A 72,089-nucleotide genomic window follows, 5' to 3' on the forward strand; every position below is an offset into this window, starting at 1 on the left:
ATTCACTCCAGTTGTAAGGCAAAAATTTATATTTCAGCTCCAAATATTTTATTCACGATGGGCGCCAGTTGTAAGGCGCAAAAATTGTTTCTCAGCTTCAAATAATTATTTCACGTTGGGGCGCCAGTTGTAAGGGGAGAAATATCCAAATTTAGGAGAAAACTTCCCTTTGATTTTGTTTATAAATTTTATTGATTTATACTGGGACATGAATAAGTCGCAATGCAGTATTCGTCCTCAGTTTCTCTATTGCAATGTAGCCTTAAGGCTTCCAATGTCTAAGAGAATATTATTTTTTTATATTTTATTGGTTTTTTCCAAATAAAACAAATTGTTTACAAGTTTACCACTTTATTGGTCTGCAGCTCGATCACAATAGAAAGAATAAAAATCATTTCTATGACCAGCTGGACATCATTAAAATCTTTAACATCGTTTAGAACTTATCTACTATTCAATGTACGTTAATATATTAATACGATAAGTAACAACAAATATTGAGTCTATATTGATCTGCAATCTGTAACAATGTAATAGCTACTTTGCATAAATATCGAGTGTTTGAGAACAATTGAGCAAAAGAGAAAACAAACAGATATATTGTCGTTAAGTTTAATATTTGTGAGAACATTGACGAAAACAATGCAATAACAATTATAATAACTTGTTCGTTAAGTTCAGAAGAAGAAGCATATTTATTGAGTAAATGAGAAAGTTATTTAGTTGCTCCTTCGAGTGAAATTATTTAAACTCTGTAACGAAACATCGTTTAACATTGGATGTAAACATTGGACGTTAACATTAACATGAGAATGACGTTAAGATACATATGTATAAATGTTGTTGAAAAGAAGATGTTAAGTAACATTATTTATCTTCATAATAATATGTATTTAGTTATAGTCATGATATAAAATATTGTAATAAATAGTGAAACGGGCCGCTACAATACTTATTTTGCTAATTTTGCATTGTCATCTGCACTAAAATGTGTTACTTGATGGCAACCCCGATAAACAGATGACAAACAAAAAATAAGAAAAAAAATATGTGTGTTCGTTTACTCAAAATTTGTACGAATTGTTACTGGATGTTGTTCGTTTACTCTACAGTACAATGCAAAAGACCTTAGTCGATTACAAGAAGTTACTGGATTTGTACAAATTGTTGAGTAAACGAACACACACAATTATATCTCTGTTCCAGAACTAAAAAGTTTTTACAATTTTTACGACTTTTACACATTTTGCGTTCCCGTACACAAAATTTATATGAAAATCGTTTACGACTTTTACAACTTATACGACTTTTACCACTTTATAAAGTACGGGAACAAGCCATATTATTATCATTATTATCACAATTATTTTTGGACAAATTTGTCCCAATTTACATTGGGCGAGTTTCCTTGCGGCAATTGCCATTTTGTAGGAGAGAGAGGTGAGGCATATGGTAACCCTTTGCCTCTCAGCACCCTCTCTCACCTACAAACTGACAATTGCCGCAAGTAAACTCGCCTAATGTAAATTGGGACAAATTTGTCCAAAAATAATTGTGATAATAGGTCTGTACGATAACTTCACAAGCGAAAACTACTTGCAAGTACTCAGCAAGTTTTCAGTAACGTCTCTCCACCGATTTTACTCTCTCGAAGCTAAACATTTGCAGATTGATATCGAACAGCAGTTTGAAAAAACATGCAAGAAGTCAGGTGATTTGTAGAAGAAGTTGGAGGAAAACATTAAATAAATAAATAATAAAATAAAAAGTAGTCAACACAAACTACAAAATAAGATATTTTATTTACATTATCCATAATTTATTTAATATGTTTCCCTTTTTTTCTATTTATTTTAATAACCAAAAGTTTGTTTATGTTTTTGCCAAGAAGTCCGCCACAAAACATTCGAATTTAAATCAGCTGATCAAACTTGCAAGTTCTTATAAGAAAAATGTTCCTTGCAAAAACTTATAAACAAAACTCTCCAAAATTCTCTCACTATTGTCTCCAAATTCGCTCTCTTTTACTTTACAAGTTTGTTATCGAACAGCATTTTGTAAAAGTTTGTGCAAATTTGTACAATCTCTTTGGTTATCGTACAGACCTAATATAAAGAAACGGATGTACATATCGCGTGTGCTTCTAAGTCCGTGTTTAGACACACAAATTTTGCGGGAAAGTAAATTCAGTTTTTAGGCAATAGGGGGTAGGAAAGAGTATTGAGCAGCTCTTTTCTCTCCCAAAAAACTCAATTTACTTTCCCGAGAAATTTGTGTGTCTAACACAGACTAAGGAAATAAATAAAATTGCATTCCCCTCCAGTTATTTTGTGCCTTTTATTACTCAAATTATTTAATTTTCATTCAAAACGATGGGTATTTTCCATTCGTTTATTTTTGACGTATTCGTTCGTCTGATTTTGTTACGAAAGTAGTATTAATTCTTTCCTAAATTTTTTTTTATGGCTAAATTAATTGCCTTCATTGTTTACTTTTTTATACTTATGATAAAATATTGTATTGTTTACTCTTTATTGTGATTAAAATTTTTTATTGTAAGTTTTTTTTTACTTGATAGTAAGGATATGTTTTGTATGACGCGTAAAATATGTTGTGTTCAATTTTGTGTTAGAACTATTTTTGCTCGTTTATTCGAGTAGGTTTTAGTAGTTTTTCTGTGTGTATTGTGGATATATTAACTGCTATTTTCGCTAATTGTTTTGTCATTAGTGAGCTGTAGTAGTTAATATATGGTCTGTTCCTTTACTTTTGAAAATGGCAAAACCGGCAAAAGTAGTAAAAGTTGTCCCACATGAAATTTTATGGTGTCTGAAGTAAAGGAACGCTTTTCGAGTAAAAAGTAAAAAAAAACATGAAGATTCTTGCACGTAAAGGAACAGAGGTATAGTTATCCCAATGCCTATTTGTTTAAATGTCTTATCCTGGCCGTCAAAGTTGTTTTGCACGTACTATTCATTTTGTTGTTAGATTAATGTCACTTTCATTTTTTATTTTTTTTTTTTATTTTTATTGTTAGTTGTCACTTAATTTCTTTAATGTGATCCTCGGACTTTGAAATTATGAAATATGAATTAATAAAAAAAAACCAAAAAAAAGAAAATAAAAAGCTTTCATTTGTTTGTCACAAGAATACAAACGTCAATCGCTATGAAAACCAAATTGTGTCGTCGTTCATGAAATCGACGAACGAATGGGCAAAAACTTTTTACAAAAACACGCTGTAAGACCTGGGTACATAAGCTGCCTGGTTGCCTTGCTTTCCTGCTTCATTTCTAAATTTCTAAAAGAATAAAGAAGAAAAGGGCAACCTAGTTCGAAATTGGCTCAGCCTTCTTTATTCTTTTTTTTTATGTTATGTCAGAAATGAAGCAGGAAAGCAAGGCAACCAGGCGAGGCAGCTTATATACCCAGGCCTTTAGTTCGTGTACGTGCGTGGACCGATACCGACAAAATTCTGGGGGAAAGTTTTATACCCCTAAAGAAGACCATGTATCAAATTTCAGCCATTTTGGTAGGATAATGAAGCTAAAACCTTAAAAATACTTAAAATCGGGATGTACCGTTCTATGGGGGCTATATCAAAACGTGGACCGACATATCCCATTTTCAATACCAACCATCATGCAAGTAATAAAAACTTTACTACCAAATATTGACTCTCTATCTTTAAAATTGCGAGCTGTATCTTGATTTCAACAGACAGACGGACGGACAGGGCTAAATCGACATAGAATTTTATGCTGATCAATAATATATATACTTTATAGGGTCTCCGACGAATATTTCGATGTGTTACAAACGGAATGACAAATTTAATTATACCCTCCATATGGTGGAGGGTATAAAATAGTAGATTCTTGTAGTACTGGAACAGACCATATAATTGTTGAGCAGTTTTTAAGTCCATATTTACATTAGACAATTTTCCTTGCGGCAATTGTAAGTTTGAAGGAGAGAGAGATGAGGGATATGGTAACCCTTTGCCTCTCAACACTTTCTCTCAGTCCATGTTTAGACCATGGGTGACCAAGAAGAGAACAGACCAAATGTGAGTGTATTCAAACTATTGGCAACTTATGACTGTGTGTTATTGTGTTTCTATACACGCACGCTACAAAACAAAAACAAATCAAAACATTATCCCTCTTTCGTACGCTCTTTCTATGCATTCGGGTCGTATGTGTGTTAATTGCCGAAAAACTTCGGCACCGCCGTGCCAAAGAAGAACACATTTGGTTTAGACCAGCATTCGGCACACATCAACAACAATTTGAGCAACACTGTTGTCAGTACATGTTTTTTCAATTAGTGAGTGGAGAGAGAAGCTCTTGCTCGCGAGAAAAGAGGTGCCGAATTCTGGTTTAGATGTTCAAAGTTAATGGGAAAGAAAATTGAGTTTATGGGCGAGTGAGTAGAGAGGAATAAGAGGGGGTACACACACCCCTGTACTCTCAAATTCTGTTTTGTTTCTTTATTCTTTGCAGATTTTTTTGCATTTTCTTTCATTTTATTTTCTCCGCCGGCAAATAAACAACAACGCATAACTTTGAATTAAAAACTTTTGTAATGAAAAATATATTGAACAAAAAAATTATCTGTAAAAATTAATAGTAAACATATACGTATGTATTATTTAATTTTTAATGAACTTTAATTTAATTTCTATAAGCATTATCGCCTTAGTATTGCCTTGGAATGATCGAACGAAAAAATGTGTGTGAAGAAGAATCAGAAATTTTACACAAACATTATTTGCGTGTCTTAACTGCGATGAAATTTAAAATGAAATTGAAAAGAAAATTTGCCTTTCCAGTTTGAACGTCTAAACACGGACTCACCTACAAACTGACAATTGCAGCAAGGAAAATTGCCTAGTGTATCAACTAAAAGGGAGAACACAATTGCTCTATTCCAGAACCTGCAAGAAGCTACTATTTTTTACTACGATAACATTTTTTCCTTTATGTTATCGGAAAAGTAGTAAAAATTCTTGCAGGTCTGAAACAGACCAAATTAGAAATTCATGCTTATCCAGCCCTAAATTTGTGTAAAGGAATAAAGAAATCCAAAATAGCATTTGAATTAGGTAGTACCTGGCCTTTATTCATTTAATAGAAATTGAGCGTGAAGCAAGCAACAAAAGTCATTGTGTTTCTACCTTAAGCTGAGTACACATTGCCAGTTTTGAATGACAGCTTTGTTGGTGCTTGCTAGTGTGGCTGTTCATTTTTGTCATTCATCATGCAACCACAAAATGTTTTGTGGTTGCTGGACGGTTGGACAGTTATCGATAACTACGAAATATCGACATTCAAAACTGACAATGTGTACTGCTCTTTAATGGTCTGTTCCAGAACTGCAAGAATCTACTAATTTTCACTATTTTTCCGATAACATAAAGGAAACATTTGGTCTGTTCCAGTACTGCACATTTTTACTATTTTTTTCGATAACATAAAGGAAAAATCGGTTATCGGAGTAAAAATGTGTAGAAATGTGTAGTACTGGAACAGACCAATTGTTATCGTAGTAAAAAGTAGTAGATTCTTGCAAGTACTGGAACACAGCAAATGACTTATGAGTTTAAGGTATTTCCCTATTTCATAAATTATATCCAATTCTTTAATAGCCTAGACAGACGGCTGTCTTAATTTGCATTAACAGCCTTAATTCAAATTAATTGGAACATTATTCCCATTTTAAATGCACAAAATCAAACTGAATTTATACTGAATTTAGCAATTTCAATATGGCAATGCTTTTGAAAATCAATTGTCTTTTGTGAAATTTCCAAGTTTATGAAAATAAAAAAGGAAAACATATCAGAAATTTTCGCGTTTCTTTCAAATCGCCTTCTATCAAATCTATTTTTAAAATTTTTAGCTCTGTTCCAGAACTAAAAAGTTTTTACAATTTTTACCACTTTTACACATTTTGCGTTCCCGTACACAAAATTTATATGAAAATCGTTTACGACTTTTACAACTTTTACGATTTTTACCACTTTATAAAGTACGGGAACAGGCCATTTATTTTCACAAACGTGATTATTTACCTCGAAATTTTTCGCACGGAAAATAATTTTAAAAAGTGAAATATCTTTAAAAATTATATTTTAAAACAAACAAAAATATTCCCTTTTTGGACATAAATATGGAAATAACAATTTGTGAAATTGGGGAAAGGGAACAAATTCCGCACAGATTTTTTAAGCTGGGTACACATTGTCAGTTTTGAATGACAGCTTTGTTGTTGCTTGCTAGTGTGGCCGTTCATTTTTGTCATGCAACCACAAAATATTTTGTGGTTGCTGGACGGTTGGACAGTTATCGATAATTGCAAAAAATCGTCATTCAAAACTGACAATGTGTACTGTACTTTATTCATGATTGCCCCGAATATCTTCTTCAAATGTTTCTTTACAGTGTTGCGACAATTTTATAATACTAAGAAAACTCGAAAATATAGCGAATAAATTAAATTTATTTTTGCTTTATCGTGGTGAAAAAGTCAATGACAGACAGTATTGGTCTGTTCCAGAAGAATCTACAAATTTTTACTACGATAACAATTTTTCCTTTATGTTATCGGAAAAAATTGTAAAAATTAGTAGATTCTTGCAGTCGTGGAACAGACCATATATTTGTTTCGTATATTTTGGCAAACTTTTGTAAAGCTTTATGAAATGGTCTGCTGGGTACAAACAACAGAAACAGCTGTTTCATAAATGCAGAAACTATTGTCTGTCAGTGTGAAAAATTAATGCAAATTAAGGAATTGTTAATGCAAATTAACTCTGTCGTCTGTCTAGGGTAGAACAACTCACGACAGGTACACAGGTTTTATAATTTTATCCACAGGTACCAATGTCTCACATCAATGATTATTATGAATGGTTATAGAAAATTTTAACCCATTCTTTTTACTAATTGTATAATTTTCAAAAGAATTGCTCTTATTTAAATCTTCAAGTACAATACTTAAATACTTATTGTTGGTACCTTTATGTAAAAACGTACTTCTGCTCTTGTTCAAAATAACATCAACAGCGCAACCCTGCAATTACGAATGTGAATCAAATGGAACACATGTTTTTGGACGAGCATCTTTCGCTCGTGTAAAAACCGCCTACCTTGTATTAGAGCTGGCAAACCATCGATATTCCCAACATTAGATATTTTCGATATAATGTTTTAAAATATCGATTGCTATCGATAGTATCGTTAAGTTGTCATCGCCATTAATTTGGAGATGAAAATGGCGGAAATGTCAATGATTTTTTTGAAATTATGCAAAAGTAGTTCACAGAAATGTGAAGAAGAATAAACAACTGCTTTTATTTTATAAAAAATGTAAAAAATACATTTTATTTTACCTAAATATGTGTACGTGTGACTACGGACTTACTTTCTTACACACACATATCCGAAAAGCAGCGAAATTTTTATTTATTTCAATAGATTTCAGGATAGGGTTTTATTCCGATAATATCGATAGGCAAATCTATCTATCGATATTGAATTTTTAACAAATAATCGATATTATCGATAGTGCCATCGATTTTTTGCCAGCTCTACCTTGTATATGTGCGAAGCGAATGTGTAAATACGCGCATAATCGATAGAATGAACTACTATCGGTAAAGGCGCAAAAAGAACTTATCGATTATACCATCGATTGTTTGCAAGCTCTAGTGTATTGTCGCAAATTGGGTTCCAGTAAATTCTATCAACAAAAGAAGCCGGAAATTTTTTCACATTTTATTTGCAGCGTATATTCCCTGCGTTTTTAAGCAATATAATAGAAGTGTATTATCACATACTTTAAAATGGTCGATTATAGTAAATGGAAGAATATCGAGGTAAGCGTGTGAAGAGACTTTGTTTCTATAGAAGTGGGCGGTGGTATATTTGATATTGGTTCACTTCCAGATTTCGGATGACGAAGATGATACCCATCCAAATATTGATACACCTTCATTATTCCGTTGGCGCCATCAGGCTCGGGTTGAGCGTATGGCAGAGTTGGAATTGGAGAAGGACGAGTTCAAGAAGACTAAACAATCGTGGCAAGCCCGTATGGTTGACTGCAAGGAGCGAATGAAGAAAAAGGAAGGATCTGAAGAAGAACTAAAAGCAGAGCTTGAAAAACTTGAAAAAGAAGGCAAAGACCTTGATCGCAGGGAGGAAGAACTAATTAAAAAGGAGAAGAAGATGCCTTGGAATGTCGATACAATTAGTAAACCTGGCTTTGAAAAAACTGTTCTCAATAAGCAACCGGCACGTAAAAATGATGAAAATTTGACGGAAGAAGAACGTGAGGCCAAAATGAAAAATTTTGTGAAAGAAAATGAAAAGTTATGTAAACAATTTGGTATGATGAGAAAGTATGATGACTCCAAAAGATTCCTTACAGAGCATCCACATTTGGTTTGCGAAGAGACCGCCAACTATTTAGTTATATGGTCTATCAATTTAGAAATGGAAGAAAAACACGAGCTCATGGCACATGTGGCTCATCAGTGCATATGTATGCAGTATATGTTGGAGCTGGCAAAGCAGCTTGATGTGGATCCAAGAGCTTGTATTGGATCGTTCTTCTCCAAAATACAGAATTGCATGCCTGAGTATCGTCAGCAGTTTGAAAGCGAAATCGAAGCCTTTAAAGAGCGTATTCGTAAGAGGGCACAAGAAAAAATTAAAGAAGCGATGGCTGAAGCTGAGGAAGAGGAACGCAAAGCTAGATTGGGTCCTGGCGGTTTAGATCCACTTGAGGTCTTTGAAACTTTGCCAGATGTAATAAAGACTTGATTCTTCTCTTGAGTTTTGTATCTAATGTGCAATTTTTTTTTAATTTTAGGAACTGAAAGCTTGCTTTGAAAGTCGCGATACTGAACTTTTGCAAAAGACAATAGCTGCGATGCCTGTCGAGGAAGCAAAATACCATATGAAACGTTGTGTAGACTCTGGGCTATGGGTACCAAATGCCGCCGATGCAAATGATGACGATTCTGAAAATGCAAAAGACTCGCCTGTAAAAGGAGATGATGCTACGAAAAAGACAGAATCAGACGAACCAGTTTACACAGGCGTTAGTTCCAATGACTTAGACTGATCGCTCAAATGAGACTAACATTTGGGAGGCGTTGTGGATTCTAAACACTTCGCCATGCCATTGTTTATTTCTTTAATCATCTCTATTGCATAAAGACGATCACGATTCCGTCACGTAGTCATTTGTAGTATTTATCGTTAACAGCAGATCTAATAATCAATATACATAATCAGTCGACATGAACACTTGTTAAAGTCCTGAGTCCTACTATTTTGCCCTGTATATTGAAAACAATTCGTTTAAATTTGTGTATGTAATAAATAGTTATAAGTTTATTATAAAACTATCAAAATCCCAAAAAATATATATCTAATAAACATTGCCTTCATCTTTGTTAATTTCAACTAACCCCCTGTTTTTGTAAAAAAAAATATTGTTGTCACACGAATTGTCAAATTTTGTAGATCGATTTACTCGCCTTAGCGCAAATGTGGAACGCTGATCTTTGAATGAGGAATTCTTAACTATAGAACGTGTCTACGAAGAATTAGGTCTGCATGCCATTTAGGGACTGAGCTATGGATGCCCAAATTATTACGAATATAGACGAACGAACAAAAAATAGTTATAAAAACAGGGGGTAAGAAAGAATTTTTATATGGAATATACAGACGAATTGATCAAAACATGCCCCTGTATGTACACGCATGTCACAGAAACGAATTCCTATCGTATGTGGAATTGATTCCGTATTTAGCTTCTTCAGAAAACGAAAAACGAACAATTTTTTTCGGAATGAAATCACATTTGTTTTTGCAAGCGGAAATGTATTTTTGGAAACATGTCACTTTAAAACACTTAAAAATAATAAAAATATTCAGCCCTATTCTGAACATTCCCATGTGAACTGTTTCCCATGGGAGCAAAATTTCCCATTCCCATGTTTTCCATATTCTCAACGACGTGGGAACAACAAAACATGGGACTGAAATTTCGAAATTCGAAATTAGTTACACCAAATTATTCAGGCATGTCACAGAAACCAATTCCGATCGAAAGTGGAATTGATTCCGTATTTAGCTTCTTCAGAAACCGAAAAACGAAAAATTTTTTTCGGAATGAAACCACTTTTGGTTTTTCAAGTGGAATTGTAATTTTTTGGAAGCATGTCACTTTAAAACACTCCAAAAACACTTAAAAATAATAAAAATATTGTTTTATTAACAAAACCATATTTAAATTCATATTTGTTATCATTTTATTCGCAAATTTTCATTATTTCTCAATGTTAACAAAGTATTGCCACACAATTTTTTAATGAAAACCACTAAACAACCTGGCATTACGAATGATAAAATAAAGCAAAGATAAAAAACAGAACAAAAAACTCGAACAAGGTGTTTGTTCAGTGTTATGTTGATTATTTTGAGCCTCTATTACCGAAACAATAGAAAAATCGAATTTTCTATAAAACTTAACTTTCTTTTTGCGCACACAAACATTCTTTTAACACAATCTTTTCACAATTCCCTCTTCCACAGATTTTCTAATCATATGTTTTTTATTTGTTTCTTTTGATTCCTCTAATTTTGCCATATTTATACTAAATAATACGATTTTCGGAATTCACCAAATCGATCGAAATCTGAAGATGCTAAAACAAAAACGATCGAAATGAAATTACGGAATTGAAACCATTCCGATCGGAATCTGTGACATGCCTGATTATAGCATACTTTTGGGGGCTGTAATTTTGTTTTGTAATACAAAATGCCTATTTGCATTGAATTCGCGGTTTTTGAATTAGATTAGCAAATTGATTTATGGATTTTTTAAGTGAATGGAGTCAACGATGTGTGATGTTCTAATAAGCACATTTTCTTCAGAATGTGCGAATTGGTGTACGCATTTTTTTAAGTAGTAGGCAAACATAATTTTTGTGTATAAAGTAATAGGAACTTTAAAAATTGTATGTTGATACGGAGTAATTTTAGTTAGGGGTTTAACGAGTATATCGCTAGTTTTACTTAATCCTAATGATTGCTAGAACTCGTATTTTGCATATTTTTAAAAAAACTCAAAAAGATAAATTCGGATATTTTTCTCGATTATTAAATATTTTTGCGTGTTATTACATATTGTCACCATAAATTTCCGAGGACGTATCTCAAAAAAAAAAAAAAAAAATAAATAAATAAAATACGTCTTTGATTGAATCTAAAACTAAAACACATGCCCTTGCAAAATTTCAAGCTTCTACGTTCAAAAATAACAATCCTATTCAAGAAAAGGCATTTCGGAAAATGGAATAGCATTGCAATAATTTGGCATATATGTACAGTGGTGTAAAAATAATAAGGACACTTCAATCCATAACCAAGATTACATTGAAAACTGACTAAAAAAGTGAAAATTACATTAGTTTATAAAATTTATTGTTTTCTTAAAATGTTAAGAAAAGTATTATAAAAATATTTTGATTGCTTGTAACCATATTTTATTTATCTTTTATATTTTATGCGAATTGTCGTAGTTTGGTGTGTGAGAAATAATAAGGACACTTCATGACAACTTTTAATAAGGACCAAACTTGAAAGAAATTAATGCAGGTTTTTACTAAATAATGGTAGATAAAGTGTTTCAGTGTCATTAATACTTTGTAGACGATCCTTTGTTTTCTAAAACGGAAGCGCATCGTCTGGGCATCGAGTCGACCAAATTTTGGCACTTCTCTACTGGTATCGCGTCCTACGCAACCTGTATAAGTTGCCAAAGGTCGCCATAATTTGATGGACACTTTCCCCTGCTTGATTTTTATACCCTCCACCATAGGATGGGGGTATATTAAGTTTGTCACTACGTTTGTAACTACTCGAAATAATCATTATAGACCCCACAAAGTATATATATTCTTGATCAGCGTGCAATTCTACATCGATATAGCCATATCCGTCCGTCTGTCCGTCTGTGGAAATCACTCTAGAATCCGAACGGATTGACGTAGGTTGATGAAATTTTGGGAAAATATGTTATATTTACGTATGACTTTTGGTATTGAAAGCGGGCTATGTAGGTCCACGCTTTCGTATAGCCCCCATACAAAATGACGCGTGACGCGTCGTCGTTTTAAGGAATTTTTGAGATATTTGGCCCATTTTACCACCGAATTGGTTGTAATTTGGTACTTTGTGTCTCCAGAGGCCAAAAAATATTCCTACCAAAGTTGGGTTATATAGGTCCACGTTTTGGTATAGCCCCCATATAAGGCCACATATAAAGTACGCGTCATTTTAATATATTTTGAATGTATTAGACACATTTGACCACAGAATTGGTTGTAATTTGGTATTTTGTGTCTTCAGAGGCCAGAAAACATTCCTACCAAAGTTGGGTTATATAGGTCCACGTTTTGGTATAGCCCCCACATAAGGCCCCTTATAAAGAACGCGTCATATTAATATATTTTGAATGTATTAGACCCATTTGACCAAAGAATCGGTTGTAACTTTGTATTTTGTGTTTCCAGAGGCTAAGAAACATTTCTGCCATAAAATGTTTATATAGGTCCACGTGTTGATATAGCCCCCATAATACAATATCTCCCGATTTTCGATATTTTGAACGTTTTAGCCTCATTATCACACCTAGATGGCTGAAATTTGGTATTTAGTCTTCTTTAGGCGTATAAAACTTTCCCCCAGAAATTTGTAGGTATAGGTCCACGCCATCATATAGCCCCCATAGAACGGTACCTTCTGAATTTCGGTATTTTGAAGGTTGTGGCCACATTAATCCACCGAAATGGCTGAAATTTGTGGTGGAGGGTATAAAAAGTTCGGCCCGACCAAACTTAACGCTTTTCTTACTTGTTTAACTTCATTCCACAACATTTTTCAATCGGGTTCAAATCAAGGGATTGTATGGGCCATTCTAACAACTTAACTTAATTATCCTGGAACACCTTTTTTCATTTTGCCGTCATTTTTGGGTCATTAACCTTGCTGAAGACTCATTTGAGAGGCACGCCCCCTTCAGCATACGGAAGAAATATATTTTTCAAAATTTCAATGTAATCTGGTGATTTCAAAAACACTTTGAATGCTGTATAGAGACCCCACAGCATAGTAAGAAAATGAGCCCCACACCATGCTGTTACCTCTGCCATATTTAGCCGCCTTCAGAGTATATTTTGGGTAATATTATTGATTTTTAGGTCTTCAAACCTGATAAACTCCTCTATCGGAACAAAAAAAATATATTTGGTTTCATCAGACCAAAGAATGGTACGCAATTTTTCTTAGACCAAGCGATGTGATTTCTAGCAACCTGTATTATTTGCTGAATATTTTTATACCCTACACCACTACGTGGGAAGTGTATAATTTTTCGATTAAAATGATACTTTTCTGACACTGTGAGCTCTAATGTGGTCACCCCAGAGTGTTTTAGGAGTTGTTGATGCGTCAAAATTAATATTTAAGTAGTTTTTTATTTGTAATTATGAATTATAAATCAACTATCCATTTAACCCCTAAACCCTATACATTTTTTAATCGAAATACCGATATTAATCAATTCCGACAATTTTTGGATACTAGTCTTGATCTTAACATACCGATTAAAACCGGAAGTGATTTAGATGACACCGTTGAAATGTTTAATAGGACAATTTACGAGTCAGCCATGATCTCTACTCCTACCTCATATCAGTACAATCGAAGTGGCAATAATGTTCGAGTTTCTGCTGAAATAAGAAATCTAATTAAAAACAAGAGAAGATTAAGGAGAATATGGAAAAATACCAGAAATCCAGTCGACAAAAGAAATCTCAACAATGCTACAAAGCATCTCACTGAAAATATCAGACTTTACAAAAATGAAGATATAAGTTCTTATCTTCGCAACATTGATACTTCTGCAAGGGAACCTGAATACAAGCTGTGGAATGCGACTAAATATTTAAAAAAACCAACCAAACGAAATGTACCCATTAAAGACTCGAACAATTCTTGGTGTCGAACCAATGAGCAAAAAGCTTCAGCCTTTGCAGTTCACTTACATAATACTTTTCAACCACACAACTTTAGTACAAAGGAACATGAAATTGCACATTTTCTTGATGTGGCTTGTCAAATGGACAAACCAATACAACATATTACACCGAAGGAGGTTTCTGCTGAAATAAAAGAACTGCAAAACGATAAATCACCAGGATATGAAAGATAAATGCAAATTTTATTAAAGCTCTTTCGTGGAAAGCTGTTATATTCCTCACCCTAATATTTAACTCAATACTTCGACTACAATATTTCCCAACTCAATGGAAATGTGCAGAAATTATTATGGTGCCAAAACCAAATAAGCCGGAAAACAATATATCATCGTACAGACCGATAAGTCTCTTAACTACTTTTTCAAAAATATTCGAACGTTTATTTGTTCGGCGGTTAATCCCATTCTTGGAAAGAGAAAACATTATTCCGGAACACCAGTTCGGATTTAGACATAAACACGGTACTCCAGAACAGTGTCACAGGATTGTCAACGTTATATCAGATGCTCTAGAGAGGAAAATGTATTGTTCTGCTGTGTTTTTGGACGTTAAACAAGCGTTTGACAAAGTTTGGCATATGGGCCTGCTTTATAAACTGAAGAAACTACTACCTGCACCTTTCTACCTTTTCTTCAAATCTTACCTTCACGAAAGAAGTTTTTACGTTAAAGAAAGAACTGAAAAATCAAATATTTACAAAATAAATGCCGGTATACCTCAAGGAAGTGTATTAGGCCCTATTTTATATACAATCTTTACCTACGACATGCCTTGTTTGGATGATGTAACTGTAGCGACCTACGCAGATGATACAGCCTTTTTGTTCTCCAGTGTATGTAAACATGATGCTTCTTTTACAATTCAACGTCAGTTAGATGTGTTACACGAATGGCTGATTGCTTGGAATATAGCCATTAACACCCAAAAGTCATCACATGTTACATTCACACTGCGAAAAGGAGATTGTCCCGATGTCAATTTAAACGGGTCAATTATACCACATAGTTCTTCTGTGAAATACTTAGGCATGCATCTAGATCGAAAACTACTGTGGAAAGAACATATAAAAGCCAAAAGAAATCAAATTGATTTAAAATTTAAAAGAATGTATTGGCTACTTGGACCAAAATCAGAATTAAGTCTAGAAAATAAATCAATTTTGTACAAATCACTATTGAAACCAATTTGGTGTTACGGTATACATCTTTGGGGGACCTGCAGCAAATCAAATATCAAAATTATTCAATCAATTCAATCGAAAATTCTACGAAGTATAACTGCCGCTCCATGGTTCGTTTCCAATAAAACTATTCACAATGACCTTGGTATCCCTTTTGTTGATGCAGAAATTAAAAACTATAGCACAAAATATTTACAGAGGCTAAGCAATCATCCCAATCTCTTAGCAATTACCTTATTAGATGACAGCAATGAAGTTCGACGTCTGAAGAGATATCATGTTTTGGATTTACCTTTCCGACATTAAATTTTGATTAAATATATTTGTTATGTTATGAAAAACATCATTGAATGTAAATATTATTATAAATGTACATATCTTGTATATATCATAAATATACGTATTTTGTATAAGTATAAAGTCTCCTTTCTAAAGAAAGAATGGAGACATCTGTTATATTATGTAAAAAAAATGAACATATTTGCTTAATATTATAAAATAGATTGCAAATAAAGGATACCAAAAAAAAAAAAAAAAAAAAAAAAGATGTGGTAAAAGGATCTTTTTTAATCATCGAATAACGCATTTATTACTACAGGTGCAATTTATGGATTTCAGCTACGACTTTTATCTTTGAAGTTCACTTAGCTGCATCCTCCACCATTGTTTTTAAAGATTCTAAGATTTTTCTGTATGAATTTCCTTCTTTATGTAAACATTTAATGATTTCTCGAGTAGCGTGATAACAATGCCCATATTTGCAAAGAAAAACTAAAAAATACCGGTACATTTAACATTTAATGAATAGAAATTAATTCATTTTAAACTTTTACTAACAGGAAAGAATTACAAAAAAAAAATATCAATTTATTTTTACTAAAACGAAAAACTTTCCTTATTATTTTTCACAGCAGAAAACACGGATTTTACGAAAAATATTTGTTTTGTATAAAAACTAAACAAAAAGAAAACAAAATCGTAACGGTATTTCTTATTGCAATACATGTACATTTTCAAAAACAAATTTCCATCGCAAATTCTTCCATTTTACACATTTTAGGAGCGACCAAAAGTTGTGAATGTCACTGTCCTTATTATTTTTCGTTGAGGAGACTAACACGTTTTCAATAGAACGTAATAGTACGTTTATATATAACAGGATTTAACAAACCCACTGGGTTTTAAATGTCAATTCCATTGCTTATATTTCAAATAAATCCTCAAAAAGAAGGTTAACCCTGCAAAAGGCTGTAATATAAACATGGCCTTAGTCGTCTGATTTAAAAAACCCGAATGTTATATTACGAAAATGAATAAAAGTTGTAAAGATTGTATATATTATGGTTATTTTCCAATATATTGTAATAATTATTGCCAAAAATTCTTTTGAAATTGATTTGTTTTTTCTTGCTGTGCTGCGTTAATAGAATCAACCATGACTCTTTTTCTCGTATTTCAATACATATCGTCTGTTCCAGAACTGCAAAAATCTACTAATGTTTACTCCTTTTTTTTTGTTCGATAACATAAAGGAATATTTTTTATCGGTGTAAAACATGTTAGATTCTTGCAGGTTTTTGTATCATACAAGAATATGCAAAATCCGAAGTCTACTAATGACATATTTTACAGTATATTTTGTATGCTTTTATTAAGCAAACACATGGCGATTATAAATATTTGCAATAATGTTGTCCTGTAGGTGTCTTAAAATATGAAATTTCATAAAAATATGAAATTTCTTGAAATTTTTTTTCAAACTCCCACACTGTTTGCTGGGGAGATTTTTCCCACAAAAAGACACAAAATTCTCCCACAATTCAAGATAGAGAATGTATACTTTTTTCCCATGGGAGATGGGAAATAGGAAAAAACTCCCACAAAATTTTCGTGGGAATGGGAAAAAATTCCCAACTCCCATGCGTTCAGAATAGGGGTGATTGTCTTATTTACAAAATTACATTTATTTCCATTTAAAAAATTCGCACAATTTTATTATTTTTCAATTAACGAACCCAATTATTAACAAAATATTGCCACACATTTTTTTGGGAACAAGACGGGTATAAACGCAGGTAGGTCTTGTTGTTCTGATAAAATATATATATCATCTCTGGGAAGGCCATACTTCCCGAAATATAAGCCCTTAAAATTTTAAACTTTCTTTTAAATTATAATTTTCTTTTGCAATAGCCGACCGTCGGCCGGGGATTTAAGACTTTCTCCTATGGACAGGGGCAAATCTAGGGAACGGGAACAAACATTTATTTTAAATTATAAATTTTTCTCTAATTAGCCGGCCTTCGGCTGGGGATTAAGGACTTTCTCCTATGGACAGATGTAAGTCTCGGGAACGGGCACAAAATTTTCTTTTAAATTAAAATTTTTTCCTAAGTACGCAGTCCACAAGTGCGGCTTCCTCGTTTTGGATATTTAATGTGTGATCGATCATTCGTCGTAAGAGTGGCTAGAGTGTGGAATAATCTTCCTATCAATCTACGTAATTTCGCCAGTTCTTATACATTTACATGGTCAAATAAACATTGTTACACTTCTCTATTTTGGCAAAATTTGTACTTGTTTAACATTGTTAACATCCCAACTCTCAACTCATTAACAGAAATGTGGCAATTTGTTTTAAATTATTTACTGTTTACACCAACATTATCGCCTTCAAATTTTTTGTTAAAAAAATAGGAATGTGGAAGAAAAAGGACAGTAAAAATATTTTTATTTCAGTTTAGGACCAAACTTGTAAATATTTTAGTTGTTAGTAGTGAACTTAATAGATTTTAAGGCTGTTTGAAAACAAAAAAGGTCTCTGGATGTGCCCACAAATTGTCCTTGCAGCTATTTCCCATAAATTGAGCATTTATTGGGAAATCGATGGATTTTATAAACAAAACTTTTATTGATTAGAGTTGTTTAACACTCTAGCTGTTACCTCGAACAATACATAATGATTGGTTCCCCATAAATTTGTGTATTTTGATCCTTGAGCGAAGTTTTAACCAGTTTCCACTAGACCTTTATGTAAGGATCGACCAAAAAAGCGAAGAAGGCATTATTTCCTCGACCAAATAATGTTTTGAGGCCCTTAGCTTCTTAACTACACTCAGAACAATTATTTTGTATATATTTGAAAAATTGGATGATTGACAGATATGAGCCATTTTTTTAGACGCTTTGTTAAATAGCTAATTTTAAGGAAATACTTCTGAAGTTGCCCTACGAATATGTTTATTAGGTTTTGCATCGGGTAAAACACAATTTTCTATGAGAACTAATCTAAATTAGGTACTTCTGAACGAAAAACGTGAATTTATGTAGAAAAATATAGTACGGTGTATGTCAACCATAGAGTAGTCAAAGCCGGATTATCATATAATGTGTAAAACCATTTTCAACCGTTCACGCTTTAAACAATTCTTGGAATAGAATTGAAATTGACTGTGTACATAAAGCTAACATCCTGAGGACCTCATAATTTTATTTGGTCGAGGAATAAATGACTTATAAAAGCGCTATTTTGGCCGATCCTTTCATAAAGGATTAATGAAAACTGGCTGAAATTTGGTTCATGGTTCAAAATACACCAATTTATGGGATACCAATCAATATGTTTTGTTTGAGGTAACAGTCAGAGTGTTAAACAACTCTTATCAATAAAGGTTTTGTTTATAAAATCCACTGAATTCCCCAATAAGTGCTTAATTTTTTGGAAAAGTCGCCAGAAGGACAATAGCCTGTTTTTGGATAATACCAAAGGACTTTTGTTTCGAAAAAAATTCAAATATATTGTAATTAGTACTATCAACTAAAATATTTACTGTTTTGGTAATAAATTCAACTAAAAATATTGTTATTGTCCTTTTTCTTCCACACTCCTATTTTTTTAACAAAAAATTTTAGGGCGATTTATAATGTTGGTGTAAACAGCAATTAATTTTATACAAATTGTCACATTTCTGTTAATGAAATAACAGTTGGAATGTCAACAATGTTAACCAAATACAAAATAAGCCAAAATGGGCTTATGGGCTCCTATTATTTTGAACGCAACTGTATATATATATATATATATATATATATATATATATAGAATGATCTGGCAACGCTATGCCTGGATAGACGTGTGTAAATTGCAGCTAATCAAAGTGTCTTAATTTCGCGCTTTAATCTGTGTTTGATCAATAAATTCGGCAGAACGTATACATTTTGATGGACCATGATGAAATAATAAGGTGGCGTAAAACGACCAGCTGATTGGTTTCAATCTGTCAAATTTTTTGTTATTGTGAATGAATTGTATGAAAACGTAAACAAACATTTTGACATATTGAAGAATTTTCAGCCAAAAAGAACTTGTTGTTGTGCTGCTTACGTGACCTGTTAAATAGATCTTGTGATGGACTGAGTTTTCAACAAATGAAGATTTTTGAAAATAATCAATAAATTGAATGTTAAACTTAGTTTAAATTTGTAGCTGAAAAGACTTCTTAAAAGCTGCGTTGTTGTAATTACAAGAAAGAACAAGTAGGAAAAACGTTAAGTTCGGTCGGGCCGAACTTTTTCTACCCTCCACCACAAATTTCAGCCATTTCGGTGGATTAATGTGGCCACAACCTTCAAAATACCGAAAATCGGAAGGTATCGTTCTATGGGGGCTATATGATGGCGTGGACCTATACCTACAAATTTCTGGGGGAAAGTTCTATACCGCCAACGAAGACTAAATACCAAATTTCAGCCATCTCGGTGTGATAATGAGGCCAAACCCTTCAAAATACCGAAAATCGGGAGATATCGTCCTATGGGGGCTATATCAAAACGTGGACCTATATAGATATTTTATGGTAGAAATATTTCTTAGCCTTTGGAAACACAAAATACAAAGTTACAACCGATTCTGTTGTCAAATGGGACTAATACATTCAAAATATATTAAAATGACGCGTACTTTATATGGGCGTTATATGGGGGCTATACCAAAACGTGGACCTATATAAACCAACTTTGGTAGGAATGTTTTTTGGCCTCTGGAGACACAAAATACAAAGTTACAACCAATTCGGTGGTAAAATGGGACACACATCTTAAACATTCCTTAAAACGATTCTTCAAAAGTAATCAATGTAATTTTTAACTTGTTAGTTTTTCCATTAATCTCACTCCTAGTTTTTTTGCTGGAAAAACCTTTTTCTTTTTTCAGTCAAGTGGTCTTACCACTTTAAATGAATTTTTTTTTCACATTGAAAATGTTATTTGAAATCTTTTACATATTATATATACTTACTATTCGGTTCCCCAATATATATGAATATTACTGCTATCTTGATGAGTCCTAACATTAATCTTGGTCCCGTAGCTACGGATAATACTATATTGAAAAACATTACATCTTCTTTTTCTAATAACCTTAATATTGGACATATAAACGCTCAAAGCTTGTGTCCTTCTAACTCTAATACTAAGTTAGAAGAATTTAAGCACATTTTTGGTGATTGCGGTTTGGACATTGTGGGAATTTCTGAGACCTGGTTCAAACCCAATATTTATTCCACTTCCTTAGACCTGTCAGATTATACCCTGATCAGAAATGACCGCTGTTCAAACAGAGGAGGTGGTGTATGTTTATACATATCAAAAAATTCACGTTTCAAAGTTATTTTTAGGGGCATGCGTTATGGTATTTGTGAGTCATTGTTTGTGGAAATTTTCGGCGTAAACTCTTCATTTATTGTTGGTGTGAGTGGTTCGGTTGATGTCTTTGAGAGTCTTCATTCAGGTATCTTCGATAAATACTCAAATATAGTTGTAATGGGTGACTTTAATTATAACCTTTTTGATACTGTAAAATCGTTTAATTTCCGCTCACTTATTGACAGATGTGGTCTTCATTGTGTTCACAACTCGCTACCTACGCATATTAATCTTCCCACAAACAGCACTTCATTGTTAGATTTGTTTCTCACAAGTCAGCCGTCTTATGTAGCACACAAAAGCCAGATTCAATATCCGTTTTTCTCTTCTAATCACTGTCTGATATTAATTTCTCTTAAGTTCGAAACCCAACTAAGGCAAAGGTGGATTGATTTTAAAGATTGTAACAAATTCAGAATCAATGATTATTCTTATGTTATTAATGAGTTTGATTTGGATTCTGTATATCGTGTTTATGATGTTGATTCCAAATTATCAATATTAAATAACTTTATCAATCTACTCCACTCTAATGTTCCAATAGCAAGAGTAAGAGCAAAGTCTATAGATCATTCGTGGATGAATTCGAGAGAAATTATACAAGCTAGGAAGGAGAGGGATAGAGCCTATTCTGCCTTTATTAGAAATCCAAACAATGAAAACTGGAATTTTTATAAGCGCTTACGGAATAAGGCCAAGTCAATAATTAGGAAAATACGTTTTCAATTTGGCAGATCTTACTTTGCCGATGTCAATGCCACTCAAATGTGGAAAAAAATTCGGCAATTAGGTTGCATTGATCGTGAAAATGTTGAAATTGAAGAAAGTGAAGTTGAAACAATAGCAAATAACTTTTTGAGTAATATGTCTCCCTTAGATAATGTTTCTTTCGATTTTGATAGTTTTGTTGAAGATGCAAATGCTTTTTCTTTTCGTTCTATTTCTGAATATGAACTATTAGTATCACTTACTTCTATTAAATACAACGCCTCAGGTTTTGATTCGGCGCCGATCAAATTCATTAAACAAATATTTCCTGCAATTTCTAATGTCTTGTTGCATATTTTAAATACTATTCTTACTGTGTCCAGTTTTCCTGATGCTTGGAAGCTTGGTAAAATTATACCGATACCTAAAGATGCTCAAAACAATATTAGGAACTATAGACCGATTTCCATACTATCTTCTTTATCAAAAATTCTTGAAAATGTTATGAAGGACCAAATAATTAAGCATTATCGTCGAACCTCATTTTTTAGTCCTTTTCAGTTTGCTTTTCGAAAAAACCACAACACAACCTCGACTCTACTTTCAATTACTGAGTCCATTAGGCAACAATTAAATCAACATTCTAGCTGTACACTTGTTTCTTTGGATATTACAAAAGCGTTCGATCGTGTCAATCATTATGTTTTGCTTGAAAAGCTTCGCGACCACTGTAAATTTTCTAAAACTGCGTGTCAGTTAATTTGCTCATACCTTAAAAATCGAAAACAGTATGTTTCGGCAAATGGATTTGAATCGACTATAGGGCTTGTGACGTCAGGTGTGCCGCAGGGGTCAATATTGGGTCCCATACTTTTTCTTTCATACATTAACGATATTGTGACTGCCTTCAAAAGCCCAATTTGCGATCCTTATGTATTTGCTGATGATTTTTTTCTTTTATTTACGTCTTATGATTCTGATACTGCTATAAACTCCCACCTTCTTCATGTCTCTAATTTACTGTCTTTAAATAAGTTGGAAATAAATCCTCTCAAAAGCAAGGCAATGGTTTTTCGTTCGCGAAATCAGGGTTCGACTCGCTCCAGAATTAAAATTGGTACTACATATATTGAGATTGTGGATTCTATGAAATGTCTTGGGGTAAATGTTGACTCGAGTCTTATTTTCAGTGAGCATATTAATGATATTTCCAGAAAAGTTTGCCTTATTTTAAGAAGACTTTATAGTCTAAAAGCGTATACGCCAACTGCTGTGAGGAAAAAACTAGCTTTTTCTTTGTTGATGTCTTTGGTAAATTATGGAATTGAAGTTTTTTCTGGAACCTGGTCATATAATCTTGATAGAATTGAAAGTATTATTCGGAAAATTGTTAGATATGTTTATCAAATAAGCATATATGATCATGTGCGTACTTTTGAGCTAATGGAAGTATTTCTTGGTTGTACTTTTCAGAATTATATTAATCAAAGAGTTATTTTACATTTTTATAAGCTTATAAAATTTCATGAGCCTGAAATATTAGCTAATCAATTTTCATTTATTAATTCAACGCGTAACATACAAATTGATGTTCCTTTGATTAGAAATACTACATTTGAACACTCATTTCTCGTTCGGGTTTATCGAGTTTGGAATTTTTTTCCACCTTTCTTGAGAATGTTTTCATATTCCTACTCCACCTTTGAGAAAAAGCTGAAAATGTATTTTTTTCCAATTGTGATCTAAATAATCACTTGTTTTTTAGTATTCCTCTGTACTATGAGACCTAAAACTTAAATAAAAAATTTTACACACTTATAAAATGTTTAATATTCATATGGCTGGGGAGCCGTAATATTTTCTTTTTTATTTTTTTTTTCTTTTTTTTAATTACTTAATGATTTTATTTTTTTTTGTTTTGCTTTATGAAATTATAATTGTTACTACCATAGTATTAGATTTTTATAGTAATCTCCAATACATGTATAATTGGCTAGGAAGCTTTCTATGTATTGATTTTCTGAAATAAAAATAAAAAAAAATAAAAAAATAAAACGACGACGCGTCATTTTGTATGGGGGCTATACGAAAGCGTGGACCTACATAGCCCGCTACGTCCAACGTACAAATAATAGATTTTCCCAAAATTTCATTCACTTACGTCAATCCGTTCGGACGCTAGAGTGATTTCCACAGACGGACGGACATGGCTATATCGATGTAGAATTGCACGCTGATCAAGAATATATACATATAGTATGTTGGGTCTACAATGATTACTTCGAGTAGTTACAAACGTAGTGACAAACTTAATATACCCCCATCCTATTGTGGAGGGTATAAAAACTAAAAGAAATTGCAAAATATTCCCGTAACTGTTTATGCATTGTTGCTGTTGCTTGGTGTGTTTACATTTTGAGAATGGCTTCTACTGCCAAACTAACTTGTGAAATTTGTAAGCAGAATCTTGGGAAAAGTGGCAGCCTTAAATGCAGAGTATGTTCCAAGTGGTTTCATGCATCATGTGCAAATGTTTCGGAAAGTGAACTTAATGCACTTAAAGCAATAAAAAAGCCGTTGTTTATTTGCGCAGAATGTGAGAATAACCTAAATAACAATTCTGGTCAAGCTGGTGTTGATAAAGATGTACGCTCACTGAACAAGAAATTTGATGATTTTATTGAACAAAATCAAACGGAGCAAACCACGATAAAAAAAGGCGCTGGATGAAATAAGAGTGAAATGAAAAAGACATTCAGAGATGCAATGAGTTTAATTCTTCTTGCTCTTCAAAGATAATGGCGTTGGAATTTGAGAATAATATATTGTACCGGAGACTTAATAGAAGCGACATTTTGGTTAGCGGTTTACCCGGGAATATCACTGATATTGTTGAAGATGCTTTGAAGTTGGGTGGAATTTACGGTATTACGTTGTCAAGGAATGGAATAAGTCATGCTTGTTACATGCACAACCGCAGTATGGTTCTTATTAAATTTAATTCGGTTCACGTTCGAGATGCTATTATGAAAGAATATTTTCGAACACGTAATCTACAAATTGCTGATCTTTTAAGTGGTCAAGGTTCTGATGTACTTAAATGACCATTATTCCCCAGCTGCTGCAAAATTAAATTCAACCTGTAGAAAACTGCTTCACAAGGAAATTATTACTAAATTCAAAGTACTAAATTCAGATAATCTAGAAGCTAAACTAGTTTTCCCTGACGGAACGAGTGATATTCGCAGCTTGGAGCAGTGTAACAACTTACTTCTTAGCACTGAAGCTTCTGCCTTGGACTAGCCTGTACTTATGAATTAAATCAGTAGTCGAGACTGTCCAAATTCTACATCGCTTTTTTTGGTTTTGCCCTATATCGTCATGGTGGTAAGTCCGTCTCTCTGTTTACCATTTACAACTTTTGGATGTTACTGTACATGCTTTATTCAGCAATCGATAGTATAAATATTTCTATTTTTATTACACTATCATGACTTTTTATTTGAACAATTAGTCCCGGTCCACACTAGCGTGAATTTCATTAAAAAATTTCATGAAATTAGGTGTCCTTAAATCGAATACCCCACTACAGCAATTTTATGATTTTACTCTACCATGAATGTCGATCTAGAGACGCATAATTTCATGCAATTTTTTCAATGGAATCACTCTAGTGTGGTCCGGGACTTAAAGAGCTTAATGTTAAACCCTACCACGCGATGTAGGGTATGCTTATGTCGGTGACCCGACTTAAATTATGTAATGTTTATATTATCAAAATCTCTCTCTCTATCTAAAAATACAAAAAATAGTTTTAAACAAAATTTGATTAGCTGTAATTTGGAATGTTATTGAATTATTGTTGTAATATGTTGATTGTTAGTTGGTTCCCCACTTTATTTATATCTTTAATATTTGATGTCGTCTGACTTGAATCTTGGTCCTGCAGTTGGCAGCAGCATATACTTTAAGTCTATTCTGAAACCCCTGGACAGTAAACTTAATATAGCTCATATTAATTGTCAGAGTATGAGACCCTCTACTAACTCCATTAAGTTTAATGATTTGGAGTCTATATTTTGTGGGTCGCTCTTTGATATTATAGGTGTTTCAGAAACGTGGTTGAAATCGAAAGTTTCTACTTCGGCCGTGAATATGCCAGGCTACAAATTTTATAGAAATGATCGTAGGTATTCCAGAGGCGGTGGCGTTGGAGCTTATGTACTTAAAACACTCAAACATAAACTTGACCGATGAGTTAAACGGTTGTTGGGAAATGTGAGTCAATTTTCATAGAACTTTATTCTGGTTCAACTAAAATCCTGTTTGGTGTCGCTTATTTACCGCCTGTGGGAGATATTTTTAAATTTGAAGAGGTACACCGTGACTTATTTTTGAGCTATACTAATATTATAGTAGTTGGAGACTTCAACTGTGATTTATTTAATATTTCACGTGCTTCTATAATGCGTTATACGTGTCTTAGACTGAATTTAAGTGTTTTACATAACTCAAAGCCAACTCACTTTGGTGTGGCTCACGGGAGTTCATCTCTAATTGATTATATGCTTTTAAGTGATATTGCAATGGTTAATTATTCGAGTCAAGTGCAATGTTCCTCCATTTCACATCATGCACTAATCTTTTCATGTTTTGACATTGATGTTAACAAGACTGAAGATATTTTAGAGTTTCATGATTTAAGAAATATTAACTGGAATGGTGTTTTTCAATGAATGTCGGATTTTGACTATTCAAATTTCTATTTGACTCATGATTATCATGAGATAAATGCTCAATTTTATATAAACTTATTGATGACATGTATATGAATGTTCCTGTGATTCGAAGACGCGTTAAGTTGCAGGATGATGATTGGATGAAGTCTAGTAACATCTTAATTGCCAAAAATTTAAGAGAGTTGTCATATAAAGCTTATTTGGAAGACCGGACACAGTATAACTGGACTATATTCTGTAAATATCGCAATAAGGCCAACAATTTAATTCGTAAGAAGAGGCGTAAATATTACATGCGGAGTTTTCGTACCTTGGACTCTAAAAGTTTATGGAGAGTTCTTCGGTGCCATGGGTGCGTTGGAGACGATGATGTCCCGAATAACCTAAATGCTGACGCTGTTAATAATTATTTTGCATCAACCACGTTGTTTAATAATAATGTTGATTGGAATTGGGAATCGTTTAATGATAATGACCATTCATTTTCTTTTTCGTTTATTAATCTTGATGACATTGCTATTGCTCTAGGTAAGATCAAATCCGATTCTTAACCTATGTGTCAAACATTATTTTGGATTTGGTCAATACTATTTTAACTAAGTCTGTTTTCCCTTTGGCTTGGAAATTGCCCGAATTGTGCCCATTCCCAAGGTTTCCTATGTTCGTGATCCGGATGATTTGCGACCAATTTCAATACTTCCAGTTCTTTCCAAATTATGTGAACATGTAATAAAAAACAAATACTTTCTATAGTTAGTAGTAATTTGATTAATGAACAGTATGCTTTTCGTGCGGGTCATAGCACGACATCATTGCTTTTACACTTAACGGAATCCATTAGGTATCACAGTAATTTAAACCGAATTTCTTCGTTGGTATCTCTTGATCTGTCAAAAGCATTCAATTCAATTCATTACGAGTTGCTGATTTATAAACTTAAAGAAAAATTCAATTTTTCTATTTCAGCATGTAAATTGATAATGTCATGTGATTGAACTCAGTTTGTTGAATTGAATGGCACGTCGTCTAGCATTATATCATTAACATCTGGAGTTCCCCATGGATCAGTATTGGGACAGTTACTTTTCATAATCTATATGAATGATTTGCTTGAATATTTGGATCTTAGTTCGTGTTCATTGCATATATTTGCAGACGATGTATTCCTCTTGTTTGATTCATGTAGAGATGGTGTTAATGACTTACTAGGCGTTTACACCAGACAGTTTGTCTTCAAATACAACTCTGATTTACTAACACATGCATACATTTGTCTCTCAGCTGTCCATCAGTTTTTCACAGACAGCCGGGTTGACAAATTTTTGGCATTTTTGTGAAAAAGAAGTGAGATGATAATAATAATAAAATATGTGAACGGAAAACAAAAAGAAATCGGTGATTTTCATTCATAATTTTACAACTGTTTTCGCAGTTGTCTGGACGCCTACGTCACACAGGCAAGTTGTTGGATTTTGACAATCAATACATGAAGTTAACTGTCCTGTCATGTGTATACGCAGGGTTAGAGCAAAAAATTAATACATGTTTGGGAAAGGCATTAAGTTGGACTGTGGATAATGGTCCTCATATTAACCCAGGTAATAGCCCGTTTAGACTAGTCATTTTAAATCGACTCGATTTCTAAATCCAACTTTCAATTCGTAGTTGTTTAGACTAGTCTAAAATGATATAAGATGCCAGTCAGCTGATCTTTGTTTACGTATACATACGCGAATCTGCAAAAAAAAAAAATTGCTTGAAAATTAAAAATGGAGTGGAATACTGCAAAAAATAATCTGACAAATATGTTGTTTACAATTTATATTTAATTAAAGCCGTTTTATTTTTATTTAATATTTTTTCTATTTTTCCGCTTCTATTTGTTTTTGTGTGTTTGTGTTTACAGTTATTTGAAAAATGTAAATAATAGGGTTATGACTTTTTTACATCCTCACATCCCTGTGTCATATTTTGATGAGCTTAAGATTAGATAAAATCTTAATTACAAGGTGATTCGATAGAAAAAAAGCTCACGCACAAAAAGCTTTTAAAGTTTTTATAGATGAGCTTTTTGGAAAAAAATTTGGAGTCACTTTAAGCACATAAATAACTCAAAACAATCGTTAAAGCCACACGACATATCCAGAATGACATAAGCTTTTGTTCTCACCAATTTTATCGTCATATTATTACATATATCACCAATATTTTTGAAAATTTAACATAGCTGCAGCCAAGGTTTACCCTTTTAGAACACGCGACTTGTGATTGTATATTATACAAATTAAATGTTTATGGATAAAATGAAATGTTTTTGGACGTGGCAAAAAATATTGGCCTCAAAAGTTAATTTGCGTGGAAGCTGTGGCTATATTTATGTTAGAAAATGGGTAAAAATGGGTTGAAGCCAACGTATCTTTTTTTGTTTTCTCTCGATTTGTGAGTAAACCACACTTCTCACGATTTTCGTGTCAAAGTAAAAGTAGAAGCCAACTAAATAAGGATAATCTCACTAATGTATAACTTTTCAAAATTTCATCAGCGTCTACCAATAAATGACGCTGACATTTTGAAGCCAAATTTACAGTGTTTTTTTACATTTTCTTCTAGTCGCGTTCCGCAAACAGATTTTTCAAAAAGGCTTTAATAGGATTATAGTACTTGCGATTCTGAGCTTTTTGATACGTATATCGTGAATGTAGCCTCCACAGCTTCACAGAAATATGTATCGAAATGACGAAATTTTGTGTGAATATTTTTATAAAAATCATATTATTCGGGCCTAATTTTTACAATTGTCATTCGATTTCCTCGTACTTGATTGCACATTTTAGTTTTTTACGTTCCGGATCTAATAAATCATTCTCCGTGAAAATCCATCCACTAAAACGCGAGTTACAAGAAAATCCAAAGTAGAAAAATCACCTAAAATTGTTTTTGGAAATATCGCGTATTTTATCGCGTTTTCTGCGGTTCGTTTCCACTGCAATGAAACAACTAATACAGCATCTTTGTTTTAGCGGAAACAGAGATTTGAAAACTTCACTGATAAGGGAGCTACATTCATTTTATCCCAAAAAATTGTGTGTGATGCTACATCCACGGTTCTTCGTTGACCGCCTTGAAATAGATATATATCGATGTAGATTTTTATGGTGGACACTGAAATCGGATGCGGACAAAAAGCATACGCACTCCGCGCAAGTTAGCGACGTTATATAGGTTTTTAGGCACTTAGATGCAGCCGATGCTACATCTTAGCCTCCAAATTAAATTTCGAAAACTATATTCAAATTAAAAGATACGGTATTACTGTACATGAAAATCATATGCGGACAAACTGATTTTGATATTTACGCGATTTACACGTATTTAAAAATGCATATAAATAAAAATGGGTTATTTGACCTCTATTTCCATTTCAGAAGCTTTGACATATATCCCCATCAACCCAATTAGCTTCCCTAATGGGAAAGCTTTAATATGAATGTCAATAAAGCAAAATCCGTATATTTTGTTGGGAGATTAAGCAAAATGAAGGAAGTATTCCTATAAATTTTTACAATATTTTCTACTACATAATGCATGTGAAAAATATTTTTTTAAACAAAAAATTATTTTTTTGACCGAAATATGTGCTTATTTTGGCTGTAACATCCAAACTATAACACCAATCTGTATGATTGTAGTCTCATTTGATTTGCCGTGAAGTTTGGATCCACAACAATTTTTTTTTGTAATTTTATGACCACTAAATGGGCCTTAATTTTGAAAAAAGTAGACTTATATTCAATAATTTATCAATTTTTTGTACATTCCGCGAATTCTGTGTAACATTTTGCAGGTATTATGCAATCTACTCGCTGAAGTAACTTCGAGAGAACTTTTTTGTAACAATTGTGCTCATTAAAATAATTAGCGTTTTTATAATATTTTCTTTCTTAAAAAGCGAAATAAAAGCGCCATAACTTTTGTCCGCAACAACCAAAAATTGGCTCGCGACCAGATTCGTACTCGGAATTTTTTTCTTAACCTACATATCAAAAATCGTTGATGTAGCGCGAAAAAAATTTATCCTTTTTTCTGAAATGGAATATGAAATAATTGACAATATTCCTGATATATCATTTTATATCATATATAGCTTTATTCCATGTATCACATAAATTGAAAGTGCTTTGTGTCGGACCTTTTTCAATATTTAAATGGAATAAAAATTATTTTAGTCAGTAATAGGCAAAATGTCACTTATTCGTGCAACAGGAAAAACATTTTGGAGCAAATGTTTAATAGGCAAAAGTTCATACACTCTAGCTACAGGAAATCATTTTTGAGAAAAAAGGTCAAAAAGTCATAACCCTAGTAATAAACGACACATGAACATAGTTGCCAATATTGGTACAGACTGCAATAGTTGAATTTTTAGGAGCAAAAAGCAGTGTTGTATATCAAAATATTTCGATTTAACATTTGATTTAAAACAAATCCAAGTTTTGAGTTGATTTAATTTTGTATGGTAAATCAGGGTGGATTTGGGTGGATTAAGCACTTAAATCGAGATAATGCCCTTAATCATCGTATAAGGGTATAGTCTAAACGGGCTATAAGACAAAGGCAATCCTGTTTGGAACTCATTTGCCTAGTATCAATATTTTTATAGGACAATGTGCTGTTGATATACATACTTGATAAGTATAAATGCTTAGGAGTAATGTTAGATAACAGGCTAAGCTTTGACTCTCACATTGATTTCGTTCAATCTAAAATATACTATATTCTACGCAAGCTGTATTCTGTGACCATGTTTTTACCGAGATGGGTTAAAGTCAAAATGGCTCATGCTCTTTTAATGCCACATCTTTTATATGCCCTGGAAGTTGTATCTGGCACAACTGAGTATAACATTACGAAATTACAACTAATTATGAATATGATTGCCAGATTTGTGTACAATATTCGAATACGTGAAAATATTTCAAGTTTTGTAAAAAGTTTTTTTAGGTTGTTCCATGACAGAACTACCAGGTAGTGGAATCACACCAGCTGATCGAATATGAAAAGTCAAATCCCTTTATAAAAAAATTATGTTTGTTGTAATTTTCCCAACAACATAAAGAAAGTTTTGACATAACATATTCAAAATTTTACGATGCCACTACCTGGGTAATTGTGCCATGGGTTGTTCGTTCCAAAATGTTTATAATGTTATTAAAACTGGTTTCCCTAAGCATTTGCGTAACCTTTTCGTTTTTTCGCGCTTGAGAAGAAATATCCAGATAAGAATACCGCTTATACATAATTCTTTATTTGAGAATTGTTTCCTTGTCCGAGTTGCTAGATGCTGAAACTTTTAGCCTGTTGAACTACGAATCTTTTCACACTCTAACAATGCGTTTCGTTTGAAACTTATAAGGCATTTCTCTCGTAGAATTGTGAAGTAGAACTTATTTGTGTATGTTTCAATGACTCTAATATACATTATGATTTGATGGTAATGTTTCTGCCAATGGACCTTCATATTGTACATTTAATCGAGTAGCTTGAAGTAGCTTAAAGGCTGGGGAGCCAACAATAGGAACATGTTAAATTTATGATTTCTGTTTAATATATTTTTTGGCCATGAAGGCTTTGATATTACGCAGGAATAAATATATATATATATATATATATATATATATATATATATATATACCCAGCAAAAAGTTTGCCTCCAAAGAGGCAGTTAAATGATATGTACAAGTGATCTGGAAGTGCATCAAATTATGCATTTTTACTCATGATTTTTACAAGAGCGTGACTACGGAAAGAGGCACTCCATTGCACTGCATTTTAACTGACCCTTTGGCACTGCATTTTAACTGACCCTCTGGCACTGCATTTTAACTGACCCTTTGGCATTGCATTTTAACTAACCCTTTGAGGTAGAATAGGAGGCAGTCCAAAGCACGTGTTTTGATACAGGCATTCTGCGGAAATTGTGCAAGCCATTACAAAATATGCCAGAACAAATAAAATGCTTTATTTGTGTAAAACAAAAATATTAAGAACTTTATTACATTAACACAAATTATGAAAATTCTCCATTGAATTCAATCGCAAACATGCGTGTTTCCTCCGCTCTCCATTTGTTCCAAGCTGAACAGTTTTTGTTTCATTTGCTAAATGGGTTGTCTTCCCATCACCAGTTAAGATTTCGACATGTACTCCAACAGCACTCCATTCGGAAATTTTCTTCTCTTGAGTTACCGGAAAAATGTTCACAAATGAAATATTATTCAGTTTGTATTAACAAATGTTTGAAAATATTAACACGCTTATCTCTTATTGGAAAATTTATGTTGCTGCCTGTAGAGATGTACAAACTGATTTATGTACATGTAGGGATCTCTAACAACTGCTAATAATATGTAGCGAACGGAGTGCCTTTTTCACGACTCCGTTTGGACTGCATCCGGATGCTGTTAAATTGTGAGGAATTGGAGTGCCTTTTTCAGGACTCCGCTGAACTGCATCCGGATGTTGTTAAAATGTGACAAGTGGATGTGATTCTTTGGATTGCATTCAAATGCAGTTAAAATGTGAGGACTGGAGTGCCTTTTTCACGACTCCGTTTGAACTGCATCAAAACATGCCGTGACAGAACTAGTCCACATTGCACTACTTCCAATTTATTTTGCTGGGTATATATATATATATATATTTTTTTATTTTTTTTTATACTCTTTTCAAATAATAAGTATAATCAAAATAATTTTCCTTAAAGAATTATATTTGGTCATGTACAATGTACATATGCTGAATTTTTGTATTCTTACTTACTGGCATTGTAATGTATGAATAATAAATGAAATGGAATAGCCGGCCGGGACTTAAGCCTTTCTCCTATGCACAAGTGCAAATCTGGGGAACGGAAAAAAAACTTTATTTTATATTGGGTGTTATCATGAATGAAATTTCCCCGTGAGTTTTGTTTTTCCGCCGTTGCAACTTAAGGGAAAAAATCACGGAGAATTGCCGTTCATGATAACCCCCATTATTAATTTTTCTCTAATTAGCCGGCCTTCGGCTACATATTTTTGGAACTTTAATGGCCTATATCTAGGGAAGAATGGACTTCCCAGGGATGGTACCTGTGGTAAAAATTTCAAAAAAAAAATCGGGTTTGCGCGTGTATTCTTATGCTAATGATATCATTAGGTCCGTACGATAACCCAAAAGTTTGTACAAATTTGTACAAACTTTTACAAAATGCTGTTCGATAACAAACTTGTAAAGTAAAAGAGAGCGAATTTTGAGATAATTTTGGAGATTTTTGTGACTCAGAACTCACAAGTTTATAAGATTTTGCAAATGTTGTTCGATAACATTCTGCAAATTTTTAGCTTCGAGAGAGTATAATTAGTGGAGAGAAGTTACTAAGAACTTGCTGAGTACCTGCAAGTACTTTTTACTTGCGAAGTTATCGTACAGACCTATTACCACATAAGCAATTTACTGTTTTTAGCAGTCTCCATGACGATTTTAAGGTTATAGCTGAATCATGAGCGCTATGAATTTTATATTATATATTTGTATACTGGACTATATAGTAGACACCATAAGCATACCCGGTATGCAATATGAAGATCCTACCACTTCCCCTGATGACGTAATTACTGCTTAAATTCCACAAAATACACAATTTTTACGAGGTCCGTTGTATGTCTTCTATATTTTTTATAGCCTCAGCATTTATGCTAACGAGGGTATATACACTTTCATACGGGCAAAATGTGCCTAATCGAAATAATGGTTTTAGACCCCAAATATGTTTGGACGAAATGTGTTCCAGACAATTTGGAGTCGATTGAGCAATGTCCGTCCGTCTGTCTGGCTGGAGCGCACGATAACTCTCGAACGGATGAACCGATTCGATTCAAATGTTGGCTTTCGTAATATTTTGCCCAAACTTAGTTTAAGTTCGAAGATGGGCTATATCGGTCCACTCCTTCCGGTACCTCCCACACAAAAGTTCGAAAATGTTCGGAAAATTTGTGCGCACGATAACTCTTGAAGGGAGTAACCGATTTAGTCCATACTTTGCCCATCGTAAAAGGTGTACCAGACTTAGATAATGTTTCAATATAGACTCAATCGGCCCACTCCTTCGGGTACCTCCCACACAAAATTTTGGAAAAGTTCAGTTTAGGGCCATCTCTCGAATCGCTCTGATTTTTGTTTTAGCAACTTGTATTCACTACCCCACATACGACGGTACAATTTTCATTAGGGGCAAGTCCATACTTCCTGAGAAAATAGCCTGAAAGTTGCAAAAAACCCCTATGACACCGTGTGAGGTGGTTGGAGCGCAATATAACTCTAGATCGGAGCTGCCGATTCGGTCCACAATTTGGCCTTAATAATATTTTGTCCAAACATAGTTTAAGTTTGAAGATAAGCCATATCGGTCCACTTCTTCAGGTACCTCCCCCACAAAAGTTCAAAAATGTTCGGGAGTGGCCGAATTGGTCCATACTTTACACATCCTAATATATCTACTAGATATAGATCAGGTTCAAATATAGACTTTATTTGTTCACTCCATCCGGTACCTCCCACACAAAATTTCGGATAAGTTCACTTCAAGACCTGCTATCGAATCACTTTGATTTTTGTTGAAGCAACGTGCATTTGCTGCCTCAATTACGATGGTAAACGTTTTTCAGGGGCAAGTCCATACTTCTTGAGCAAACATCCCGAAGGGTGTAAAAACCCCCTATGGTACCATATGTAGTGTCTGGAGATCCACTTCCATAATGGTCAATGTAGATCCTTTCCTTCTAGTATCTCCTCCGCAAAACTTTTGATCTCTAATCCTAATGAACATTTTTGTCGGTTCAAATTCCCAAAATTTTTTAAAAACCCCTAAATACATACGTTTTTTTTTAAGAAAAATTGTTTCAATATATACAGGCTGAGGGTATATCTCTGTCGGCAAAGCCGACTGATACTTTTTTACTTGTTGATATATAATCTCCATAATTATTGCAGAAACTTTTTGTATCGAGCGTATAACATCTCCCCATCGAAAAAGCTGAAAAAAATATGTATGTATGTATCAGAGATCCGCAAAATGCATATAAAAAGCACACTCTCATGCTTTTTTCAAAAAGCGAATAGTGCAGTGCCTTGCCCATAAAAATATGATTGTGCCAAAAAGCAGATTCACCCCTAAAAAAGATTCACTGCTTTAGTGCGTGCAGTTCTTGCTTTTACATTTGTATTCGCATGATTCGCAAATGCAGTATGTTCAGTACTGCTTTCGAAATTATCGTCACCCACAAAACCACCACCACACAAGCGGGTGCAGCACAAATGTCTGGCCGCTCTGCTGGCCGTCATAAAATGATAAATTAAACAAATTAAATGCGTTGACATGTTTTTGTTTAATTTTCGTCATATTATTAGATCAAATCAAATATATAAATATATTGCACCAAGGAAAACTATTTTTCTTCAAAATTATTGAAAACTGAATACTTTAAATATAAACATTTTATAAGTCAAAAACTGAAAACGGACGACAATCCTCAATAACCCATTGCGAACATGCCAAATAAATTTTTCTTTATCAACGTTTAAAGGAGCATTTCGTTGTTGTCGAACGTAGCATTTGGGCGAACTAGGTTTGTGTCTGCCTCCCATTATATTTTAAAATGCGTTTACAGTGTACACAAATAACAATATTTTCAATTATTGCATCATTTTCTGTTTACACATGCTAGTGACAGTTCGAAAAATACCATACACTCACACATTCACTGCCACACCAACTCACTGCCGACAAATGCTCTGTTCCAGAACCTGGAAGAAGCTACTATTTTTTACTACGATAACATTTTTTCCTTTATGTTATCGGAAAAAATAGTAAAAACTAGTAGATTCTTGCAGTTCTGGAACTGACCAAAAATTTCATTGTCAGTAATCAATATAAGTGCTTTGAAAGTAAGGCCATGTTTATATTTAAGCCTTTTGCAGGATTAACCTTTTTATGAGGATTTGTTTGAAATATAAGCAATGGAATTGACATTTAAAATCCAGTTGGTTTGTTAAATCCGTTTATATATAAACGGGGTATAACTTTAATTTTTTTCCGAACGTTTACACATGCAAATGTCAGTTCGAAAAATTTAAGTTTCGACTATAATATGTATACACAACTGTCTGCAAGTTACTTGCATGTGTAATCATTGGGCGAATACATTTACAAATACATTTTCCAAATTTTGCTTTTTTTAGTTTGTTTGACAATACGATAAACACCATCGTTAGTATCGTTTAATTTATTGTCTCAATATTCATTTTTATTTGTATATTAATTTTATTTGTATATTAACATCTAAATCCGACTAGAAATATTTACTGCTTACTTTACTGCAGCGTGCTTGTGCGAATGCATTATCAAAAAAGGCAATGAGCTCTTTTAGTGTGGTTACTGTCACTGCTATCATTTCGAGAGAATGTGCCAATTGCACACTCTCACGAAAGAAAAGACAATACAAGCAATAGCAATAAACTGTAATGTCAATAGGAAGCAATGAAAATGGCACGAAAACACGAATATGCATTAAAAGCGAGTGGCATTTTGCGGACCACTGGTATGTATTTGTATCCGAGAATAACGATATTCTATGTAAAAATCGTAAAAAACGATTTTGAGCTACATATATCTCAAAAACAAGAGCTGATGGAGAAAAATTGCGACCAGATTCAAAAATAACTCGCCGTTTTCAGTTAAGCGGGGTGCACACGATCAGGTTTGACTGTCAGTTTTCCTCAAATAATCGGCTGCTTGCCAGTGTGGCCGTTCATTTTTGTCAATCATCAGGAAACCACAAAATATTTTGTGGTTGCTGGACATTTTGACATTTATCGATATTTTCAAAAAATCGACAGTCAAAACTGATGGTGTGTACCCCACTTTAGAAATACAAAAAAATCGGATGAACCAAAAGTCGTGTTGACCAGTGTTATCATACAAATACAAAATATTTGTTTTGTCGATTTTTTTCTATTTTTTTATTTTTGTTCTCCCGTATGATGTTTATAATAAGGGAGGAGGCGAGAGTGAGAAAACTCACGGTGAGATGATGTTTATGATTGGGCTGATTATGTCACTCTCCATGTCTTCAGAGTAACTTCCATGTATCAACAAAAGAGATTTATCTCTAGTTTCGCCCACGTTTTCAGGCATTTTGATTCCTTTTTTTTTTTTTAAAAAAAGAGTAATATTTCGAATTGGTTCCTTTTTATGTTGTCAATCGCTAGAGAGGTATTTACCCGGTAAATACCCATTTGTGGATATTTATTTGGGTATTTACTATATTGAATCACCAATACAACATCTTATATCCAATTCCTGGGTTAAGGTTGTGAAATCCTTTAAAAATGTATAGTTTTACAATACTTTAAACAAGAAAAAATTCTTTAACTGCCGAACCACTTCTGGTGTAGAAAATGGGATCTCTGGGTCCATGTTTTGATATAGCCCTCATATAAGGCTGTTATTTGGCACAGTGAGTTCTCAATGTGTATAAAATATCCTTGCAAAAATTTGTCAACGTAGGTCCACGTTTTCTCGTAGTCCCCATATAAGGGTACACCGATTTCGAGTATATCCCAAGTATAGGATAAAAAAAATGGCTTAAAACTTTCTTATATGAACTGAATTTCTGGTATTGAAAATGGGGTCTCTGGGTCCATGTTTTGACATAGCCCCCATATAACCATACCTCCCGCTTTATTGTGTTTTTTATCTATTAGCCACATTTTACAATCTTATTGGCTGTTGTTGTTGTAACAGTGTTTGTTATTGTGTTTGTATGTTCGTTCTTCTGTTCAATCTGGCTCTGGGTCTATCTCCAGTTCCAGGAAAGTGGCTGCTTCGATGGGATGTAACCACAGATACACTGGAGTTAGATGAGTAGGTTTGTCTGGGCAGTTGAAAAGGTGTTTTGTGTCGTGCGGGCCCATGCCGCATACTGGGCAGATGTCTTGCACGGTGCGATCGATTTCCGGCCAATAAGAATTTAGGCGACTGCAATATCCCGAGCGTAGTTGGACCAACACTACTCTGGTTTGTCGTGGCAGCTGACGCTCCTCAGCTGCGATAGATGGGGGATGTACTCCGAGTACTTTATTCACACTATAATTGCTTAAGGCCTTGGCAACTGCGTCCGTGTGAATGCTATTCAAACCTGCTTGATATGCTTGTTGATCTAGGGGTTCTCTCCTGTATCGTTGGACGTCTCCCTCTAGAGCATGGATATCCTTCCTGATCTGCCTGAATGTGTCGGGCCTACCCACAAGATGGTGATTGGGATGGCTCACACGGTAACATCCAAGCAGGTACTGCATCTTATTGGCTGTAATTTGGCACAGTACAAAATACCCTGCAACAATTTTTCAACGTAGGTCCGCGCTTGATTATTTACCCAAATGGTGAACCAATTTATGTACGTAGGCTATATATATATATATCCACCATATAAACGTACCTTCCGATTTAAGGGATTTTCCTCTAATTAGCCACATTTAACAATCATATTGACCGTAATATGGCACCGAGAGTTTTCATATGCTTGCCAAATTTGTCAATGTTTGTCCCTGTTTTGGGTTTGCCCCCATATAATGATATCTCTTGATGGGGGCTAGCCCCATTTAGCCACAAAATGTGTACCGACATTTTTGCAAGGGTATTTTTTGTATACTTTGAGAACTTACTGTTGATAAAAAAACACCCTAAATCGGGAGGTAAATACTCGGGTATTTACCCAAGTATTTATCCACAAAGTGTTGTGAAAAGTTGTGAGACGATTTCATAACCTAAACCTAGGAATTGGGTCTAAGAAGTTGTATTGGCGATTCAGTATAGTAAATACCCACAAATGGGTAGGTATTTACCCAATTTACCGGGTATTTACCCACTGTTTCCTGCTCTACTAAACTAAAATAATAGCTCTACCATGGCACAATTACCCAGGTAGTGGCATCGTAAAGTTTTGAATATGTTATGTCAAAACTTTCTTTATGTTGTTGGGGAAATTACAACAAAAATAATTTTTTATAAAGGGATTTAATTTTTCATATTCGATCGGCTGATGTGATACCACTACCTGGTAGTTCTGCCATGATCTCTACTAAACAAAACAAAGATTTTTTCAACAAAATGGCAGTAACTCGAAAATTGGTTAGAAATATAACCAAATACTAAAGGCACATTTATATAAGGCAGAACTGACAATCAGCTGTAATTTTACTTTTTTTTTTGTAAATTTAGTTTTCAAAATGTAATAGGGTCTACTCAATTTGAAACTTTGAAATTTGCTATCATAAAATACTTCTTTTCATCGTAAACGTTTAATAACAATGACCTACGACAGTTGTGTATGCTTTATATTAACATTTTGATTCAAATTTGTTCTATTTTAGAGGATTTTCAAAATGTTTTTATGTTTTTCCTGAGAAAATTTTTATAACGATTCCATTATTCAATATTTTCCTTGACATTATATTTTAAATAAGTTTGTTGTGGTGATATAGCGCCCAAAAAACACCAAAGGAGTATTCACTCCTACACAGGGGGACAACTTTAAACACAAAAAAAAGATCAATAACAACAATGTTGTTTTTTTTTTTGTAAATTTGTTAGTTGTTGTTATTCAAGCATATACCTTATATCATGGTGCATATGTATATTGACCGATTTTGCTCCGTACTACATTTACATCGATGCCCTGTAGGAAATGTCAATAGTGAATCTATACTGACATTGTCAACAGTATTACTGACAAACTGTAGACAACTCATGTAATTTGTATGAACGTGTCATTCGAAAGTCAGTAGTGACATTGGAACTAGTATGTCAGTAGTAAGTCAGTAGTTGCTGAGGGACCATGTGTTGACATTGGAGGTAGTGAGTTAGTAGAGACATTGGAGGTAGTTAGTCAGTAGAGACATTTGAGGTAGTGAGTCAGTAGAGACATTGTAGGTAGTGAGTCAATAGTTCATAAAGGGTCATATGGAGACATTGGTACCAGACTTTCCTTACTAAGTTTTTTGGCTTATATCGAAATTTTTATAGATTAAAAAGCTATTGGTCTGTTCCAGAACTGCAAGAATCTACTAATTTTTACTATTTTTTCCGATAATATAAAGGAAAAATTGTTATCGTAGTAAAAAATAGTAGATTCTTGCAGGTTCTGGAACACACATTATATGTTACGTTTAATAAGACGATGAACTTACACTTTTGTTTAAATAGTATATTTTATTAAAGAAAAAGACATATTATTGAAAATGCTAAAAAAAGTAAAAATTGCTTATAACGGGTTTTAAATAAGGGCTAAGTCCAAGATTCCACATAAGTACAAAATAAAGCCAAAGCTTTCGAGTCTGGCTAAACATTTGAATATTTAAATAATAACAAAATCGTTTTCATTGTCAGAAATATCATCGCCTTTTTTATTTTCTTGGCCATAAGACTTGGTGCGACTTGTCTGCTCAAAATATTTCTTCTTCTACTGCACTTAACCTTTTATTCATGCGATTCACTGAATGTTGATATAACATCTAGGAATTGAAAAGAATAAACATGTATAAAAAACAAATGGTCTGTTCCAGTACTGCAAGAATCTACTAATTTTTACTATTTTTTCCGATAACATAAAGGAAAAATTGTTATCGTAGTAAAAAGTAGTAGCTTCTTGCAGGTTCTGGAACAGAGCAAAAATGTCCTTAAACTTGCTTACCTATTATAGCTGTATAAACAGTGGACATTATAACTCATTATTATGTCGTGTTCAAATATCAGATGTATATTGGGTTCAGCATTTCCAGCAAGCCGGACATTATATTCGTCAGGCTCCACAATCTTCTCTAAAGATTCCACAAAATGTCTAATTGTCGAAGTTTCACCACACATGTTGTCAGCCGCCTCAGAGTTTGTATTTTCAAAATTGTTAATTTTTTCACTTGTCTTTTATAATTTTTTTTGCTCATACTTGTTGATATTTTATCGTTTTTTCACAAAAACACTTTTTTCACGAAGCGCCAAAATTATTTTACAACAAACAATCGTTGGGCTATCAGCTGTTAAAATAATCAATGCTTCTTCTTATTAAGATAAAAGTATCAATAGTTGACAAAGTGTTGACTTTGTCACCATAATAGTAGACAGAGTGGTGACATGTCGATACATGTCCCCATCCTTCCTACAGGGTTTTTATGTATGACGCATTGGTTTGGTTTGGTTTTAGGACGCGCAGCTGCCATTGTTGACAGCTACTCCACTCGGAGACCTTGAGGTCCATTGTGATCATTCTTAAAGAAGTTGTGTATAATGGTTTATTGCAGATTTTGTTCATGTAAGTGGTTCGATGTGATGAAATGGAGGCACTGATGTAGACTTTACATTGTAGAGTGATTTGATGTGATGAAAAGAAGACTTGTGTAGGTGAGAGGTGGCTGCTGGTTATGGATGTGTGGTTGCTGAGGCTGTGGTAAGAGCTGCAGATTTTTTATGTTCATATGGTGGTGTGTGGTGATTAGTCCATTGGTCTATTCTGAAGTGATGTGTTATGGATATGGGTGTGTGGCTGCTGAGGTTGTGATACAGAGATGCAGTTTTTATCCTCCTTTGGGGAGAAGCAGAAAAAATTAATTAGATTTGTTTGCCAAGCCATGTTAGATTTTTGCCAAATTGGTATATGTAGATGTGTTGCGGGTCCTCGATAATTCTAAGTCTGCCACAAAAAAGCAAAAAAAAAATTTTGCGTGGAGGGTCCTTAGGGCGACTCCATTCAGCCTACGTGGCGGAGTCCAAAACCACGGTTTATCCCTAGTTCCCAGTTGCAGTAAAGGTGGGGGAACTAGGGAGAGCTAAGAAACCCAAAATAAGTTAGGGGGCACTGTTTATGGGTAACTATAAGTTAGCCATGCCCAGATTAGTAGGTTATTGTTGGTGTTAAGGGCACTGTTTGCGGGTAACAACATGTTAGCCATGCCAAGGTTAGTATGTTGGGGTGTTTGTTGTTAGGGGCACTGGTTTGGGTAACCTTTGGTTAGCCATGCCCAAATTAGTATTTTGTTTGTTGTGGGTTAGCAATGGTTAGTGGCACTGTTTTGGGTAACCGGCGGTTAGCCATGCCAAGATTAGTATGTTGAGGGTTATCAAGTTAGGCTGGGAAAGTTCTTCCTCCCAGCTTATTGGGGCATATAATATGACGTGCACCCAGGCTGTTTGGTCGAAAATGCCAAAAAGGCATCAGCAAAATGGAAGGAAGACAAAAACCCCAATACACCGTAAGTGAATAGAAATAGCTTTCACCATCAGATATTTCCATCCACGGGGTAAGGGCACATGTCTTCATCCATATTGGTGATGCGATACCTGCAAATTAAATAAAAGAATACAATTATGAGTAAAAAAATTACAGATTTGTTCAATTGGAAATATACTTACCTCTGCCAAATGCAAACTTCTTTATTTTGGCTTTTGTTTATGTATCAACTTTCGTCATTTTGACATTTGGATAAAAGTGTGTTGCCAACTATAAAACATATACAAAACCAAGGTTCAATTATTCATTCATTTAAATGAACCTGGAGGTACGCTATTATCAGCACAATGGCCCGATTCTCTTAAGGAAGGTACCTGAGAAAATCAAGACTCTTAAAGTGAGAGAATGGAACCTTGAGGTACCTGGTAGAAAGGGACTATTAATAGTTAGAAAGGAACAATAATGCGCTAAAAGGAAAAAGGATAGATATAACTCTGTTGCCCAAAATGTCTGCTCATGGAAAGCTGCCATCTTTCGCTGCAAAACTTATAAATGAGAGTAGTTTTTCACCCAGAATTTAGTGGTTATGTGGTGCTGAGGTCGAAACCTTTCGACGGAGAATAATAAAAAAAAAGAGAAAACATTTTAAATTAAATGAAAGTGCATTTTGATTAAAAAGCATTAAGTTTTCTTTAAAAAAAAAAAAAAAACATATATATCAAGGTAATGAAGTGCATAGAGATAGTTACAGAGAAGCAGTGTTAATTATATATTTAAAATAAATTAGGTTTCCGTGGTGAGGAGAGAAAAAAAGTGGAAATACAGTGGAGTAATATATGTAACCAGCGAATTTGAAAAAAGGTAACAGTGTTAATGACTGACAATATTCGAGTGTAATTTAATAATTTTGCCTTTTTGGACTTGTTAGGCCGAACCTGCATTCGTTGGATGGCAATAACCTTGTCCCTGCAGTGGTATCTAGTGGAAAGTAGCGTAAATAGGCCACTACCATATTACCACCAGACAAAGGTTGGAAACTGTATTACCAACTGTTAATATCGTAGAGTATTCCATCACCAGTGACATCTAGATAATATTCCACCAAACTGGCGAGGATTTCTCCACGCCAAGCAGCCTCAGCACCCAAAAGTATGCTCGGTAAGCCACATCTACCATTACATCAAAAGTCTTTAGAAGTCTACAATTAATGTTTTGTTACGGGCACCGTGGCTAGAAACCGTGAGAAATTGATGTTTTGTCAAGCCACAGAGCCGAGTGCCAAAGTAATTGAATTTTGTAATACAATATAATATTAGTATCCGGAGAATAATTAGACTCCGCTACAAGGAGGATTATTGATTACCAGCCTGTGACTAAATGAACATTTGAACCCGAGAGATTATTTTAAACTATTCCTTTATTTTGAACCATATTCTTATTGCTACATTATAAGTATATTTTTTTGACATCTATTTTTGCACGTTATATGTAATGATATTTATTTATTTGCACGTTTGATATACCTTTTTTTTGTCTGTTTTAATTCCTCATCAAATTAATGTTTTATCTGAGGTTCTTTTTTTTTACATGTATTTGTTTTTAGCATTCCCAAAGGTTTTTTATCATTTCGCAAATCCTCATAACGACTCAAATAGAAAGAGCTCTTTTTAGGAGACGTTAGGGTATCCTGATAAATGCTGTGTCTGACGCCAGAGCAACTTAGCATCATTTTATCCTTTGTGAGTGTTATCGTGTTTGTCTATTGGCTGTAAATTGCCATAGTATAATGTTTGTCTAAGACTCAGAAAAGGCATTCTCTTGATATTTTGGTCTACTGACCGCTCGTATTGAAATTGACTTTAAGTCGTTACTTGAGATTTAAATATTTCTATTTAATTTTTTTTTAAAACATTTTAAAATTAATACAACTGTATAAATAAGTAAAACTCATATAATTTATAATTTGATTCTGTTGTTTATTTAATATTTGTTTGTTTCCATTATAAGTACTTTATTTTAAGTCAGTTTGATCATACTACTAGATTTAGTTTTTTTTTGTCGTTTATAATAAATATGACCTGAGAAATTAAGAATAGAGAAATATGATGTGGTAGATTTTTCAGTTGGAGGAATATAAGACGAGGTAAGTGGTGTGATGGGACGGTGTATGGGGTCATTAATGGGTTGAACAAAGGACATAGTGGCTATGGTCGGGAGGGCATTCCATGGGCTATCGGTTCGGGATATTTCTAAGAGCGATGATGTATCTTGTATAAGTGTAGAATCTGATGTATTTTTTTTTGTTACTTGAAATTACTGTTGCGTGCCAAGGACTAAGGGAATGGGTTGGGACCTCACCCCAGGGATAAAGGACAGAGTGGCCGGTGTCCAGCTAGGAACAGCAGCCCCCTCAGTTACCAGCAAGGAGCACGTAACAATATGGCGCCCAAGAAAATAAAAGTGTTTTAGTCGTTAGTGTATGTCAGCAAAACACTAGGCAATAGACCAGTAGGGAAGACAATAGACCTACATTTCTAACCGAAGTTTTAAGCATACGGAAAGTGTCATTTCATAGCCATACTGGACATGAGCCAGAATGAAGTATGAAGTGGTATATTCCGGAAAGCTGAAGCTAAGGGGCCGAAATGACAAATACCAACCGAAGCATAATTCGTCCTACAGTGTCAAATACAGCACATAGTAGTAGCTAAATATGAGTCGGAAGAGTGCGTTAGATAGTGCCAGTCTAAAATTCATGTACGTGAGCCAAGTCAATAGGTAGGATATCCACTCTAGATTAACAGCTAGAGGCCAGCTGTATCGACCGATCGTGACTTGATAATGTCATAAACTGAAGTTTAGAATTTTACTAATTGCATGTAGAGTTGATTTATACATCATCGTCATAGAAGATCCTTTTTTTTTGAAGGCCCATTTAAAAATAAAACACCGCAAACATCACACCTCGTCATAAAGTTCCTCCTAATGATATAATAGACAGACGTATAAAGAATTAGTGTTTTTAAATTTTGTTATAAATTTTAGATAAATCTGATTAGTGTATACTTAGTAAGAAAAATCCGTCATCGAGTGTTAGTTTGGCATGACTGCTGGGACTCGATCACAAGTTAAAAATAGAAAACGAGACAGACCACTATATTTTGATTTAAACCGATCCGTGATCATAGAAAATAAAAGAAAAAGAGATTACGAATCCAGTCATGGCAGAGTCCAATCACAACAATGGAGGTCAAATTAGGGATCTGTCCCACACAATAAATGTTGGCTCTCCAATCACAAATTCTTTAGGTCCTTTATTCCTCCAAGGAGCTTCAGCAGAAGCCCCACGAAACAATGAGCCTGCTGGTTCCGCTTGCCCGGATAGTTCACGTCACCTAGAAAATAAAATAGAAAATTTAAGAGGAGAAATGGATGAGATTAAAAAGTCATTGTTAGAATTGACAAAGGCCATTAAGGAAAAAAATAATACGGCAGTCAATACGATAGAACCTGCAGGGGAACCCAGCGCTGAAAGAAATGGACGGTTAGCGGCATCTACGGTTAGGGAAAATGCTAGTTTTCAGGGCAATACCCCTTTAACCACTGGTACCACTGCGAACACTGCCAATACAGCTCTAAACCAGATGGTAATAACGGCACCAAATAGTACCACCTTAAATAGTAGCAATACGGTTCCAAACCAAGTAGCACTACAGGTACAAAATAGGATGCCGGTACAAAATAGGATGCCAGAACCTTTTGATCCTAGGAATGGACTTAGGATAAGTAGGTTAGGGTTGCGGTTTGATGGCGGCTCGTCCGGACTAGGCGTAGAAGAGTTTGTATATCGTCTTGAGCATTTTAATACGTGACTTCCCACTATTGCTATCTGGAAGAGCAGAATCCTGGTATTGGTTGTTCCAGAAGACCAACCAATTCCATGATTGGGAAGATCTCTCGTCGAAATCCAACTTTGAAAGGATTACCGAACTGGTAAATAGAAAGCAACAGCCAAGCGAGACCATTGATACATTTTTTCACATCATGGGTCAGATAAGGGCCAAACTGGTTCAACCTTTATCCGAATACGATATGATAAAGATAATGAAGAAAAACATCAGAGACAATGTGGCCAGGATAGTGAATCCCATACAAGTTTCGTCTGTCGAGCAACTTCGTATTTAATGTAATGAGGCAGATAAGAATTTCCTCAGGCGTGAGAACAGACCTTTTGTTGCCCCTTCTCGTCCAATCAGACAGGTGAACGAAGTGGAAGTAGACCCGCGGAATTATGAGTTCTATGAACAACCAGAATTCCAAGAACCATCCGAAACAGCAGAAGTATCGGCCATCCACTTCAACAGGCAGGTAAATCCTAACTTGACCTGTTGGAACTGTCAAAAATCAGGACACATTTTTAGAGATTGTGATGCTACTGCTAGGTCCTTGTTTTGTTACAAATGTGGCAACCCTGGGACCAAGACCCCGCAATGCAGTATATGCCAGCAGGGAAACAGGAACAGGGGCGTGGACAGTACGGGGGGGCCACGTCCAACTGTGAACCCCTAAGGATAATTAAAAATCTCTCCAGAAGTAGTGAAATTCCAAGTGTGGAGAAAGTGGCAAACAAATTCGAGCCAGAATTGCGCCACTATTTGCCTTTAGAAATTAGAAAAGAGAATTATAATAAAGTTAGGGCAAGAATTATGGGAGAAAATGGGCCTCCTAAATTAAATAAACCCAAAATTGCCAAATTGCGCCAAAAATTTAAAAACAAAAAGAAGCAAATGAGACTGCTGGTTGAATCGGTGACAAAAGCAAGTGGTATAGCCGATCCCAGATTGTATGCTGACGTTGAAATCCAAGGCCTCAGTATACGTGGATTACTGGATACGGGAGCGTCTGTTAGTATTCTCGGTAAAAACTGCAGGGAAATTGTTGAAAAGCTTAATATTCCCGTAAAGCCGATATTTTCCAATGTCAAGACGGCAGCTGGACAACAGCACCGAATACTTGGAAGAATCCACCTCGATATAAAATACAAAGGGATCATAAAACAAATTGACTTATACCTTTGTCCTGATTTGGACCAAGATTTATACTTAGGGGTTGATTTTTGGGACTTGTATAAATTAACACCGAATGTGATACGGGTAAACGAAATAGACATAGAAAAAGTTCAAAAAGATCTAATAGAGGATGAAGCCTACAAACTACACCCCCACCAATTATCAACCCAACAACAACAACAGCTAAAGGAGGTTATTAATAATTTCGATACCTTTGAGGAAAAAGGCCTTGGTAAAACTTCACTAGAAAAACATACGATCAAATTAATCGAGGGGGCAGAACCAGTGAAGGACCGCCATTATCCTTTATCCCCAGCAGTCCAGGCCATTGTATACGAAGAAATTGATAATATGCTCCGCCTCAAGGTTATCGAAGAAAGCGAAAGCCCGTGGAGCAATCGCACCACAGTAGTTAGAAAGCCGGGGAAAAATAGGTTTTGTCTTGACGCCCGAAAGCTAAATAAATTGACGGTCAAGGACGCATACCCACTACAGAACATCGATGGTATATTGAGTAGGATTGACGAAACATATTACATCAGTAGCGTCGACTTAAAATTTGCTTTCTGGCAGATCGAGCTCGACGAGGACAGTAAAGCCTGCACTGCGTTTACAGTGCCTGGAAGGCCATTATACCAATTCAGGGTAATGCCTTTCGGGCTCTGTAACGCAGCTCAGCGCTTATGCCGCCTGATGGACAAGGTAATTCCGCAACGTCTAAAAGAGAACGTCTTCATATACCTCGATGATCTGTTAGTTATCTCTAGCGATTTTCAGGAACATTTGCGACTTCTAACTGAAGTGGCAATGTGCCTCAAAAAGGCCAACTTAACAATTGGCATGAAGAAATCGCAATTTTGTTTTAAAGAACTGAAATACCTTGGCTTCATCATTGGCCAAGGGCGATTAAAAACTGACCCCGATAAAGTGAAGGCCATAAGAAATATAAAAGTGCCACGAAATCAAAGAGAAGTCAGGAGCTTCTTGGGAACGGCTGGATGGTACCGTCGTTTTATAAAAGATTTTGCTACCATCTCAGCCCCATTAACTGATACGCTCAAGAAAGGCAAGAAATTTGAAATGAATGAAGCGGCGAAAAACGCATTTGAAAACTTGAAAAAGGCTCTCACTTCAGCACCCGTTTTGCGTCATCCTGATTTTGGTAAACACTTTTATATACAATGCGACGCCTCGGAGTATGGCATAGGGGCAGTTCTATATCAATTAAATGAACGAAAAGAAGAACACCCTATTGCGTTTTACTCGCAAAAGTTAAATTCCTGCCAGCGGAATTATAGTGTGACCGAGAAGGAATGTCTGGCGGCGGTGATGGCAATCAAGAAGTTTAGGCCCTATGTGGAGATGATGCCATTCACCGTCATTACCGATCACGCTTCTCTTAAATGGTTGATGTCGTTAAAAGACTTGAGCGGGCGACTAGCTCGATGGTCGTTGCAATTACAGGCATATAATTTCGAAATTCAAGATCGAAAAGGGTCAGAAAATGTAGTAGCTGATATGCTATCGAGAGCTCCTACGGAAAACCAAGTAGATGAAATAAATATCAAAGACCTTTTAGAATTCGAAACCAGTGATTTTGAGGCAGAAGAGTACCTTAATTTAATAGAAACTATAAAAGCAAACGAGGCAAACCTTCCCGATCTGAAAGTTGAGAGTGGCATGGTTTATAAGAAACATATCCCGAATACAGAGATTGGTAATGAATGGCACTGGAAACTGTGGTTACCAAGCGGGATAACAAATAAGGTAATAGAAAAATCTCACAATTCGCTTACCTCCTGTCACGGAGGCATTCATAAAACACTGGAACATATCAAGCGGTTTTTCTATTGGCCAAATATGACACGCCAGGTCCGACAATACATAAAAAACTGTCAGGTTTGTCAGGAATCGAAGTCTAGCAATATAAATTTGATGCCAGGAATAGGACAAGAAGTTGTGACTGACCGTCCCTTTCAAAAATTATATATTGATTTCTTGGGGAAATACCCTAGATCAAAAAAAGGAAATTCATATATATTTATTGTGGTCGACCATTTCACCAAATTTACGCTTTTGAAGGCTATGAGGGACGCCACAACTGTAAATGTCGTCAAATTTCTCATTGAAGACGTTTTTCACAAATTTGGGGTACCCGAGGTCATCCACAGTGACAACGGGGCCCAATTCGTGTCCAAAACCTTTCAGGAAATGATTAAAACATATAAAATCACCCACATAAAAACGGCTGTCTATTCCCCGCAGTCGAACGCCTCCGAGCGGGTGAACCAGTCAGTCATAACGGCCATTAGAACCTATTTGGAACAAGATCATAGAGACTGGGATTTATACCTCAGCGAAATAGAATGTGCGCTGCGAAACTCGGTCCATTCTGCAACCGGTGTTACACCCTTCTTCGCGTTGTTCGGTTATCACATGTACACTAGCGGCCACGATTATCACCTGGCTAGAAAACTAATGTCTATGACCGATCATGAAGTGAAGGAATTACATAGACTGGACAAATTAGAGATACTGCGAGGAAAAATTAAAGATAACTTGCACAAAGCGTATGAACGAAGTTCGGAAAGGTATAATAGAAGGGCCCGAGTGGTGAAATTTAGGCCAGGACAAGAGGTATACCGACGAAATATAGTGCAATCAGATTTCTCGAGAAATATTAACGCAAAATTTTGCAAAAAGTTCATAAAGTGCCGAATTCTAAAGCCCGTAGGTGAGAATATGTACGAATTAGAAAATTTGAATGGTACTCCTGTGGGTGTATATCATGCAAAGGATATTAAACAATAGAGTGCAATATTAAGACATAAACTGTGATACCATTAGGATAAGCCTTCATGTTTGTGCTGTCCTAATAGTATTTAAGCTTACCTTAATAGTGCAATATTGAAATTGATTTCTGTGATATACCCAGTGCCTAATATTTTCTGTTCGTGACTGTCCCATTTTTTTTTTGGATTATACATTTTTTTAATTATACACATCGTAATTATACACACATATTGTCTCCGATTTATACCTCGCGTAGTTAACCACCTGCTTATTTGTTTTCTATGTATACCCCTATCCGATATTTACCCTCACCACTAGTGAGAATCGAACCACTCACCTGATGAATCCCAGGCATTCTCAGACGGCCCACGTACCAGGTCAAATAGCCAGCATTCCTGGAACGAGACAAGGCTACCGAAAGTAAACGAACATAATGCAAATTATACAGGCATACTTCCCTAAACATATTGCCCGGCTGATCTCAGGGCATGGGAGTTCCCCACGTTGGGATTAAGAAGTAGTAACCTCAGAGAGGACTTCCGCACACCATCACTGTCTTCATTCTTCGCCAATGATGGAGTTTTGTTGCGGGTCCTCGATAATTCTAAGTCTGCCACAAAAAAGCAAAAAAAAAATTTTGCGTGGAGGGTCCTTAGGGCGACTCCATTCAGCCTACGTGGCGGAGTCCAAAACCACGGTTTATCCCTAGTTCCCAGTTGCAGTAAAGGTGGGGGAACTAGGGAGAGCTAAGAAACCCAAAATAAGTTAGGGGGCACTGTTTATGGGTAACTATAAGTTAGCCATGCCCAGATTAGTAGGTTATTGTTGGTGTTAAGGGCACTGTTTGCGGGTAACAACATGTTAGCCATGCCAAGGTTAGTATGTTGGGGTGTTTGTTGTTAGGGGCACTGGTTTGGGTAACCTTTGGTTAGCCATGCCCAAATTAGTATTTTGTTTGTTGTGGGTTAGCAATGGTTAGTGGCACTGTTTTGGGTAACCGGCGGTTAGCCATGCCAAGATTAGTATGTTGAGGGTTATCAAGTTAGGCTGGGAAAGTTCTTCCTCCCAGCTTATTGGGGCATATAATATGACGTGCACCCAGGCTGTTTGGTCGAAAATGCCAAAAAGGCATCAGCAAAATGGAAGGAAGACAAAAACCCCAATACACCGTAAGTGAATAGAAATAGCTTTCACCATCAGATATTTCCATCCACGGGGTAAGGGCACATGTCTTCATCCATATTGGTGATGCGATACCTGCAAATTAAATAAAAGAATACAATTATGAGTAAAAAAATTACAGATTTGTTCAATTGGAAATATACTTACCTCTGCCAAATGCAAACTTCTTTATTTTGGCTTTTGTTTATGTATCAACTTTCGTCATTTTGACATTTGGATAAAAGTGTGTTGCCAACTATAAAACATATACAAAACCAAGGTTCAATTATTCATTCATTTAAATGAACCTGGAGGTACGCTATTATCAGCACAATGGCCCGATTCTCTTAAGGAAGGTGCCTGAGAAAATCAAGACTCTTAAAGTGAGAGAATGGAACCTTGAGGTACCTGGTAGAAAGGGACTATTAATAGTTAGAAAGGGACAATAATGCGCTAAAAGGAAAAAGGATAGATATAACTCTGTTGCCCAAAATGTCTGCTCATGGAAAGCTGCCATCTTTCGCTGCAAAACTTATAAATGAGAGTAGTTTTTCACCCAGAATTTAGTGGTTATGTGGTGCTGAGGTCGAAACCTTTCGACGGAGAATAATAAAAAAAAAGAGAAAACATTTTAAATTAAATGAAAGTGGATTTTGATTAAAAAGCATTAAGTTTTCTTTAAAAATAAAAAACATATATATCAAGGTAATGAAGTGCATAGAGATAGTTACAGAGAAGCAGTGTTAATTATATATTTAAAATAAATTAGGTTTCCGTGGTGAGGAGAGAAAAAAAGTGGAAATACAGTGGAGTAATATATGTAACCAGCGAATTTGAAAAAAGGTAACAGTGTTAATGACTGACAATATTCGAGTGCAATTTAATAATTTTGCCTTTTTGGACTTGTTAGGCCGAACCTGCATTCGTTGGATGGCAATAACCTTGTCCCTGCAGTGGTATCTAGTGGAAAGTAGCGTAAATAGGCCACTACCATATTACCACCAGACAAAGGTTGGAAACTGTATTACCAACTGTTAATATCGTAGAGTATTCCATCACCAGTGACATCTAGATAATATTCCACCAAACTGGCGAGGATCTCTCCACGCCAAGCAGCCTCAGCACCCAAAAGTATGCTCGGTAAGCCACATCTACCATTACATCAAAAGTCTTTAGAAGTCTACAATTAATGTTTTGTTACGGGCACCGTGGCTAGAAACCGTGAGAAATTGATGTTTTGTCAAGCCACAGAGCCGAGTGCCAAAGTAATTGAATTTTGTAATACAATATAATATTAGTATCCGGAGAATAATTAGACTCCGCTACAAGGAGGATTATTGATTACCAGCCTGTGACTAAATGAACATTTGAACCCGAGAGATTATTTTAAACTATTCCTTTATTTTGAACCATATTCTTATTGCTACATTATAAGTATATTTTTTTTGACATCTATTTTTGCACGTTATATGTAATGATATTTATTTATTTGCACGTTTGATATACCTTTTTTTGTCTGTTTTAATTCCTCATCAAATTAATGTTTTATCTGAGGTTCTTTTTTTTACATGTATTTGTTTTTAGCATTCCCAAAGGTTTTTTATCATTTCGCAAATCCTCATAACGACTCAAATAGAAAGAGCTCTTTTTAGGAGACGTTAGGGTATCCTGATAAATGTTGTGTCTGACGCCAGAGCAACTTAGCATCATTTTATCCTTTGTGAGTGTTATCGTGTTTGTCTATTGGCTGTAAATTGCCATAGTATAATGTTTGTCTAAGACTCAGAAAAGGCATTCTCTTGATATTTTGGTCTACTGACCGCTCGTATTGAAATTGACTTTAAGTCGTTACTTGAGATTTAAATATTTCTATTTAATTTTTTTTTAAAACATTTTAAAATTAATACAACTGTATAAATAAGTAAAACTCATATAATTTATAATTTGATTCTGTTGTTTATTTAATATTTGTTTGTTTCCATTATAAGTACTTTATTTTAAGTCAGTTTGATCATACTACTAGATTTAGTTTTTTTTTTGTCGTTTATAATAAATATGACCTGAGAAATTAAGAATAGAGAAATATGATGTGGTAGATTTTTCAGTTGGAGGAATATAAGACGAGGTAAGTGGTGTGATGGGACGGTGTATGGGGTCATTAATGGGTTGAACAAAGGACATAGTGGCTATGGTCGGGAGGGCATTCCATGGGCTATCGGTTCGGGATATTTCTAAGAGCGATGATGTATCTTGTATAAGTGTAGAATCTGATGTATTTTTTTTTTGTTACTTGAAATTACTGTTGCGTGCCAAGGACTAAGGGAATGGGTTGGGACCTCACCCCAGGGATAAAGGACAGAGTGGCCGGTGTCCAGCTAGGAACAGCAGCCCCCTTAGTTACCAGCAAGGAGCACGTAACAGATGGGATCTATGTCGGAAAAGAAGGTCAGAGTATTTAGTATCTCATATCTACTGAAGAATCGACGTCTGCTCGTGAGTAGCGAGGGGCACCTACATAGTTGATGTTCGACCGTCTCTGTTTCTTCTGGGTCTTGACATAGCCTACAGTAGTCTACACTAATGTTGTCCCATCTAGAAGTTAGGGATCTGACCATGCTATGACTGATAATGAGTCCTACAGTGGTCTTTATCTCTAACATATTTAGTGAAAAGAGAGAATTGGTTCTGTATTGAGAGTAGCTAGGCCAGATTGCCTTGGATACCTTGCAACCAGGTTCCGTTTGCCATCTTTGCCCTGCCTTCTCAAGAAAGAAGCCGCGAAGTTTTCGGGTGTAGTAGCACTTTGGTGGTCTGGTAGATGACTCTACTGGTAAGTCAATCGACTGAGAGCCACCCCTGTCCTGGAACCCAGCAAAGACCAACGATATCACGTACTTTAAGCAGAGCGTTTTTGCAGTCAAGGATAGCTTTTGAATTTATGGTCCACGACTTTAGGGCCTTAAGGGCCGCTCGACTATCGACAAATATAGCCACGGGTCCTTTAAGGCTACTCCCAAGTTCTTTGACCATCTCCACTGCTTTCCTGATTGCAAAAATCTCTGCCTGAAAGACGCTGCAATTACACTATGCAACACTGAAAATGCAAACAACTTCTAGTACGCATTTTTTGAAAGTACATATTTAGACTACAAAAACCCTAGTAGGGTTTTGTCCTGTCAGATCCAGTTCGGATTTTATGGCCTCATCTAAACCGGGCTAAATCTACACTTTTTTGCATTTATCAGGCCTTTACCGCAGAAACGAATGGGAATTTGGCCTTGCTGTCTTTAGCAATATTGTAGCCCTAAACTAGTAGAACTTAACTTTTGAAAAAAGTACATAAGAAAAACTCCATCTAGGGCACCAAAATCTATAAAATATAAAAATTTTTAAATAATTGCTGAAATTCTGGTCAGTATCGGCTAAACTATTGGGAGTTAAACCAAGTAACCTTTTGCAAAAATCTTCCAAATAAAGTTCTCAACAACTCTTTAGAACATTCGGAAACTCTAAAATGCTTACTTGATGTTGTTTCAGCGGTATTTTGCATCATATCTCTTACAACACGTATTTCAAACACAGTTCACACCAACAGTTTATTCTCGCATTTCGGATTTCACTACATTATTGACATTTTTATTAAATCGTCGTTGAAAAATGTACTGAAAACAACGGTATAGAGACATTTTACAACAATGACATGTTCTGAAGAATTGTGTATTACATTCCGGAGAATATTTGTCCAAAAGAAAATATTCAGAAAAAATTAACGGTTTTGGAAATACGGTGCGAAATGTATAACAATTTTGGAATTTCGAGTTCATTATTTCTCCAAATATTTTATTCTTGTCCTTATATACAAATTTGCTTCAGAGGTCAGAAGAAGATTCGCATTGGGTTCAGAGATATAGCCCCGAATTTCTTTAAAAACTCAATATTTAACCACGATTAGATGGCGCCATAAAATCCGAGCTGGATCTGACACAACAAAACCCAAATAGGGTTTCTTGTCGTTTGGGTCTGTACTTTCAAAAAATCCACAGTTCGAATTGTTTGCACAAGATCACCTTAAAAATGTTGCACAGTGTTATCATTGAGTTTGAAGGATTGTTTAATTGGTGGGTTCTCGCAGTAGACCCCGGCTCCTGTGCTATCCTCCATCTTGGAGCCGTCTGTGTAGATGGACAGACCGCCAAGAGGAGGACTGCCACTAGACCAGGCATCCCTGCTGGGAATTGTCACGTTTATTGGGTTGAAGTTGAGTGAAGTGGGTATATAATCACTAATGTGATTGAGTCCACTGAACTCAAGTAGTTAGGTAAAAGGAGAGAGGACCTTTGCATGTCTAAATCGAGAACACTGAGCCTGAAAGCCGTCCTCGCCGCCTGAAAATGAGTAGTGATATCCAGGGGTTGGAGATCAGAAGTGCACTATTCCCGAGAGCATGCCACCAGACAAGCCCGCCATAGGTAAGTATGGGAAGAACCACTGTATCATACAACCAGTGTATGACCTGTGGTCTGAGTCCCCAACTTTTACCGATGGAGTCCTTGCAGGAATAGAGTGCCATAAAACCCCTCTTTGTTATCTCCTAAGTGTTCCTTTTCCAACTTAAGCGTTGGTCCAGGGGCGACGGAAGGGTTTGGGGAGGCAGCTGGTTTTCTGGGCCTGATTTTTGAACTTTTTGGCTTCTTCACAGCCTGTGCGGGCTGTGATTTAGCCAGGTTAACTGCGGGTAGAGCATGAGGGCATTCTTTCGTCACTTCCATGCGGGTTACGACAGGATTCCCTCCCTCACACGACGCACAGTGGTTCAGAATCGTTTTTTTCTGGTCAAAATTCTGTAACTTTTGAACGGATAGATTTATATTCATAATTCTTGTTTTGTTGTTTGTTTTTATTAGACAGATAACACAATCAGCTTTCAGACGAATTATAAGCGGTCAACTTCGGTCTGGTAGTTGCAGAGAAATTCAAGGTCAAAATTAAACTTTGGAGTTTTTTTTAACTATTTTTCATCAAAATATGAGTGTTTTTGTGGTTTTTATATCTCCCTATGTATTAAAGATGGTCAAACACCAACAAATAAATAAAAAAAAATTACCAAAAAACTAAAAAAATCGAAAAAAATGTCGATTTTTTTCAAAAATTTGTAAAAAAAAATTTAAAAAAAATTTTAATTTTTTTAAAAATTAAAAAAATACTCCTTGGGTTTTAATAAAACTTATATAACTCGTATAAAAACTCATATACTCAAAAAAATTTAATTTGTGTCAAAAAGCTGTAATTCATATGGAAACAGTATAGAAAACACACATTTTTACCCATGTAATTTCAATAAATTGAAAAAAAGTGTTAAACGGACGGAACGGGACGAGGAGACTCTCGGGCATCATTCTGTGAAAACAGAACTTTGTTCCATGTTGTTCCACAAGTTTGGAATTTCATAAAATTTAGTACCTGAGGAAAAATAAAATAGATCATGTTGTGTAAACGCTACGGTAATTTACTAAAACGATTTTTAAAGGCCACAATCCTGCCTACCTTACAAAAAAAAAACAAGGAACATAATAACTGTTATAGTTTCAGAGAAATAGCTTCGTCTTTCTCCAGAAATTTGTAAAAATTACGTATTTCCCAAAAATGGGGAAAATGCTCGTCTTTAGGGGCACACCACGCCCACACCTTCCAATATTTGGGCCTGTTTTTCTTAATTCCTTAGTTTCAATATGTTTACTATCGAATCCCATATAGAAATTAAATATCTTTGACAAAACAAAATTTTTGGCCAGGAAAATCGATTCCTGACCGATTAGCTGGAAAATCCTTAATCGTTAAGTGAGGATATTTTCTTTCGAACCTCCTCACAAACTTTATGTTCTTCCGAATTAATTTAAATTCCCTTTCGATGATTGTTTTGGGGTCTTTATTGACGAATCACTTGCAATACGATATCGCAAAACGATAGTCTTTTCTATCAATTGCATCTTTACTTGCTGCGTTTTTTTGAGGTTGAAGGTTTTTGTGACTCATCCACGTCGTCCATGGTTGCGTCACACTCTCCGACAACTTCATCCACCGCAGTTTGTCTTAGAAGCAATGGTAGTTTTCCTCCACCAGAACATGTTGGAGATACGACCTTGTCAGACAGAAGTGGCGACTCAGCTTGACCGGTGGAGGGAATAATAGTGGTGTCCATTATTAATTCCTCATGGTTAAGGATGTTCTGAAACAGTCGGCAATAAAAGACAATGTCGATAAGATACGATTCGTGGTAAAAAAAGAAACTTAGAAGTAAAATGATTTTAAATTTTCAAAGAAGTGAACTCTACAAAAAACCTATCATTGATTGTGCAACACGTTGGAATTCAACATATAAAATGATTGAAAGAATCCTGGAAATGAAGGATATTATAAATACACTAAGCAAGGATTATCCTGATTTATTTCTTGAATCTGAAGAATGGTCTTTCACAACTGAATTCTTGGGACTATTTAAACCTATTTACAATGCTACCATTAAGTTACAAAGCGAACAGTTGTGCTATAGTGAACGTCATTTCAAATTGACGCTTTACCGGATAGCAACATGAAAACCCTTCTCAAGGAGTCCTTGAAGATGAGAAAGGATAAACTTTTAGAAAATGAACTGTTTAACGCAGCTGTGTTCTTGGATCCACAAATCAAAGTATGCTTAACTTTATATACTATCGTTATATAAACGCATGAAGTCAACAGAAGCTAAGTTTGCTTAGGTTAACCAAAACAATGCATATTTATTTATATCAATCATCTTTTATGTTTCAAAACACAATACAAGCCACCCAAAATTAGAGAAAACTCCATCACCGAGCAGACCACATGCAGCCAAATCTTTTTCCGAGTATCTGCAAATGATAGATCCTGCCACAGAAATTCCGAGTTCATCTAATTTACACAATTTAGAAGCTGATTTTGCCACTTATGTGCTGCAATCAAGATTGCGACTAAATGAAAATATAAGCTCTGTTCCAGAACTAAAATGTTTTTACAATTTTTACCACTTTTACACATTTTGCGTTCCCGTACACAAAATTTATATGAAAATCGTTTACGACTTTTACAACTTTTACGACTTTTACCACTTTATAAAGTACGGGAACAGGCCAATAATAGCATTTTGGTACTCTATCAGTGAGATTGATAATATTGTACAGGTAATACCGTCAACCCAATTAAGTGTGGAACGCTTATTTTCTGCTATGAAATATATATTATCTGATCAGCGCAACCGCATGTCAGCAACAAATCTTGAACATACATATATTAATGGTAAAAGTCAATGGGGATTTCAATTATGAAAGTTGAGCTTTCTCACATGTTAATCTTTTATATATTCGTTAATTTTTTATAAAATAAATAAATGTTTTCATATTTACTGGTTAAATATAAATATATACTTTTGTATTTTATTTATACGATATTCACTCTTATTTTTATGGTTGTATTTTTCCTTATGCCATTCATATTTAGTATTTCTTTATAAACATCACTCAGGTGTACGCAACCTCTTCATAAACATCACTCAGGTGTACGCAACCTCTATTTGTTTTTTAGGGTACATAATGATGTACGCTACGTGGTTTTTTAATGTACACGCAACATTTATAACGTACGTACCCAACCATTTCGGTTGGGTACGTGGTTGTTACTTTACAATGGTGGTTGCGTACCAAACATGTACGCTACGATTTTCGTTGGGTACATGTACACAAACGCTAAATTTTTTTTTAAACTTTGTGTACATGTACGGTACCTTATCGTAGTGTAACTTTTCATGCTAGGTACGCTACAAAACGTTATTGTACGGTACCTTAATGTAAGTTTTCGAACGCTGGTTTTTTTGTAGGGATCTCTTAAGCAACTGCTTATAAAATGTATCGAACGGAGTGCATTTTTCATAACTCTATTGGACTAAATCGAAAGATGTTGCGAAATCATAACTCCAATTGCACAACTTCCAATTTTTTTGCTGGGATCATACCATTTTCAAAAAACCGTTATTTTCGAAAATACGACAGAATTGCAATTTTCGAATTTCGAAAAAAAACAAAAGTTGTGCTGAATTCTACTCGAATTGCGCCAACTTGTGCCGTTAAAAATTTTTCATTATCTCTAACCGTTTTCAAGATATGGCAATTTCGAAAAACCAGTATTTTTGTATGAAAAATCACTGCAATTTCTGCAAATATCGAGATGATCTTTTACGGATGTAATTCTAAGGCACACGCTGAAACTTTCATACGACTACCACCAAACATAATATGTCTCTTTCTCTCGGGGACCCCCATAAGCAACCAAAATTATGGAAAAATTGGATATATTACTGACTTTTGCGATATCTGTGTTGTTTGCCCACTTACATCTACATACTTTGCATCAATATAAAGGAGATCTTTTATCCTTCCATTGGCGGGCTTTCCTTTTGGAATACTCCTACCAGAAGCGGAGATATTCACATAAGAAAAAAGCGTTGAATTCTCTCCACATAAGCTTTTTGCTTATTCCGACTCCTGAATATTATCCGACCATCCCCAAACTTAATAGGCTTCTTCCAACTCCCAAAAAATTCGTGACGATCCGATCAAAATTGCGACCTGTAGCGTGATTACAAAAAAATCGGAAAATGGGATACATTACCGACTATTGCGATATCTCTGTTGTTTGACCACCTACGACAGCCTACTTTACATAGTTGTAAAGGTGATATTTTCTACTTTTCTTGTCAGGTTTTGCTTTTGATGTACCTCTTAAAGTAACAGAGCTATTGGCTTTGAAATAAACCGTTGACCTTTTCTCCAAATAAGTTTTTGTCCATTCCTACCCCTGAATATTATCCGACCATCATCAAAATCAATAGGCTTCTTCCTCTGTGGGACCCCCATTAACTCCCCAAATTTCGTGACCGATAAAAATTGCGACCTGTAGCGCGATTTCGAAAAAAATTAAAAATGGGATGTATTAACGACTACTGCTATATCTCCGTTATTTGGCCACCTACGCCAACCTGCTTTACATCATTGTAAAGATGGGATTTTATACTTTCATAGTCAGACTTTGCTTTTGGAAGCTCCCCAACCAAACCTGTGATATACGTCATTATAATTAAAATCGCAAAAATGAAAAGTTGGGTTGTATTAGCGACTATTGCGATATCTTCGTTGTTTGACCACCTACGACAATTTACTATACACCCAGCAAAAAATTTTGGAAGTTGTGCATGTGGAGTTATGATTTCACAACATCCTTCGATGCAGTCCACCCGGAGTTATGAAAAATGCACTCCGTTTGATACAATTTATAAGCAGCTGCTATAAATCCCTACAAAAAAAACGAAAACAGTTGGTTGATCCCTACCCGCCGCTGGCGAAATCATTTACTCTAAAAATTAGAGAGAGTGTATACATTTCTAAGAACTTGATATAAAATAAAGAAATAAAAATTTAAGTTGCGAACATTTTTGCGGTAATTCACGAGACGGAAATTTTTAATGGAGTGGAGTGCAGTTGGAATTCATGTCGAAAACTGAACTAGTGATGGGAAGGCAACATAAAAAACCTTTAGGATGATGAAGCAAAATGGAGAACGGAGAAAGTAAACTCAAATGTGATTGAACTAATGGAAACTTTTTTTTTAATTTGTGTTTATATAATAGAGTTTTTTGTATTATTGTTTTACACAAATAATAAATGCATTTTATTTATTCTGGGATATTTTGCAATGGCTTGCATTTTTATTGCATCTTTAGACTGACTAAAAATGCAATCCGTAGAGTGCCTTTAAATTCAATCCAAAACACTACATCAAAAGCTTTTGGATGGAAAATGGAGTGCATCCTAGCTGTGTGCTGTGGAAGCAAAATGGAGTGCCTCTTAGCTGCGCGCTCCCTTGTAAAATTCATAAGTGAATTCATAGAAAAAGATGTACTCCAACGGCACTTGTACTGTACACTTGTAGGGATTCAACTGCATCCGCGGATGCAAACTTTTTGCTGGGATCGTTGTAAAGGTGATATTTTTTACTTTTATTAGGAGGTTTTGCTTTTGATATACCCCTTATAGATGCAGAGATATTCGCTTTGAAATAAAACGTTGACTTTTTCTCCAAATAAGTTTTTTGCCCATTCCGACCCCTGAATATTATCCGACCATCACCAAAATCAATAGCCTTCTACCCCTCCGGGACCCTCATCAACATCCAAAATTTGGTGACAATCCGATCAAAACTGCGACTGCGTGATTACAAGGTTTAGATGGACGGACGGACACACATAGCCAGATCGACTCAGCTCGTCGAGACATACATTTTGGTATGTATAAGTAAGGGGGCACGATCATTATTTCGATGCGTTACAAACTTTTTGGACTTTTTGGCCAAAACCAACTTATAATACCCTCCCCACATAGCACAGTGGATTCGCCCAAAGACAAAAATCAAAAAGTCATCGTTTTAAAAATTTCAAGATGCAAATCGCTTCAAAATATTCCAAATTTTTCGAAACTCAACTCATTTTTTCCATTTTCCGCGGTTCTTAAGGAGAAAAATCCTAACAAACATGACTAATTTTGAAAAAAAATGAATTTAAAAATGAGAAAAAAATAGTTATATTTTAAGCGAATTTATGAAACAAATGACTATTATTAATGTCTTGACTTAAGTTGAATCATTTAGTAATTTGTGTAAGCTTCATTTTTCTAGTTATGAAAATTCTTCTAAATTGCAAGGTTTGGCAAATATTATGGTTCTAATATTGGTCAAAATGAAAATATTTAATATAGATGTATGGATTTCCTTAAAGTTTCAGTTACTTTCCAAAAATTCGCAAGTACCAAATTGTAGCCTAGCGCCTGTAGATTTCGAAACTGTATAGACTTTTTGCGGAAATTTGCGGTTTTTGGCAGTTATGACCAAAAGTTTAACTCCCTTTTTTAGTTGCTGAATTTATATTTTTCGAATTTTTAAGTGACGTAGGGATGAATGATACCAAGCAATGGTCTTGACTGGCTTTAACATGGCAAAGCCCAGGATCTATCTTGGTCCCTCTTTCATCTCAAGTGGACACTGACCTCCCCGTGGTGTCACCTGGGGAACTGCCTTTAACACCCGTTAAAGGTAGTGAGCTAACATGTGCCGCGCGTTCACCCATAAGAACGTTAAAAACTTGGGTTTGGGCGTCGGGTTAGTAACCCTCCCCTAGAAAAAACATCCTACTATGAAAAAACGAAAGAAAAGAAAAACAAACCCCTCTAAAGTTGACGAACCCCGCAAACGTTTTAAGGACCATGATCTGCGAATCTGCACCTGGAATGTTCGCACTCTTTATAGAGAAGGTGCAGTCTTCGCATTGGCAGACGTACTTGAAAAGTACAAGGCCGATATTACTGCCATACAGGAAATACGATGGATTGGGAAAGGCGTCACAACAACACCTAAAGGTGACGCACTGTATTATAGCTGCCATGACGTAAAGCATGAATTTGGTTGCGGATTCGTAGTTAGTCGGAGACTAAAACATCTGGTATCCAGCTTCACCCCAGTGAATGAAAGACTTGCTGCAATTCGAATAAAAGCTAAATTCTTCAACATCAGCTTTATTTGTGCTCATGCTCCCACAGAAGAAAAGGACGAACAGACCAAAGATATATTTTACGAGCGCTTAGAAGAAACATATGACCGTTGCCCTGCCCATGACATTAAAATCATTCTAGGCGATTTTAATGCCAAAATTGGAAAGGAGAATATCTTTGGCCCAACAGTCGGGAAATTCAGTCTCCATAGTGAAACATCTGACAATGGTATGAGGCTGATAGACTTTGCAGCTGCAAAAAACATGGTAGTTAGCAGTACCAGATTTAATCATCTCGATATTCATAAGGGCACCTGGCTGTCTCCAGATCAAAGAACAAGTAATCAAATTGATCATGTTGTAATAGATGGAAGACATTCATCCAGCGTGTTGGATGTACGATCGTTCCGAGGCGCAAACATTGATTCGGACCACTACCTTGTTGCAGCAAAGGTACGTACCCGTCTAAACGTTGCAAATAAAGCACGAACAGACTCAACGCGGAAGTTGGACATCGATAAGTTGCAAACACAACAGATAGCCACAGCATATTCCACTCAACTAGCCCAATTGCTTAACGCGAGCACTCCTTGTCCCGATAACATAACAACACAATGGCAGCATATTGCCCACTCCATGCAAACAGCCGCAAAATCCACACTTGGATTCCAGAGACCTCCACAAAGGAATTCATGGTATGACCAGGAGTGTCGTGCTGCTACCGAAGAGAAAAATGCGGCATATAGAGCTACTTTACAATCAGTAGCAACGCGTAGCGCACGAGAGAGATATCGGGAGAAAAGGAGAGAAGAGAAACGGCTTTTCCGCAAGAAAAGGAGAGAAATGGATAAGCGGGAGTGTGAAAAAATCGAGATGTACAGGAGACAGAATGAAGTCCGAAAATTCTACCAAAGAGTGAAACATCAAACAGATGGCTTTGGTACAGGCACATACTCCTGTAGAGACCAGCAAGGTAATCTGGTAACAGATACAGATAGCGTGCTCAGGATATGGAAGGAACATTTCTCCAATCTGCTGGTATCCAATAGTAGCGAAGACGATGATACCACAGATCCAATCCCAGAAGATGGTATAGAATGTATACCGCCCGGCCAAGATGAGGTAAAAACAGCAATCAACCGGCTGAAGAATAATAAAGCAGCAGGAGCCGATGGCTTACCAGCCGAGCTGTTTAAAACCGGAGGCGACGCGCTGATAAGGTGTATGCATCAGCTAGTTAGCACCATCTGGCAGGAAGAACGCGTACCCGATGATTGGAACCTGAGCATCCTATGTCCCGTCCACAAGAAAGGAGATAAGACTGTATGCTCAAACTATAGGGGCATAAGTCTTCTCCCTATTGCCTATAAGATAGTGTCAGGGATATTGTGCGAACGACTAAAGCCAATGGTCAACGAAATAATTGGACCATACCAATGTGGCTTTAGACCTGGCAAGTCCACCATTGACCAGATATTTACCCTGCGGCAAATCCTAGAGAAGACCCAAGAGATGCAGATCGACATATTTCACTTTTTTGTCGATTATAAAGCAGCATTCGACAGTCCCCTCCGATCAAAGGTATTTCACGCAATGTCTGAATTTGGTATCCCCGCAAAGCTCATCCGGCTTTGTAAGATGACTTTAACTGATACTAGGTCCTCAGTTAAAATTGGAAAGAACCTCTCCGAAGAATTTTGTACCAAAAGAGGTTTCAGACAAGGAGACAGCCTTTCGTGTGACCTGTTCAACATTTTGCTGGAAAAGGTAATACGAGATGCAAATGTCAAAAGAAATGGCACAATTTACACCAATAGCCACATGTTACTTGCCTATGCTGATGACATAGACATCATGGGACGATCAGTAAAGGAAGTAACTGATACCTTTAGGAAGGTCGAAGCAGAATCTGCGAAAGTGGGTCTGGCGGTAAACGGCGAAAAGACCAAATTGATGGTGTCGACGCGCAAAGCGTCCATAGAGCTCGGACCAACCGTAGAAGTTGGTACCTAAAATTTTGAGGTAGTTAAAGACTTCGTCTACCTCGGCACTGCCATAAACACAACAAACAACATCAGTTGTGAAATAAGAAGAAGAATTGTATTGGCCAACAGATGCTACTATGGATTAAGTAAGCAATTTAAAAACAAAGCCACATCTCGTCAAACAAAAATAACACTATACAAAACGCTGATACTACCCGTGCTAATGTATGGCTCCGAAGCATGGGTACTTGCGCAAGCAGATAAGGCAGTGCTTGGTGTGTTTGAGAGGAAAATTCTTCGAAAGATCTACGGGCCGATTTGCGTTGACGGTGAATATCGACGTCGTATGAACCACGAGCTATATAAGCTATACAAAGACATGCATATAGTTAAACGTATCGAGATGCAACGATTGCGTTGGCTAGGCCATATCATGAGAATGAGCGATGATGAACCCGCTAAAAAGGCGTATGAATACATGCCACATGGCGGTGCACGCAGAATCGGCAGGCCTAAGCTTCGATGGAGCAAACAAGTGGATGAAGAAATGGAAAGGCGCGGTATTCCAAAAAGTCAAGCGAAAAACAGAGAGGAATGGAGATCTTTTCTTAGTTCGGTCTATAGAACAAATGTTCTGTAATGGGCCAACTAAGTAAGTAAGTAAGTAAGAATTTTTAAGTTTATTTTTATTTTCCTTTCTTACATTTATGTTCAATATAATGTTTTTGTACTATTAGAGATTTCTATTGTCATGGTAAGTTAAAGCCGCATTGAAAACTCGTGAAAGAAAAAGAGAAAGTTTTGGGCGTATTCACTTTAACAAATAATTTTTCTTTTTTGGGACACCCTAATGTTGGTTCACGCCAAAACGTGGAGATTTTCCCTGCACTGAGAACTAAAAATACATAATTACAGGTAATTCTGCAGAAAAATGTGATTAATGCTTATAAAGTACCGAAAAAGGATGGTAACCCTATATGGAGACTGTAGTCAAGAGTAGACTGATATAAAATTTCTCTATAAGGTGGTGTTCTGAACTCTGAGTTCATTATTAAAAACTTCGGTTAGAATATTTGGTTGACATCTGCCCAAATAAATCGATATATAAATCACATGGGGAGTAAACCAAATCATGGACCAATACTGAATATTTTTCGTGGGGATGCTTACTATGCAATAATAACTTCTGGTACCGTATTACAGCAAATTTGGTTGAACAATGTCTTGGTAACAGTAAAATACTTAAATTCAAGATGATTCGTTGCATGAGAACCAAGCGAAATCTTGGACGTAGTACTGCAATATTTTTGTTAGAGTGTTCTTAGGCCACGAGGACCCATAGACAACAATTTCAGTTCGATATATTATTATTATTATTATCAAATTTATTAATCAATCAAAATCCCTATAAGGGCTACAAATATATTAACTATAAGTATTTTTGTCACACTTTCCCATGCAAGTGCCGCCACTGGGCATAGTAGTTAGTGTAGGGTATAATTATATAAATTTTATTTATATTAAAGTCAAAAATATAAATATAATTCTTCAGTCGCCTCCAGGCAGTTGTGACGCAAACATTAAAATGCGATTATCTCAAACGGGAAAAATGGCGTATGGAACACTTAAGCATGACATCGACGTTATACGGTATATACAGAAAAAGAGAAAATCAGCTAAACGGATTTCGGAAAATATGCTACCATTTGGTCTATTCCAAATATAATAATGGTAAATCCGCCAGAGAAATCGCTACAATCAACTCTCATAAGCTGAGAAATGTATACAACAACATGTACCGCACCGAGAGAGAAGACAGTCTCAAACTAAAGACGTTACATGACAGGCCCAAAATAGTAAACCCACGAATTGACAGGAGAATGATAAAAGAAATTGACGGAAGACTCCAAACAGCACCAGAAAATTGCACTTTCTAATTAAAAATGATTTTGGAGTAAGTGGTAAAGTCAGCTACATAATAACAAATCTTCTTCACGAGTGACTAGGTAAAAACCATTGTCCTCCCAACACAATATACATATATACATATAAAAACTATTCAGACTTGTTACAAACAACATTTCACGCCATCTTTAGTAATGGGATGACGTTATATTTTCGGAAAACTGTAAGTATTGGTATGGGGTTGTATATCAAGGATTGACGTTGGTAACTTCCAGATTTTGGAGGAAACAATGGCAAAGGAGGTTTATTTGGATGTTTTAAAAAATTATTTAACCAACAGCGTCAAGAAATTTGGGCCTTCAAACAAGTTGCAATGTACATATGTAGATACTACCAAAACAGCGACCGTAAGCTTATTTATGTAGGACTTGATTATTATACAACTGCACAAAAGTCATTGACACCCCAGTCCATTGGAATATGACATTCCGAAACTTATTTATTAAATTCAGAGACGTTTACAAGCTGTTATTGATGTCCAGTGTGGGCATACGAAATATTTGAACCAACTTTTCGAAAAATAACGTGAAAGACTGAAAAGATGCGAATTTCGCAATTCTTTAGTTGACAGTGGAAATAATGAGTTGTTCTCCTTTTTGTTAATTTTAGGAAAATTTTTAGTGAAAGTTAGCTACTTTTTTATTTTATTTTATTAATAAACATTTGTAAGAATTAAACTGTTAGCAAAAATATTAATAATGATATTTATTTATACCAATAAAATTATTTTTTATTTAAAATTTTGTAATAATTTTGGTTTTGCAATAATTAAGTTGACTAAATGTATGTTTGGGGCAAACAAATTATATGTTTGGGTGCAAACAAATTATCTGTTTGGATGCAAACAAATTATATGTTTGTGAAATAAGAAGAAGAATTGTATTGGCCAACAGATGCTACTATGGTTTAAGTAAGCAATTTAAAAACAAAGCCACATCTCGTCAAACAAAAATAACACTATACAAAACGCTGATACTACCCGTGCTAACGTATGGCTCCGAAGCATGAGTACTTGCGCAAGCAGATATGGCAGTGCTTGGTGTGTTTGAGAGGAAAATTCTTCGAAAGATCTACGGGCCGATTTGCGTTGACGGTGAATATCGACGTCGTATGAACCACTAGCTATATCAGCTATACAAAGACATGAATATAGTTAAACGTATCGAGATGCACCGATTGCGTTGGCTAGGCCATATCATGAGAATGAGCGATGATGAACCCGCTAAAAAGGCGTATGAATACATGCCACATGGTGCACCCAGAATAAACAGGCCTAAGCTTCGATGGAGCATACAAGTGGATGAAGAAATGAAAAGGCGCGGTATTCCAAAAAGCGAAGCGAAAAACAGAGAAGAATGGAGATCTTTTTTTAGTTCGGTCTATGGAACACATGTTCTGTAATGGGCCAGCTAAGTAAGGTAGTAAGTATGTAGACTTTATTCATTGACTGTATATAGCATCCATTCTCGATCAATGTGGGATTTGTGCTTGGGTTCATTAGATTCATAAAATTGGAATGGTGTCCCAGTCCCATTTTTCAGCGCTTCATTTCAAATTATCATTCAGAATTTAAACATTCTGAAACATATAACACATCTTATCCATAATTCCTTCGAAAAAAAGACAAGATTCCCTACACCGGAAGAAATCATACAACCACATACCATAAGTCCCGGTCCACACTAGAGTGAATTTCATTAAAAAATTTCATGAAATTAGGTGTTCTTAGGTTGAATTCCCGACTACAGCAATTTTATGATTTTACTCTTCAATGGAATACGATCTATAGACGCATAATTTCATGTCAAAATGTGTGGCCCGGGACTAACAGACCCTTCTTCGTGCTTTACGGTTGGAATTGTGTGTTTACCATACCTTACTTGGCCCATCCGGCCCAAACAGGTTAAATATGCTTTCATCTGCAAAGATAACAGTCTTCCAAAACTTAAACCCCTTTCTTCGTGTTTCTGAACGAACCCCAATCGAATTTTGCTGTTTTATGATTTATGAATGGCTTTTTCAGTGCAACTCTACCATACATTAGAGTTTTTTGCCGGGTTAACCCACTTCATGAGGATTTATATGACGTTTGCGCTATGGAATTGACATTTGAAACCCAATCCGGTTAACTGCAACCGCAATATTCTCCTAATGGTTTCTGGGTTACACTTTTTGTTAAGAAGTTTCTTCGCGTCTCAGCAAGTATAGGTGAACTGAGCTTCGTGTTTTCGGCCAACTGCCGAAGCTGTTTTTCGACTTTTTGCAGACACTATTCTCAGTTTTATTATGATTTTTTGAACAGCGGATCGAGTAATATTGAGTATTTTTGCTATTTTCCTTTGAGATTTTTCCAATTCAACATGATGAACAACTAATTTTTCTTTCGGCAATCGTTGTAAGGCTTCCCATGGTCTTAATTCGAAAAAAATGATCTCTTCAACTGGCAAACTTTTGCGGAATGTGTAAAAAACTACTGTTGCAATATTGTGTTTGCAATTTCAACACTTAACAGTTATAAAATTGTAAGTACATATTAACAGTTGAATACTTTTCACTGTGAGATAGAAATCGATTTTGTTCAACAATTATTATTTTTTATCTAAATTTAACTGAATTGTACCAATTTTATTTTATTATTTTTAAGACAATTGGTCTGTCTGTACGATTTAACTGAATTGTACCAATTTTATTTTATTATTTTTAAGACAATTGGTCTGTCTGTACGATAACTTTCCCAGCAATAATTACTCAGCAAGTTCCAGGAACTTCTCTCAGTGAATTTTACTGTCTCAAGCAAGAAAATTTGCAGAAAGTTATCGAACAACATTTTGCAAAAACGTGCAAGAAAGTCAGCTGTCGCCTGGCTTCATTTTTGACATTTCGTTTCGACATTCAATTTGATATAAACACGTGTTCAATATGAAAAATAGAATTTGGCTGTAATTTTTATGTTCGGTACTAATTATTTACGAACAATTCATGTGGTATCCGATGGAATTGTAATTTTCGAATTTCGAAAAAAGATGAGTTGTGCTGAATTGTGCTAGGTTTGTGCCCATTTGTGCCGAAAAAATTTTTTCGAAATTCGAAAAAATGGCTGAGATATTCGACAAAACATTTTTTTCGAAAAAATGTTGCCAGAATTGCAATTTTCGAATTTCGAAAAAATTTAAGTTGTGCTGAATTGTGCTCAGTTTGTGCCGCAAAAATTTTTTCGATATCTCGTACCATTTTCGAAAAAACCGATATTTTCGAATACATCACAGAATTGCAATTTTCGAATTTCGAAAAAACAAAAGTTGTGCTGAATTGTGCTCATTTGTGCCGCAAAAATTTTTTCGATATCTCCTACCATTTTCGAAAAAACCGATATTTTCGAAAATACGATAGAATTGCAATTTTCGAATTTCGAAAAAACAAAAGTTGTGCTGAATTCTACTCAATTTGTGCCAACTTGTGCCGTTTAAATTTTTTCAATATCTCTAACCGTTTTCAAGATATGGTAATTTCGAAAAACCAGTATTTTGTATGAAAAATTACTGTAATTTCTGCAATAATGCAAATATCGAGATGATCTTTTTTGTGCTGAGTTCGACTCGCTGAGCACAATTTTTCGTCCATACATTGGAAATTTCCAACTTTACTCGTTACTCGCTCAAAATGAAAAAATCCTATCACAATAGGATTTTTTTAATTCTGTAAATTGTGCTGAATTGTGCTCGTCTAGCACACATTTTTCGCCTTACATTGCAAAACTCCATCTCTACTCGTTACTCGTTAAAATAGCAAATAATGTTTTTCAACGAAAAATCATTGTAATTTTTGCAAAAATGCAAATATCGAGATTAACTTTTTTGTGCTGAGTTGGATTCACCGAGCACAATTTTTCGTCCATACATTGGAAATTTCAAACTTTACTCGTTACTCGCTGAAAATGAAAAAACCTTATCACTTCCGTTTAAATAGGATTTTTTTAATTCTGTAAATTGTGCTGAATTGTGCTCGTCTAGCATACAATTTTCGCCTTACATTGCAAAATTCCATCTCTACTCGTTACTCGTTAAAATAGCAAATAATGTTTTTCAACGAAAAATCATTGTAATTTTTGCAAAAATGCAAATATCGAGATTAACTTTTTTGTGCTGAGTTGAATTCACCGAGCACAATTTTTCGTCCATACATTTGAAATTTCCAACTTTACTCGTTACTCGCTGAAAATGAAAAAACCTTATCAAATGTGTGCTAGGCGAGCACAATTTACAGAATTAAAAAATTCCTATTTAAACGGAAGTGATAAGGTTTTTTCATTTTCAGCGAGTAACGAGTAAAGTTGGAAATTTCTAATGTATGGACGAAAAATTGTGCTCGGTGAATCCAACTCAGCACAAAAAAGTTAATCTCGATATTTGCATTTTTGCAAAAATTACAATGATTTTTCGTTGAAAAACATTATTTGCTATTTTAACGAGTAACGAGTAGAGATGGAATTTTGCAATGTAAGGCGAAAAATGTGTGCTAGACGAGCACAATTCAGCACAATTTACAGAATTAAAAAAATCCTATTTAAACGGAAGTGATAGGATTTTTTCATTTTGAGCGAGTAACGAGTAAAGTTGGAAATTTCCAATGTATGGACGAAAAATTGTGCTCAGCGAGTCGAACTCAGCACAAAAAAGATCATCTCGATATTTGCATTATTGCAGAAATTACAGTAATTTTTCATACAAAATACTG

General features: G+C 35.2%; 1 protein-coding gene and 2 long non-coding RNA genes across 3 annotated transcripts; 2 read left to right on the forward strand and 1 right to left on the reverse strand.

Annotated features, from left to right (window-relative positions):
• The first annotated feature begins 7,601 nt into the window (after window positions 1-7,601).
• Cdc37 (cell division cycle protein 37) lies at window positions 7,602-9,479 on the forward strand. Its single transcript, XM_073981517.1, has 3 exons — window positions 7,602-7,882; window positions 7,953-8,816; window positions 8,881-9,479. Exons 1-3 carry the CDS (start codon window positions 7,850-7,852, stop codon window positions 9,133-9,135), a joined length of 1,152 nt encoding a protein of 383 aa, XP_073837618.1. The 5' UTR covers window positions 7,602-7,849; the 3' UTR covers window positions 9,136-9,479.
• Window positions 9,480-43,153: 33,674 nt separating this feature from the next.
• LOC141401958 (uncharacterized) lies at window positions 43,154-44,878 on the forward strand. The gene is made up of 2 exons (XR_012412480.1): window positions 43,154-43,638; window positions 43,706-44,878. It is a non-coding gene; the product is annotated as an uncharacterized lncRNA (long non-coding RNA).
• A 287-nt stretch (window positions 44,879-45,165) lies between these two features.
• On the reverse strand, window positions 45,166-52,029 carry LOC141401957 (uncharacterized). The gene is made up of 3 exons (XR_012412479.1): window positions 51,969-52,029; window positions 50,977-51,896; window positions 45,166-46,172 (listed from the first exon to the last, which is right to left on the reverse strand). It is a non-coding gene; the product is annotated as an uncharacterized lncRNA (long non-coding RNA).
• Between the last annotated feature and the right edge of the window lie 20,060 nt (window positions 52,030-72,089).

This window comes from Musca autumnalis, unplaced genomic scaffold (assembly GCF_047663935.1).
Source record: "Musca autumnalis isolate F117 unplaced genomic scaffold, ASM4766393v1 scaffold_4, whole genome shotgun sequence".
Classification (NCBI taxonomy): domain Eukaryota; kingdom Metazoa; phylum Arthropoda; class Insecta; order Diptera; family Muscidae; genus Musca; species Musca autumnalis.

Coding starts and splice junctions, on each gene's coding strand:
- Cdc37 (XM_073981517.1), top strand. CDS start 7,850: ATGGTCGATTATAGTAAATGGAAGAATATCGAG. Junction 7,883..7,952: donor GTAAATGGAAGAATATCGAG/GTAAGCGTGTGA, acceptor GTTCACTTCCAG/ATTTCGGATGACGAAGATGA. Junction 8,817..8,880: donor TCTTTGAAACTTTGCCAGAT/GTAATAAAGACT, acceptor TTTTAATTTTAG/GAACTGAAAGCTTGCTTTGA.